Below are 72,089 nucleotides of genomic sequence, written 5' to 3' on the forward strand. Positions count from 1 at the left end.
GATTCTGTGCAGAACGTACTCGTTGCTTATCATGTCACCTAAATTTTAAACATTCGTCTGCAGTGCCATTTCTTTAATGCTTCCTTCTCTTTTTTCCGGTTTTGCCGCAGTCCTCGAGACACACTTTCTCAGAAATTTTTTCCTCAAATTGAGGCTTACGTTTGGTGCTAGTAGACTTCTCTTGACCTGGAATGGCCATTTCACCAGTGCTCGTTTGCTCTTGATGTCCTCCTTGCTCTTTCCGTCATTGGTTATTTTGCTGTAGTAGAATTCCCTAACTTCATGTACTTCGTGACCAGCAATCCTGGTCTTAAATCTCTCACTGTTCTCATTTCAGCTACTTCTCATTATCTTCGTCTTTCTTCCATTTACCGGTGCTCTCAATCCATATTCTTTCCTCATTAGATTGCTCATTCCGTTCAGCAGATCATGTCACTCTTCTTCGTTTTCACTCAGGACAAAAATGTCATCAGTGAATCTTATCACTGATATCCTTTCACCTTGAATTTTAATCACACTCCTGAAACTATTTTTTGTTTCCATCATTGATTCTTCATGTACAACTTGTGTAGTAGGGGCGAAAGACTACATCCCTGCCTTAACCCTTTTTCATTCGAGTTTTTCGTTCTGGGTCGCCCACTCCTATTATTCTCCCTTGGCCCTTGTACATATTGTATGTTACCCGTCTCTCCCTATAGCGTATCCCTATTTTTATCAGAATTTCGAACATCTTGCATGATTTTAGATTATCGAACACTTTTTCTAGGTCGACAAATCCAATGAAGTTCTTTTGATTTTTCTTTAGTCTTGCTTCCATTATCAACCGCAATGTCAGAATTGCCTCCTTAGCGCCTTTACTTTTCCTAAAGCGAAACTGGTCGTCAACTAACACAATCTAAATTTTCTTTTGCATTCTTCTGTATATTATTTTTCTTAGCAACTTGGACGCATGAGCTGATTGTGCGATAATTCTTGCACTTGTCATCTCTTGTAGACTTCGGTATTGTGTGGATGATATTTTTCCTAAAGGCAGATGATATGTCACCAGACTCATACATTCTACACACCAACGTCAATAGTTCTTTTGCTACCACTTCCCCAATGACTTTAGAAATTCTGATCGAATGTTATCTATTTCTCCTGTCTTATCTGATTTCAAATCCTACAATGCTATCTTAAATTCCGATTCTAATACTGGATCCCCTCTTTCTTCTAAATCGACTCCTGTTTCTTCTCCTACCACATCAGACAAATTTTCTTCCTCATAGAGGCCTTCAATGTCTTCTTTCCTCTTGTCCGCTCTCTCCTCTCCACTTAACAGCGGAATTTCCGTTGCACTCTTAATGTTAGAACCTTTGCTTTTAATTTCATCGAAGGTTTTCTTTTTGTTTTTTGTTTTTTACTTTCGCATATGCTGAGTCAGTCCTTCCGACAATAATTTCTTTCTCGATTCCTTCACATTTTGCTTGCCGCCATTTCATCTTATTCGTCTTAGCTTCGCCGCACTTCCTCTTTATTTCAATGCTCATCGACTTGTATTTTTGTATTCCTGAGTTTCCTTGAACATTTCCATACGTCCTTCTTTCATCGATCAGTTGAAGTATTTCTTCTGTTACTCATGGTCTCTTAGCAGTTAAGTTCTTCTTACGTATGGTTTCCTGTCGAACTTACACGGTTGCCCATTTCAGAGATATCTATTCCTCTTCAGCTGTACTGCTTATTGAGCTATTCCTTATTGCTGTATCTATATCCTTAGAGAACTTCAAGCGTATCTCGTCATTCCTTAGACTGAAATCTTCACGCATCAGCCGGCCTTTTCCATGTACATCTCCTCCTCTTGTGATTCTTGAACAGAATGTTCGTTACTACTAGCTGAAATTTATTACAGAACTCAATTAGTCTTTCTCCTCTCTCATTCCTTGTCCCAAACCCAAAGTGTCCTATAGCATTTTCTTTCATTCCTTCCCCTACAACTGCATTCCAGTCCTTCATGACTATTAGATTTTCATCTCACTTTATGTACTGTACTACCGCATCAATATCCTCATATACTTTCTCCATCTCTTCATCCTCAACTTGCGACGTCAGCATGTATGCCTAAACTATTGTTGTCGGTATCGGTTTGCTTTCAGTTCCGGCAAGAAGCACCCTGTCACTTAATGGTTTACAGTAACACAATCTCTGCCGTCCCTTCCTATTCATAATGAATCCTACACCCGTTGTATCATTTTCTGCTGTTGTCGGTATTATACAATAATTATCTGACCACAAATCCTTGTCCTCTTAGCATTTCATTTCACTGACCAGTACTACATCTAGATTGAGCCTCTGCTTTTCTCTTTCCAGATTTTGTAGCATCCCTACCACATTCAATCTTCTGACATTACACACCCCGACACCTAGAACGTTTCATTGGTTATTAAATCTTTTTCTCATGGTCACCTCCCCATTGGCAGTCCCCTCCCCGAGATCGGAATGGGGTGCTATTCCAGAAATTTTTGCAAATGGAAAGATCATTTTGATACTTTCTGAATTACTGGCGACATGTCCTGTGCATATACATTATGTGTCTTTAATGCAGTTTTTTCCCCTGCCTTTTGTATCCTCATGTCGTTGGTCACTGATTATTCTTCAGCCTTTAGGGGCAGTTGGCCACCCCACGGAAAATAGAGTACCCTGAAACTTTGTGTGCTTCAATGACGTCTTCGTGCCGTTGGCGGGATGAGGGTTACTTCTTAAGCCGCCATTCCTCAGCCACAGATGCTGTTTATTAATCAAAGTTTAACCCAGGAAGGGTTTCAAACCCAGAACGGATGACGTTTTTATTACTAATGAAAGACGCTCTCATTTCGATATCTCGAATCGTTATGAAATATGAAGAATGTTATGGATATTTCACTGGATCGGCGCGATCGTAAATGAGTGTGCTTTCGCTGACAATTTTTTTTTTCTGAAGTAATTCGTAACTGGCTGCTGCAACACTCTATCACTATGGAATGGAATAACTTTTACTTCCTAGCACAGTAACACTGACTTCCCGACCGAGACTCGACGCTAGGATCTCTGCCTCTCCCGGGCAGGTCCTGTACTGACTGAACTAACCGATCATGACTCGCGACCCTTCCTCAAAGCTTTCACTCCATCAGTACCTCAACTCCTACCTTCCAAAAATTAAAACGTTCTCGTGCTGTACTTTCGGCACTAGCATCCCTGGAAAAAGATTTGCGGCAGAGACACGGCTTACGAACAACCTCGGGGAGTCTTTCCGTGAATGAATTTATACTATATTTCAGGCATTTCAACTCAGTTGCAGACGGCCTTCACTAAACGGCCGAGAGGAGCGGCGTTTGCGTAGAGTTGGCAGTGCTAACAAGAAACACTGCCTGGAAGAAGTGTAGAAATCAATGTGGGACGTCCGTTTGGGCAATGCGGCAAAATGTGGCATTAATGGGCTATATCAGATGAACGATTTGAATGGCTTTGCTGACAGCACGTCATCGCCTGTAGCGCCTGTTCAAAAAATTTTCAAATGTCTGTGAAATCTTATGGGACTTAACTGCTAAGGTCGTCAGTCCATAAGCTTACACGCTACTTAACCTAAATTATCCTAAGGACAAACACACACACCCATTCCCGAGTGAGGACTCGAACCCCCGCCGGGATGAGCCGCAGTATCCACGACTGCAGCGCGTTAGACCGCTCGGCTAATCCAGCGCGGCTGTAGCCCCTGAACTGAGCTCATAACCATATCGGTTGGGTCTTAAAGGACAGGAAAACCGTGGCCTAGTCAGATGAGTCCCGAATTCCGCTGGTAGGAGCGGATGGTAGTGCTCGAGTATGACGAAGATTCCACAAAATCATGGACCCAAGTTGTCAACAAGTCACTGTTCGAACTGGTGGTGAGTTCATAATAGTATGGGCTGTGTTTAGATAGAACTTACTGGGTCCTTCGGATGTTAGGCTACTTGGAGCCGTTTGCAGTAATTCATGGATGTCACGTTCCCAAACAACGATGGAATTTTTATGGATGGCAATACGCCATATCATCGGGCCATAATTGTTCGCGGCTGGTTTGAAGAACATTCTGGACAATTCGAACGAATGGTTTGGACAGCCAGATCGCCAGATATGAATCACATCGAACATTCATGGGACACAATCGAGAGGTCACTTCGTGCACATAACCCTGCACCGGCAACACTTTCGCTATTATGGATAGCTAAAGAGGCATTAACGTTCAATATTTATACTGGGGATGTCGAACGAGATGTAGAGTCCATACCACGCCAAGTTGCTGTGACACACCGAGCAAAAGGAGGTCCGACACGGTATCAGGAGATATCCCATGACTTTTCTCATCTCAGTGTATAATGCGATACCAAGCTGCTGCGGTACAGTGGAACACGAATTCAACATTAGGTATATGGTCTGGTACTTATAGGTTTATAATTCTGGGCAAATTGCAGATATTTTCCAATCTCATTGAATATCCAGATATGTGAAGGCAGCTAGTGACACCTGCTTCAGTAGGGCATTATTGTTGTCGTCGAGACTCTCAGCCTTCCTGGTGGTGAGATTTAGTGGCACCAACCTGACCTCTTCAGCTGCTATTTCTCCATCTCGTCCTTTTCATCTCTCACAGGAAGATAGTTTGGAAGCCGCTCACCCAAAAATGCAATATGCGCTGCATCTACCGGATCATATATAGCTGTGAAATTTGCGGCAGAACCGTCAGCTAAAGTTCACTGATGATACAGTCATCGTCGTGGAGCCGAATCATGAGCATGCGCCCTGGAAGTTGCTGACTTGTAGCGTTTGATGCTGCGTCACTAACTTCAAGTAGCAACGTATCGGTTTCGATTCCTGAAGGTGGGGCGAGTGGCAAACGTTTCGGTACGGTAGTGGTTCCAGTTGATGCCTTCCAGTGATATTCCACGTCTGGGTCGTAGAGAAGCATAAATATCAATGCCAGAAATGACTAGAGGATGGTCTGACGATAATGCGTTGCCTGTTGAGCCGTCAACGTCCAGTAAGTGTTGTTCCCTCTGTTGTTGTGGATTATAATGGCATCGTATGGCACAGCCACTAAAGCCTCGTGTCATTCTGGGACGTGCAGCAGACGTCGTCCACAGGAATTGTAAGTCATGTTCTCAGGGGTTTCGTGGAACGAAGATAGGATGAATAAAATGCACAATGAGAGCCTCAAACACGTACAATTAAAACATAAATTGGTTAACAAAATAACGTTTATGAAACATGATTGACCTGCCCAAGAAATCAGGCAAAGATTTACACTTAAGAACATAAAATTAGTTCATTAGTGACTTTAAGAAGCGGAGCTGATATGCCAAAGAAATTATCACAGAACTTGCACAGATAACGTAATACAGCAAACTGCTGTGGTAGCTGCTTAGACGAACTGCGCTCAGAGGATAAAAACATCAATTCTTGAGCTTCATACTGCCGTTGTGACATATTCCATATGGAAATCACTCTGGTCCTCTGAAAAATAACAAATATTATAATTCATCAAACAACAATTAACATTTTTATCGTACCGTTTTGGACCAGTAGCTATAATATCCAGTTCAGCCCAGTGATGCCAGGATATCAGGTCAGTGCCACTTGAGCTTACTGTTCAAATTAAGGTAAGGAAGTCCGCAGCTCGTGGTCGTGCGGTAGCGTTCTCGCTTCCCCTGCCCGCGTTTCCGGGTTCGATTCCCGGCGGGGTCAGGGATTTTCTCTGTCTCGTGATGACTGGGTGTTGTGTGATGTCCTTAGGTTAGTTAGGTTTAAGTAGTAAGTTCTAGGGGTCTGATGACCATAGATGTTAAGTCTTATAGTGCTCAGAACCATTTGAAGGTAAGGAATTTAAATAAATTTTTCAAAATTATTATCATATACAGTAGATGTACAAACTCATACTGAGTAAGTTCGAAAACACGAGCCCGACACAAATGTACATAAGTTAAAGTTATACCTCGTGAAATCACGTCAAGAGTTGTATTATCTTCTAAAACGTCTCTGGAACTTGATAAAAATAAAATAAGGCAATACTAATTACAAAAGTATTTCTTACATTAGAATCAAAAAATTCATTTTATCACTATCCCTGGTCATCACAGTGGTCAATAATATTATGTCTGTCAGCACACTAAACAATAAAAGGTGAACTTATGTACGTTGTGACTTTTTAGACTTGGTGACATTCGTCATTAACGCGAACTACACACGGTGACAAGCTGTTGGTAAATACGAGTTCCACTGGCTAACTAGTTACATGAGTAACGACAGAGGTCAAAGCGGAGGTGTCGGCTCTGAGCTGTGAATCAATACCTTGTTCAACCCAACCATATATTTTGGAAACGAACTTCAAGAACAGTTACTGATATCAGCAACTGGGGAGGAGCAGCACTAGAGTACACTTTAGCAAAACCGTGCTCTTTAGGTCACAGAAGACTACCGCTGTATTTAGTATTCTATGTACAGCAGTGGCTCCATCAGGAAACTATTGCCTCCTGGAGGTTTATCTGCGTTCGTGTAATCCACCACGGTATCGTAATTAACTCATATTCGAACAACACTAGCCGGCAATACGAAATCTAATGCCAGTGCCGGACAGCCACCAGCTGCAGCAAGCGAGGGAGTGGCAGAACACAGCCCTGCCACACTTCCTGCATCTGCTCCTGCTAACTCAGCCAATTGGTTAGCAGTCTTTGCGAAACCACCCAGTTCTACTGCTCACACCATATTGCTTATTTCTCCCCGCTGTCGACACCCTTCACCAAACGTCTTTCAGGTAGCGCGAACTGCCCGAGCCAAAGATTATCATGGTAACTGGAATGTGCCGACAAGTGGCAGTCATGACTGCCACGCAACATATGTGGCGTTTAAATATACATCTACATTTACATACAGGTTGGTCCATTGATCGTGACCGGGCCAAATATCTCACGAAATAAGCGTCAAACTAAACAACTACAAAGAACGGAACTAGTCTAGCTTGAAGGGGGAAACCAGATAGCGCTATGGTTGGCCCGCTAGATGGCGCTGCTATAGGTCAAACGAATATCAACTGAGTTTTTTTAAAAATAGGGACCCCTATTTTTATTACATATTCGTGTAGTACGTAAAGAAATATGAATGTTCGCTTTGCGATAGATGGCGCTGCAATAGTCACAAAAGTAAGGCTCACAATTTTAGACGAAAAGTTGGTAACAGGTAAGTTTTTTAAATTAAAATACAAAACGTAGCTACGTTGGAACACTTTATTTCGGTTGTTCCAATGTGAAACATGTACCTCTGTGAACTTATCATTTCTGAGAAGGCATGCTGTTACAGAATGATTTTCTGTAAATACAACATGAATGCAATAAACGCTCAAAATGATGTCATCAACCTCAGTGCATTTGGCAATACGTTTAACAGCATTCCTCTCAACAGCGAGTAGTTCGCCTTCCGTAATGTTCGCACATGCATTGACAATGCGCTGACTCATGTCAGGCGTTGTCGGTGGATCACGATAGCAAATATCCTTCAACTTTCCCCTCAGAAAGAAATCCGTGGACGTCAGATCCGGTGAACGTGCTGGCCATTCTATGGTGCTTCGACGACCAACCCACCTGTCATAAAATATGCTATTCAATACCGCTTCGACCGCACTCGAGCAATGTGCGGGACATCAATCCATCGTCATCCTGTCATGCAGTGAAATATCTCGTAGTAACATCGGTACAACATTACGTAGGAAATCAGCATACATTGCATCATTTAGATTGCCATCGATAAAATGGGGGCCAATAATCCTTCCTCCCATAATGCCACGCCATACATTAACCCGCCCAGGGCGCTGATGTTCCACGTGTCGCAACCATCGTGGATTTTCCGTTGCCCAATAGTGCATATTATGCCGGTTCACGTTACCCCTGTTGGTGAATGACGATCGTCACTAAATAGAACGAGTGAAAAAAATCTGTCAACGTCCCGTTATTTCTCTTGTGTCCAGTGGCAGAACTGTGCACGACGTTCAAAGTCGTTGCCATGCAATTCCTGGTGCATAGAAATATGGTACGGGTGCAATCGATGTTGATGTAGCATTCTCAACACCGACGTTTTTGAGATTACAGAGTCTCGCGCAGTTTGTCTCCTACTGATGTGCTGATTACCAACTACAGCAGGTAAAACACCTACTTGGGCATCATCATTTGTTTAAGATCGTCGTTGATGTTTCGCATGTGGCTGAACACTTCCTGTTTCCTTAAATAACGTAACTATCTGGCGAATGGTCCGGACATTTGGATGATGTCTTCCAGGATACCGAGCAGCATACATAGCACACGCCCGTTGGGCATTTTGATCACAACAGCCATAGTGACACGATATCGACCTCTTCCGCAATTGGTCCATTTTCACATGGATAATGTATCACGAAGCAAACACCGTCCGCACTGGCGGACTGTTACGTCATACCACGTACTTACACGTTTGTGGCTATGACAGCGCCATCTGTCACAAAGCGAAAAAAGTGGTCCAACTAAAACATTCATATTTCTTTACGTACTACACGAATATGTAATAAAAAAGGGGGTTCCTATTTTTTTAAAAACGCAGTTGATATCCGTTTGACCTATGGCAGCGCCATCTAGCGGGCCAACCATAGCGCCATCTGGTTTCCCCCTTCAAGCTAAACGAGTTTCATTCTTTGTAGTTTTTTCGTTTGACGCTGTGTACTCCGAAAGCATAAGGCGTAAGGCGGCAGGTACCCTGCACCACTACTACTTGTTTCCTTTCCTGTTCCTCTTACCGGTAGAGGGAGGGAAAAACAATTATCTGTATGCCTCCGCATGAGCCCCAATTTCTCGCCGGCCGGGGTGGCCGAGCGGTTCTAGCGCTACAGTCTGGAACAGCGCCACACCTAGAGTCGCAGCTACGAATCCTGCCTCGGGCATGGATGTGTGTGATGCCCTTACGCTAGTTACCTTTAAGTACTTTTACGTTCTAGGGGACTGATGACCTCAGAAGTTAAGTCCCCTAGTGCTCAGAGCCATTTGAACCATTTGAATCTAATTTCTGGTCTCTTATCTTCATCGTCCTTTCGTGAAATTCATGTTGGACGCTGCAGTATCGTTCTCCAGCCAGTTTCAAATTCCACGACCTGAAATGTCTGAAAGCGAAAATTCTGCAACCAGGAGGGAGTGTTATGATCTGGGGAATGTGTTCGTGGCACTCCCTGGGTGTTCTCATCTTTCAGGGAGGCACAACCGATCAACACAACTATGCATCTATCCTTGGGAGCTTCGTCCACTCGTACATGCAGTTCTTTTTTCCTCGGCACATGGTACAAACCAGCAACACAATGCAACGTGTCACACAGCTCAGAGTGTAAGTGTGTGATTCGAAGAGCATTAGGAAGAGTTTCTCTTAGTCACTTGCCCATCAGATTCCCCGGATTTGAATCAAATTTAGAATCTGTGAGACCACACCGGTAGGGCTGTTTGCACAAACGGTCCTCAGCCGATAAACCAAGCGCAGCTGGCCACGGCATTGGAGTAGAAAAGGGGCCCGATCCTTTTAGGCGCCTTCCAGAACCTCACTGGCTCTCCTCCTGCACGTCTCGCAGGTCTCACGCTGCAAAAGGTGGTTATTAGGACTTTTGAGAGGTGTTCACATTAATGTTACTGGACAGCGTATCGGCGTATAATTGAAACTACACTACTGGCCATTAAAATTGCTACACCACGAAGATGACGTGCTACAGACACGAAATTTAACCGACAGGAAGAGGATGCTGTGATATGCAAATGATTAGCTTTTCAGAGCATTCACACAAGGTTAGCACCGGTGGCGACACCTACAACGTGCTGACATGAGGAAAGTTTCCAACCGATTTCTCATACACAAACAGCAGCTGACCGTCGTTGCCTGGTGAAACGTTGTTGTGATGCCTCGGGTAAGGATGAGAAATGCGTACCATCACGTTTCCGACTTTGATAAAGGTCGGATTGTAGCTTATCGCGATTGCGGTTTATCGAATCGCGACATTGCTGCTCGCATTGCTCGAGATCCAATGACTGTTAGCAGAATATGGAATCGGTGGGTTCAGGAGGGTAATACGGAACACCGCGCTGCATCCCAACAGTCTCGTATCACTAGCAGTCGACATGACAGGTATCTTATCCGCATAGCTGTAACGGATCGTGCAGCCACGTCTCGATCCCTGAGTCAACAGATGGGGACGTTTGCAAGACAACAACCATCTGCACGAACAGTTCGACGGCGTTTGCATCAGCATGGACTATTCGCTCGGAGACCATGGCTGCGATTACCCTTTACGCTGCATCACAGGCAGGAGAGCCTGCGATGTTGTACTCAGCGACGAACCTGGGTGCACGAATGGCAAAACGTCATTTTTTCTGATGAATCCAGGCTCCGTTTGCAGCATCATGATAGTCGCATCCCTGTTTGGCAACATCGCGGTGAACGCACACTGGAAGCTTGTATTCGTCATCGCCATACTGGCGTATCTCCCTTCGTGATGGTATGGGGTGCCATTGGTTACACGTCACGGTCACCTCTTGTTCGCAATTTCGGTACTTTGAACAGTGGACGTTACATTTCAGATGTGTTACGACCTGTGGCTCTACCCTTCATTCGATCCCTGCGAAACCCTACATTTCCGCAAGATAATGCACGACCGCATGTTGCAGGTCCTGTACGGGCCTTTCTGGATACAGAAAATGTTCGACTGCTGCCCTGGCCAGCACATTCTCCAGATCTCTCAACAATTTAAAACGCCTGGTCAATGGTGGCCGAGCAACTGGCCCGTCACAATACGTCAGTCACTACTCTTGATGAACTGTGGTATCGTGTTGAAGCTGCATGGGCAGCTGTACCCGTACACGCCATCCAAGCTCTGTTTGACTCAATGCCCAGGCGTATCAAGGCCGTTATTACAGCCAGAGGTAGGTTGTTCTGAGTACTGATTTCTCAGGATCTATGCACCCAAACTGGGTGAAAATGTAATCACATGTTAGTTCTAGTATAATATATTTGTTCAATGAATACGCGTTTATCATCTGCATTTCCTCTTGGTGTACCAATTTTAATGGCCAGTAGTGTACAATGGCTGGATGCACGTAAGACCGCAGTGGCGCCCTTCTTTCACCTACAGGGTCACGTCGCACCGCGTCACGCCATCGCCTCCGCGGCTGCTGGAGTGGCCAGCCAGCTGCTACTCTACTCCTCGCGTGTCGCGTGAGAGGCCCTGCAGGCGCTGTCGCCGCGCCGCCCCTGCTCGCTCTAAGTGATTGGCCCGCAGATGCACAAAGGCAGAGTGGGTGACCACGCCCCTTTCGTAAAACTTAGGTGCTGCGGTCGCCACATTTAGGTTAGTAGTACGTCACTCTATTGCCACGGAAACCTTCCAGGAATATTCGTCTTTGGTGTCAGTTAAAGGAGCTGGGTAACACAATCGAACGACCGGTAATGTGATAATAGACATCATAATGTTATTTGTTTTTCCTGCCACCGCTGTGTGACACTACTTCAGATACAATGAATGACGAAAAACGAATGGAGGGAGGAAACGAAATAAAAATTCTCAATCAGAGGGTATGCGCTACTAGGTCAGGCAGTAGCCGCCTGCCGAGACACAAGCAGCAACAGGGAAGTAACCGACTTTGTGACTTTTACGAGTTCCTAACCATGAGCGAATTTTGTAATATCATCTGTTGCTTTAACAGCGAATTTTATAATATCAACTGTGTGCTTTAACCGTTTAGTTTCTTGAATTTCTGTGTGTTTATTTAATATTTAACAGCCATAATTCTCGCGTTTCCGTCTGTGTCGGGAAGTAAACCGATTTTGTGACGTATTACAAGTTCCTAACCAGGGGCGAATTGTTTAGTTTCACCTGAGTGCTTCGGTAGTTAGGTTTTTGAATCTCTGCATATTAATCTAATTTATTAGACATAGTTCCGGCGCTTTCATGATGGACAACGGTAGAATTGCGAAGCACGTGCTATAGTCTGTTTATCTGTATAGTTTTGTTTTCCACGGTCTTTAGTGTGGACAGGGACTTCGATTGTTGTGTGCCGATGCGAGCCGAGTTGGTGACACTTCACTCTCAGTTTCAGGTTGTGATGGCTTCGGTTACACAGCTTGATGCTGCAGTGGATGGACATCACTGTTGTTGGCCGGCCGTGTGGATCCAACGAACGTCAGACACGTCCGAGTCCTCCGATACGTCCTCACTGGTGGCCAGCCCAGTTACTGCTCGCACTGAGATTGACGCCTGACCTGTGGTCCAGTGGTAGGTCGCCCCAGGACGTAGCAAGCGGCGAAAGACTTCCCAGGCTGCCGCACGTAAACCTCCCGGTTGTCTGACAAACAGGTTTCAGATGCTGTCTATGGCTGACACTGTCGCTGAGCCAGATGCTTTCGCCTGTCCTTTTTCAGAGGAAACCCCTCAGCCTGTAAGATCTGGACAATCACAGGGGGTGGTATTATTTGATAGTTTGGAGCTCCAACGTTAGGTGCATTATGGGGATCCTTAGGGACATGGCTGCCAAGAAGGGAAAGAAAACCTATGTGCACTACTTGTGCATACTGGGTGGAGTCAATCCAGATGTGGAACAAGCCATCCTGGATGCCATGAAGAGCACAAAGTGCAGCCAACTGCAGGTGGTTGCTCACGTCGGTACCAATGATGTGTGTCACTTTGGATCAGAAGAAAATCTCTCTGATTTCGAGTGGCTAACAGAAGTGATAAAGGCTGCCAGTGTTGCTCGCAAGATGTAAGCAGAGCTGACCATTTGCCGAATAGTCGACAGGACTAATTGCGGACCCCTGGTACAGAGCCGGGTGGAGGGTCTAAATCTGAGGCTCAGACGGTTCTGTGACAGTGTAGGGTGCAGATTCCTCTACTTGCGCCAAAGGATGGTTCTGTTCCGGGTTCCGCTGAATAGCTCAAGAGTCCACTATTCGCAGGAGGCGCCTACACTGGTAGCGTGAGCTGTGTGGCGTGAACTGGGCAGTGTTTCAAGTGCACTACTTGTTCTCCTCGATGTGTTGCCTGGCGCATTCGTTATCCCTGTCGCAACTGATGCCCAACTCCTTTTTAAAAGCGTTCCATTGTGCTCGGCCTGTGACAGTGCATCTTGCGTCTGCCCCCAAACTAATTTTTTCCTCTAGCAGCATTTTTCACCTTTTCATCAGTGATATGCACGATTTGGGTTCAGTGTGCTAATATCATTGGACTGAGTGTCATCCATTTGCTTTGCATACTGTACATTTTAATAGGCAAATCTGCTCATTTTAGCCAAAATATGTCAGGTGACGACACATCAAATCTCACATGAGAGGTGCAAAACTGACATCCATTCAATCTGCCACCTTACATGTCCTCCTACTTCTGTGTTCAGTTTTGTGCTGGATCAATTTAATGGCTGAGAATTGATTGAAGGCAGCGCAAAATTCTTTTCAACTGCTGAGTGTAGCAATTGTTATATATTTATTGACATAATGAAACAGTTGTTCTTTTAGTCTCTTTTGCGTAATTTTTCCACCATTATTCATTTACTATACACTATTGATTTGAACATTAAAGTAATGTTTTTCCAAAAATGTTGAATATTTCTCCTAGTTTTCTGATTTAATACAGTTATTTAAATAATATGAAGCTTTTTTATATTCTATGGTTGTCAATGTTTTAATTTTAAATTGAAACAAATTTAGAGATTCCCTGCAAATTTGTAGCACCCATAGTTTTTTAAATTTGAGGATGATTATTTTTTAACATCAAGACTTATGTTAAATGATGATGGAGATGTACTGAAGTTGAGGAAGCCTTCATTTGATACTTATGTTTTCAATACTTATGTTTTAGCCTCAAACTTAAGTTAGCACAGCAATTATAATTCAAGAAAGTTTCATCTCTTACACTAATTTCTTAATCTGTGTAACTCTTAATGGCACCCTTCTCATAATTTTACAAGCGCTATTACATTCATAAACATAATTATATCCCCTGGAAATTTTAAATTTACACATTATGACTTTACAGATGGATTAAATTATTCCTTCACATTTTACAAACATATTAAATTCCTAACTAATTACATTGTAAATATTAAATATGAAATTGCAAAAATCCTTTTTTTAGATAACCTATATTTTAACAAACACATTACTTACTATAATCTTAGTCTCCAAAGAAAATGTCTGTATTTGGTTTTTTAACTTAAATATGTTGAAAAAACATAAAAAACAAGAGAATATTATTGATGTGTCAAGATAAAATCTGGAAAGTATTGTTAACAAGATGTGTTTCTTTCACACAAAACTCTTCAAAAATTAAATATTTTTAACCAACAGCAAGCTTCACGTGTTTGCAAAAATTTCTTTTTTCAGTTTAATCTGATACTAGTCCATCACAGACGTCTTTTCTCATATGTGTTCAATGTGGTTCATTGAAGTTGTCATTCTTCTTTTCATGGTCCTCAACGTGTCTCCGCTAGAATCTTTATGCCGATTCATTGTGGTTCAAATCGTCTCTTGTTTTGCATACAAGTAACCTCCCATCAATTGGTGTGACATCAAAAAGTGTTGCAATTTGCGATAACGAATATCAAACATTTTTACTGCTAGGACGGTTAAAAATTATATTCATTGTTGGTAGGTAGATGCAATAATGGTCTTGTATGGAATGGATTTAGAAAGGTATCTTGATTTCTTCTGCTCCAGGCTCTTCTTTCTATCAAATCTTCTGCATTGATCCTTCTTTTCTTGTTGCATCTTGCTGTCTTCTCACTTGTGCCTTTGTTCTTCTCGGGACTGGGAATTGGGATTAAAGGCCTTCATAATCTCGTTGTTGTATAATCCGTTCTTATGGTACTTTTTTTCAAATCATTGTGTATCCTTTATGGTATTAGGTTGTTCATCAGGATAGATTGGTCAGTTTTCCATTGTTCTCTTGCTTACTGCCACAAGTGTTCAGGGAACGTTTCGCAGTTGCTGAATTACGTATGGTATGATAACAGTTTCAGCCATTCTGAACCTCGATTTATAGAAATACGCCTCTTCTTCTTCTGGTGAATTTAAACACTCATTCGTCCTTGATGTAACATGTCCGCCTCCATTTCGTTTTGGTAGACATCCGATGTAACATGTCCGCCTCAATTTTGTTTTGGTAGACATCCGTCATACCTCCTTACGCTACTCTAAACAGTTTGCGCCAGAGGTGCTAAGTACCTAGCACTTTCACAAAACTGTCGGTATGAAGATCGCATGTGACTCTCACATCAATAAAGATCACATCATGGTACAAGTTGACCTTATCCAAGATTCGTTGTAGATCCCCAAATTTTTCCACAGAGGTGTTATCTTCTTGGACTATTGCTTCCACCAAGGCACCATTCTTCGTCATCTCGGAAGCTGACGTAACAGGCACCCACACTCAGTGTTCCTTCCTCCCATGCCTAACAGATTTACTTAGTTCTGATGTCGATCTGGCAGCACTGATGCTGCATCGTGTTTGATGGAATCATGTATAATACAATATTGTGCACACTTTGGTCTATTTTACATTTCTTACATCCTCAAATTCACTAATTTAGTTGATATCATTACCTATCTTTTCACAACCCTTACTCGATTAAGACACATTACAAACTTTTCAACACTAATCTATTAAGAGACTTTACAAAATTCCTTGTTTAAACTATACATAAGAAATTCCTTATTACATTCCACCTAGCTTTACAGATATTTTATTAGATCAACGTCTTTTCCCATTCCATATGTATATTTTTCTTTACTATTAGTATAGAGGTCATATTTTCCTGATCTTCATTACTATGGCTAGTAAGAGGAAAATTGATGGTGACGAAGGTTAGTGTATTAGTAAGTCTGTTTTTGTTCTAACTACAGATACATCATATTATCATGAAAACTTCGTACTCTGACTCCGACTCCAGCGTCTTCTTCTCTGCAATCTCTTCTTTTCGGCATTAGCTGTAACAGAACTTCAGAGTACAATATAACTGCCCTCCTCCTCCTTTTTCAAAAAGTTTCTCTACTGTTGTATTGCATTCCTCTAGAGCATATTTTTATCAGTTCTACTTCGCCCTATCTCCTTCTTCTAAACAGTGAATTTTGAAGTTACCTTCTCCGACATCAAACTCTTCCTTTTTGAAGTTATCCCATGTTCAACTTACATCCTTCCTCGACATAACATGTTTCTTGCTTCCCTTAATCATTCAGTTCTCTCTCTTAATTCCTACCTCCCCGTCTTTTATATCTATATTTCTTACATCCCATTTTACTGTCAACTTTGGTACCTTCCACTAATCATAAATGCTTCTTATTTTCCCCAAATTATATTCTCCATTAAATGTTCACCGCCCACGACGGAAAAAACTACAAATGAATATCTTCTTCTTACCTAATTCTTTACTCTCTTCTAAATTCTTGGCTTACTTTCTTCCACAAAAATCAACTTTTTTCTTTACTTTACACTAGATTTTAATAGAGAATCTACTATTATTTCGTCAAACTATCCACATGATAATTTCTATCTTTCCCCTTTCCTTTTAATCATTTCCCCATTACAGATTTCGTTTGCAGAAGAGTTAATTTGGTTCTTAGTTTATTGTTCTTCCTTCACAACTATCCTTTTGATCTACTGAAAAAGATGACTTATTTATTTTAATGGGATAAGTACAAAATATTTTTTTTCTTATGCATTTTCTTATATTACCTAATCTTTGGCTTCTCGATTTTGCTCTTATTGGACTCTGGATATTTGATACAACTAATTTTTCTAGTGGAGTAAATATTTGTTGTTTTACTCTTTATAGACTTTCAAGTCACTCACATGGTGCAAGCCAAATGATTTTCCTATATTTGGATTAATCAATTCGAGTGCATTATCAGAGACCACTTTAATTACTTCCATAGGGCCTGGACCAGAAGAAATCAAGGCACCTTTCTAAATCCTTTCCATACAAAACCATTATTGCATCTACCTACCAACAATGAATCCAATTTGTAACTGTCCTAGCAGTAAAAATGTCCGATATTCGCTATCGCAAATTGCAACACTTTTGGATGTCACACCAAGAGAATTTGTGGCTTTCACGTTTTTTATTGCTAGAGAGATGGTGGGTTTTTACAAGCACCTTTTGTCCTAGTGGAAATACTCGTGAAGTTGCCATTTTGTCTGCTTGGTTCTTTCTATTTAACGCCGCAGCCTTCAAATTGCTCAGTGCCAATTTTACTAGATGTTGATGTTGTAGTCTGGGTACTCGCGGAAATTTAATTATTCTTCCGATAAATCCCTGTCCTAAATATATCATATGACTTGGGTATCAATACTGGTGATGCCAATAGTGCATTATCCTCTTGTCATGCCATTTCTCTCTCGGTTTCGTATAATTGAACTACATCCTTCACAATTTGGTCATCACCAGTTTTGTATAGCTGTCTATATTAACTGTTAACAGCTCTTCTTCCTCATCATCGGTCGATTACCAGTCGTCTCCCATCATATTGATGTTCGTATCTCATCACCGTTAAACTTGACCACCGCGGCCGGCGGCAAAATGGACATTAATCACAAACCTAATGGTACTCTGAAAGGATAGGTTAAACAAGGTTGGCAGAGGTGTGTTTTTTGCTGTTAGAAGTAGTTTATCTTCTTTCAAGATTGAAGTAGATAGTTCCTGTGAGTTAGTATGGGCAGAGGACATTGTTGGCAACCGGAATAAAATAATAATTGGATCCTTTTACTCCCAATTCAGATGATGCAGTTGCCGAAATGTTCAAAGGGAACTTGAGTTCCATTTCAAAAAAGTACCCGACTCTTACTATTATAGTTGGTGCCGACTTTAATTTACCCTCGATGTGTTGACGAAAATACAGGTTTAATTCCGGAGGTACACATAAAACATCATCCGAATTTGTGCTAAACGCATTTTCTGAAAATTATTTCGAGCAGTTAGTTCATGGTTGTGAAAACACACTTGACCTCTAAGCAACATATAATCCTGAGTTAATAACGAGCATCAAAACAGATACAGGGATTAGTGTACACAGGGTCGTCGTAGTGACACTGAATATTGTAACCCTCAAATAATTCAAAAATAAGAGAAAAATACAACACTTCAAGAAATCAGATAAAAATTCCCTTGACGCCTTCCTGAGAGACAAACTCCACTCCTTCCAAATTAATAATATAAGAGTAGACCAGATGTAGCTTGAAATCAAAGAAATAGTGTCGGCAGCGATTGTGAGATTTATATCAAATAAATTAACAAACGACGGAGCTCATACTCCTTGGTACACAAAACGGGTCAGAACACTGTTGCGGAAACCTCAAAACAAAAATGCCAAATTTAAACACACGCAAAATCCCCAGGATTGGTGATCTTTTACAGAAGCTCGAAATTTAGCGCCGACTTCAATACGAGATGCTTATAACAGTTTCAACAACGAAACTTTGTCCGAAACCTGGCAGAAAATCGAAAGTCATTCTGGTCATATGTTAAGTATATTCGCGGCAACAAAAATTCAGTTCCTTCTCTGCGCGATAGCTGATCCATAGTATAGGTCGCATGTTATAATACTAAAACAAGAAAAGACCACTTACGTCAAACTGGCGTCAGCGCATTTAACTAGATGACCAGATCATTTACATCTCATAATATTTTTATTTCCTTTTGGATTAAGTTGATTTCCAATATATATCTTCGCCATTAGACACTTCACAAGTTTTGGAAACGACTGTTTCCGTTGGAATTAACTACATCTTTATTCCAATATGAATTGAGTCTATTTTTAGTCTGCAATGGAATTACGCCAAACATCCATCTGAAGAATTCATGGAATATAACGTTGTATTAGAAACACTGTGGAAACAGTCCAGTTTTATATTTCAGTTTTGACGGTAAGTTCACTGGACATACTAATTGAAAGTTTTTTTACTCAAGTCCCCATAAACTCAGAGACGAGATATTTCAAAAATATGTGCCATAGATTAATGATTAATTGCACAATGATTGTTTCGTGATTAAAGTAAGTAAACATATGCCTTGATCCAAGTTTCAATTACAGTACTAAAAGTGACAATAACAGTTACTTACATTTACCAGTGATTGATTCTGTGGATAAAGACCATAGCTGTTGATCCTAGATTTTTTGAACTGGCTAGACAATATGAAGGATATTGTGAGCTGGCCGTAACAGTTAGGTGTGTTACATGAGTTACTATCTCATGTACTCGATGTCACCGGGATGCAAAGGATGGGCATTTGATCACTGTCGGGTCGTGGGTGCCTGACGTGTAGAACAACTTTGGTTACAGACCAGATGTTCGCTGACGCTTCCAGGTGACGCTAGACGTCCTTCAGCATTCGGAAGCCCTCGGACGACGATAGTTCATCGAACTAGCAGCGTCTACTGACCACGTGTGCAGCACACTACCTACCCCAATAAACTGACAGAGTTATTTTCAACGAGATAAGCTTAATAATGGTTGAAACAGAGAAAGATAATTTAGTGGTCAATCAGAAACTTTCATTATGCTGCAACTAACCCCTTTCATATGGAACAGATGCATGGATTACAGGCCACACGTAAGGCGTACGGAGGCTTCAGAGTGTCTACCCCAATACAAAAGAATATTAAGATCACCAGAACGGGTCAGCATATGAGGGGTGTTCAACAAATAATGCAACACGTTTTGTATCTTAAAGCAGGACGGTATTATTTAAAGTACCAGTACACCGTATTATTCCCCATTATTTTGGCTGCAAAACACTATTTTTTAACATAATTTCAGTTCAATGCGGCGGCCTTTCGACACTGGGAGTGTCTATACGCACGCATGGTTGAAATCAGAGCCAACCTCTTGCTGGATCAACAGCGTCCCCAATATAAATGTACAGCTTCAGGGCGAGATCAGCGCTGTAGGGCGAATGAGTAAGAACAGTTGGATGAAGTTTTGTTAGCTCCTTTCTGGTGCGCTGACTTAGGTAACACCTTGCGTTATCATGCGGAAGAAGACGTTCTTTCGCATTTTGTGGTGACAAACACATTGCAAGTAGTTACACCTGTGTGCGGCCACACAGGAGATTGGACAGATGTGAGCGCCCGCGTTTCCTTGACGCCTCGTCCAACGACTCGCCGCGCTTTTATTCACTGCCAGATCTCCGTAAACATTCTACAAGAACCTATGAGTATCTGCTATGCTCTGGTTTCCCGCCAAAAGGAACTCAACGACAGCTCTCTGCTTGGAACACGTGTTCGTTACAGGCACCGTTTTGCAGGCTATATATAGCGCCGACACGTATCGGCACTTCATGCAACTATAGGGGCTAAAGCGGGAGTATTCTGTGATACCCCAAAACAACATTTTTCCAATCTAAATTGGCCGTGAAACAGTTCTGTTGCATTACCTACTGAACGCCTCTGGTACTTTGTATACCTAACAAAAGTTGTTTCCCATCACCTGATTTCTCACCCTTGGACGTTTAATGCAAAGACTCTGAAACACGTTGTACATATAAAAAACACGAACTCAGAGAAAAAATATTTATATGTTATGTTTGGTCATTCTCGGGTAGATGCAAAGAATGCTTATTTACGATAATTTTCCAAGGAATATAAAATATAAAACAGCAAAAATTAATCTTCATGACCCAGTATCATGTTTGTAAGAATGTATCACGAAAATGTTCAAGCTGTTCCCTCTTTTTGAAGTTGTGTTCATTATTTAGAATGGAGTTTGGATTTTTAGCAGAATGTAGAAGCATTTATCTCTTCCATGGGATCCATATATCTACTTCTTTCTACTTTATGTAAAATGCTAACAGTAATTTCAATTTTAACTACATCTGTTCGATTAAATAATATATAGGTTAAATCACCTAAAAGTTTCAGTGCAAAATGGCAGGAATGGTAAGTGCTATTTATATTCGGTTTTCACAGAATAGATTGATAGTCAGGGACTCGTATCGTTAGTCAACTGACATTAAAAAATTAAAGTCAGAGAAAATTAGAAGGCCAGTGGCGTTTTTTGCGGGACTGCAGTGCGAGTCGTTTACTAGATACCTTATTTTCAAAAGTTCCCACACCTGCTCTTTTGTAGTACCTGTGGTAGAACAACACAACGATACACAACAGTTACGTGGTTTCTGACCAGTAATGAGTAAACGAACAATCAAACGTTGTCTTCAAAATGACTTATTCTTGCTCACTTTACTACACGGTAAATGACAGCATCACCTGCAAACAGGGGTGCTCAGATTGTCTCCCAAATCGTTTATGTAGGTTACGAACAGCAGAGGTCCTATAGTACTTCACTTAGTCAGGGAACGCACGACGCACAGTGGACTATTTGTATCCAAATCCGGGCCAAAATTCTTTCAGTACTTTTTTGAAAGTTTAAATCACTGCTGTTGACTTTTTTCATATTTTGAACAGTATATCGGCCAGTCTTACTTTAACCCTTTGGTGCCTGACGGTACTTAAAAGTACCAGTATGTTTTGACTCTCATTATTTTCTCGTGGTGAAGTTTCGTGATCTGAGAGCCTGTCGGTGCGTAACAGTAACTCTGCTCTACTGTTTCATAGATGTTATTGTGCAAGACATAGACTTCTCTGGCGGTGAGAGTTTGAAATTGTTTTTCGCGCGCTGCTGTGAAAACAAAAGATTGTATGTGCTTGTTTCCATCGTGTTGCCTGCATTTGTGCGCAATTTATTGAAATTTCCGTTGAGTTTTCCATTGTAAGTACTTACCTTCTTTGTTTTTTTTTTATAAGAGTTTGAAGCATTATGTTGCAAGTGAGTGAGATAAAGTGGAAAATATAAAGCGGACTTATTAGTACCGACAGGTTGTGCGAACACTTCAGTGTAGCAGCAATGCGTTACCTCTCACTAGTTGTTCTGCCCACTTTTTCTCACACAGATGGACGTAAATCGTAAAACTGGTGGCTACTTTCGACCTTTGAGTGATGCAGAGAATGAAGCAATTCTGTATGAGGACATTCCCTTTGATACTGCAGAGGACACTGACATCGAAGATGATGACGAAAATGTTAATAATTTTGACATGGCTCTTTCGTGCAATTTGCAAGAGGCAGATTGTGAAACAAACTCCACTTGTTCGGATAATGATGGCTCAGAGAGTTCTTTGCCGTTTACATCTTCACCTCAATGTGAATATGGGACAAACAGAATGTGTAAGGACCAACACATTGAAACAAGGGATTGTGAATACAGATATAGTGAACGTATCTTATTACACTTAGATTATCATAAATTTTTTTTTCAGCATTAGTCAATTTCTTCTTTTTAATTTCACGAATTACTCTAGAATCCTGTTCAGTCTGTGACAATTGCAGTATTATTTCCATTCATGTATTCGTTTTGCAGGGCCTGTGGAAGAATTATTTCAGGATTGCCACACAGCTACTGATATTTTTATTTTCATTTTGAAGCCAACTGTAGAAGACATAATTTTACAGAGCAATCTTTACGCAACACAGAAGGGAAAAAGTTTCAATCTGAAGGAACTTCAGCTGTTTGCTTTTTTAGGAATTAATTTGTTTATGGGTTACCACAAGCTGCCGTCGTGGAAACACTACTGGTCTCCATGTGATGACCTTGGTATTTCTATTGTAAGGCGATGCATGAATAGGGACAGGTTTAATTTCATTTTGAGCAATTTCCGTCTTAATGATAACACAAAAATTCCAGAAAGACTGATAAATTGTATAAAATACGCCCGCTTCTGACTGCTTTGAATAAGCAGATACAGGGTCACTAGAGAACTCAGTATTGATGAATCAGTGATTGTCATCAAGGGAAGAAGTAGCATAAAGCAATATAATCCATTAAAACCAATCAAAAGAGGCTATAAACTATCGGCAATTTGTGATCAAAAAGGGTACACACTCAATTTTGAAGTGTATCAAGGTAGAAATGAGACACTTGAGAAGGACTTGGAAGGGTGCGGTTTAGGTTGAGAGAGTAGTACTGAAATTGTCTAAACCGTATTGGGGTCAGTACAGAAAATTGTAGTTTGAGAATTTTTTTACTTCTATTCCACTTTTGGAGAAATTAAAATCTTTAATACCTTTGCCTGTGGAACAATTAGAACAAACAGAAAAGGGTTTGCCAGCGAATTTACCCAAAGAAAAATGTCTAAAGCGTGGGGAATCAAATCAGAGAGTGTCATCTTTAGACCTAACAGTATTTCAATGGAGGGACAATAAAGTAGTGTGTTTTACGTCAAACTTCCATGGCACTAAACAGAGAGTAGTGTCAAGAAAAACAGAAAGATGGAACTAGTATGACTATACCATGTCCAGCTATTGTATGTGGATCATGCAGACAGATTACGTTCAACTTATGGTCTTGACAGTAAATCAAAGAAATGGTGGCACCGTCTCTTCTGGGGAACAATAGAAATTCCTTTTGTCAATGCTCATGTCCAGCTATTGTATGTGGATCATGCAGACAGATTACGTTCAACTTATGGTCTTGACAGTAAATCAAAGAAATGGTGGCACCGTCTCTTCTGGGGAACAATAGAAATTCCTTTTGTCAATGCTTATGTCATATTCAGTGAACTACATGGGCACTGCCGCTGCTGGAATTCAGACGTGCTGTTGCACTAGGGCTAATGAATGCACAGCAAGTGCCAAATATCAAAAAGAGAAACTCTGGTAAGATGAAATAGCTCCCCCAAAGAAAAGGAATGATAACTTTTCTGTTCCTGAGGATGTACCTCTTGGCAACTTAGGAAACCATTTTGTAGTGTTCAGTTGTAACGTGTGCGAAAAATAAAATTCAGTCGAGACCACATTCACAATGTAGTGCATGTAAAGTGTATTTGTGCTGCAATGAGAAAAAGAACTGTTTCCTTCAATTTCTTGAGGTATCACTAAATATGTGATTGGTATATTCTGTGAAAAATGTATGTAAGTTACTATGTATTGTGAAGTTGCTCTAGAAGGTAAATCCATGCGAATTAAAAAAAAAATATCTTTATTATCTTTCCAATGAAAAAATATTTAATATTTATGTAGAACAAAGCACAAGTTATAAAAAATTGGAGCATTTTTCTGCGCATGTTGTGATTCTGTCCATGGAGTATGACGGTTCTTCTGAGTACCGGGAGTGAAAAAAGTTGTAAAAAATAAAATGAAATTTTACAAAAAGTCGTAGCGTCATTTGAGGCCACAATAGCATAAATTCTGCAAATAAAATGTTAAAAAGTAATTTTTTTCTTATGTCAGGAAACAAAGGGATAATTATATGTATTTACTTATTTACATAAATTTATTTTTCTTTTAAATTAAATGTAAACTATAAATTTGCATCACTCTTCTTTTAATGACGAAACAATGATGGATTTATACATACAGTACTGGCCATTAAAATCGCTACACCACGAAGATGACGTGCTACAGACGCGAAATTTAAGCGACAGAAAGATGATGCTGTGATATGCAAATAATTAACTTTTCAGAGCATTCACGTAAGGTTGGCGCCAGTGGTGACACCTACAACGTGCTGACATTAGGAACGTTTCCAACCGATGTCTCATACACAAACAGCAGTTGACCGGAGTTGCCTGGTGAAACGTGGCTGTGATGCCTCATGTAACGAGGTTGAATGCATACCACTACGTTTCCCAATTTGAAAAAGGTCAGATTGTTGCCTATTGCGATTGCGGTTTATCGTATAGTGACATTTCTGCTCGCGTTGTTCGAGACCCAATGACTGTTAGCAGAATATGGAATCGGTGGGTTCAGGAGATTAATACGGAACGTCATCTGCACGAACAGTTCGGCAACGTTTGCAGCAGCATGGACTATCAGCTCGCAGACCATGGCTGTGGTTACCCTTGACGCTGCATCCCAGACAGGAATGCATGCGATGGTGTACTCAACGACGAACCTGGGTGCACTAATGGCAAAACGTCATTTTTTCGGATGACTCGAGGTTTTGTTTACAGAATCATGATGGTCGCATCCGTTTTTGGCGACATCGTGATGAACGCACATTGGAAGCGTGTATTCGTCATCGCTATACTGGCGTATCTCCCAGCGTGATGGTATAGGGTACCATTGGTTACACGACTCGGTCACCTCTTGTTCGCACTGACGGCACTTTGAACAGTGGACGTTACAATTCAGATGTGATACGACCCGTGGCTCTACCCTTCATTCGATCCCAGCGAAACCCTACATTTCAGCAAGATAATGCACGACCGCATGTTGCAGGTCCTGCACGGGCCTTTCTGGATACAGAAAATGTTCGACTGCTGTCCTGGCCAGCACATTCTCCAGATCTCTTACCAACTGAAAACGTCTGGTCAATGGTGGCCGAGCTACTGGCTCGTCACAATACTCCAGTCACTACTCTAGATGAACTGTGGTATCGTGTTAAAGCTGCATGGGCAGCGCTACCTGTACAAGCCATCCAAGCTCCGTTTGACTCAATGCCCAGGCGTTTCAGGGCCGTTATTACGGCCTGAGGTGGTTGTTCTGGGTAATGATTTCTCAGGATCTATGAACCCAAATTGTGTGAGAATGTAATCACATGTCAGTTATAGTATAATATATTTGTCCAATGAATACCCGCTTGTCATCTGCATTTCCTCTTGGTGTAGCAATTTTAATGTCCAGTAGTGTATTTGCTGGCCGTAAGTGACTTGCCAGTTCCTCACAACGTCACAGAATTAACGTCAGGGAAAATGAACTACTATATTCGGTTCTTACCGAAAGCTGTAGAAATCGCAGCTCCATTGCATAGCTTGCGTCTCATGACCGTTCCCTTTGTTTCAACAGATGAGTGTCAATGGTTCAAATGGCTCTGAGCACTATGCGACTTTACTTCTGAGGTCATCAGTCGTCTAGAACTTAGAACTAATTAAAACTAACTAACCTAAGGACACACACACATCCATGCCCGAGGCAGGATTCGAACCTGCGACCGTAGCAGTCGCTCGGTTCGAGACTGTAGCGCCTAGAACCGCCGGCGATGAGTGTCAAGTCGCTTTTCAAGAACTTTTAGTTGCATTACTTAGTTATGGTTCACTTTGATCCTGGCAAACCAGTTGCGTTGTAAGTTTACGCTTCCTCTTACGGAATCGGTGCAGTGTATTTGCAGAGATTTGATAATAAAGACAGGCCTATCGGTTTAGCATCAAAAGCGTTGTCCAAAGTTCAGTGCAACTATTCACAAACAGAGAAAGAGGCATTGGCTATTGTGTATGTGTCGCCAAATTCCAATACTATTTGTATGGCAGAAAATTCTACTCAGTAACGGGTCACAAGCCATTGCAGTCTTTGTTTCATCCGACGTAGGCGGTTCCTGTACGAATTGTCCAAAAACGGCAAAGATGGGCTTTGTTTTTGTCGCAATACCAATACGAGATTGTGTATCGTGCGACATCTCAACATGGAAATGCGGAAAAACTTTCACTTCTTCCGATTGGCCCTGATGCTGACTTTGACCCTTCTGCTACATTTTGTTGTCACATCCATGCTCAGGTTCCTGAATTACGTCAATATTTTCCTATAAACTATAGGGAAATTGCTTAGGCTACGAAAGACGATTCAGATTTGAACAGTTTCCTAAAGTTTTTTCGAACACCTTGGTCATCCTCATTGCAAAGCATAAAGAACTGTGTGGTACACCTGTGCTTTGCACATCGGCATAGTCTCGCTATATAGGAAGGAGTTATTCTTGTTCAAACTGGTTGTGACGTCATCTTGTCTATTTGGGTGTCCATACCCTGCCAAGTATAGTGTTGACGCGGTAATCGTTTCGTACGAACAATCCCCCAGTGCTCTTGGTGAAGTAACTGCAACACTTCTTTTTTGCAAAGCTTTGGGGATCAACACATGTGACTTTTCACAATCTTTTTGAATAAGTATGTGCGGAAAATCAGTCAGTTCCACAAAAAAATTCTCTGCTTGGCCTAAGTCGCAGTAAGCAAGGCAACGTGTGCACATAGACTTTGTGGAACGTTTTTGGATTACTCGATGGTTGATTGGGGTAGACTCTTACCGAAAGCTTCCTTTTCCTGTGCCAAAGAACTTGACAACGTCACATAGCACAGTTCAGAATTTTGTCGTCTATTTTTTTACCCTGACGGTTTGCCTGAAATCATAGTGCCGGAAAATGGCACTCAGTTAAGGTCAAATGAATTTGAAACATTTTGTGAACGCAATGGCATACAGCATCTAACTAGTGCACTGTCCCATCCACAGTCAGACGGCGAAACGGCACATTGTGAAAGATCCTTCAGGCAGCAGATGGCCAAACCACGCACCACACACACCAGGAACCAAGCATTGCAACTGTTTCTTGCTTCCTATCGTTCAGCAAGCCGCGATGGCGTAGCGGTTCTAGGCGCTTCAGTCCGGAACTGCGCCACTGCTGCGGTCGCAGGTTCGAATCCTGCCTCGGGCATGGATGTGTGTGATGTCCTTAGGTTAGTTAGGTTTAAGTAGTTCTAATTTCTTGGGGACTGATGACCTCAGAAGTTAAGTCCCATAGTGCTCAGAGCCATTTGAACCATTTTCTTCCTAACGTTCACTTCCACGTGCTGGACCGTCACCGGCGGATTTACTTCACGTCCGTCGCCATCGGAAACTGCTCCAGCTGCTCCACCCTCCTCAGCATCCGGTGCCGAAGAACGGTATTGCTTCGCACCGCAAGATATTTTGTTTTTCAGGATTATTAGCGGCAGCAGACGATGGGAGCGAGGCGAGATTCTTTGTCAACTTGGCGTATGCATTTATATGATTTCAGGCCCAGATGGTTTTCAGCGCCGACATCGCAATCAAAATCGTCACTGTCATGTGCATGTTGATCCTCCTGTATTTCTTTACTCAGATTCACGGATCCCGAAGAAAGCGCTACCACGGCTCCCGCCTGATTGTGTCATCGCCACTACGCGGGACGACCCATGGAGACGGAGACGGAGCCTCCCCCGCCTCCTCTCATCCTATAGATGGGTGTGGACCCGTCTGAGCCGCAGCGGCCGACTCCTTCGACATGTGGGTATGGGCCTCAGGAGGTGGACGCATTTTCTGGGGGACGTTTCTACCAGAGCGAAGGCCTGAAGGCGGGGTTTGACTGAAAATAGGACGCCCTTTGCAACCACAGCTTTCAGTCCATCAGAACGTCCACGCTCCTGCCTCCCCCGCCGTTTCCGTGCTCCATATACGACGAATACCCATCGCTTTAGTGGAGAGAAACGTTATGGTGTAAAGTCAAGCGCCGGCCCTTCAGTCGGGAACGACAGAGAAGTCAGTACACCGCTGTGAGAAGTCAGACAATCGCATGCTCACCGACCTCATCCAGGACGACAACGCGACAGTAGCGGCCACTATTTGAAAAGGACATAAAGCGCCGCACCCGACAGGTCGCGGCCCAGTACAATAGTGACTTTAACACTAGCGACTTGGATAGAAGCGTCAACACTAGTTACCTCACTTGTACTTGCTATGTAGCACTGACTTACACTTGTTTGTAGTGAAGACGATACCTTATTTTGTATGTCGCCCTTTGCTTGCGACACATCTGTCTAATTGAGAAAGTTAAGTATTGGATCTTTGCCTGTTCGTCAGAAACCATTAATATGTTTTGTTTGGATGTTGTCTAGCGATCCGTGAAAATAGGCTTTCTAGACACCACACATTTGACGACGAGCACGAAGACATAATATATGACGACTAGGCTGGATTTAACAGGCATCACACACACTGAAAGTTAATTACATAGTTAATGTTCGTATTCAAAAGTAGGCTATTGTAGATACGAGCACGTGGGCGATACTATAATCGGAATTTAAAAGTTTTAAGCTGATTAGTTTCATGTTTGTCCACCTGATGGTGTTTTATATGGATGGATCTACCACAATGGACCCCCCAGCACTTGACATCCCATTGTAAGTGGGATGATTCTGTGTTGGCAGCACTGTGTAGCGCTTTGCATCCCATCAGTGACTGCATATTCTGTGTAAGAGACTCTGCGCCTGGTTGGACTCGCTGTTGGAAGCTAATCGCTAGTACTGATGAGCTGTTGGAAGTAAGTAGCCAGCACTGATGGAAGTACTGTTGGGCAGTTGGAGGTGAACAGCCAGCAGTGATGGATGTTAAATGTGAGAAGTTAGCATTGATGGAGGGTAGAGGTCTGAAGTGTTAACGTAGGCTAACGATCTGAAAGTATCCGACTTGCAGATTGAAATTTGTTCATGATTAAATATCTTTGTACTGAATGTCAATGACGATTTATATTCGTGTTTGAACTGGATGTCACATTATTAAGGTAAAAAATTCATTTTTGGTTTGTAACAAAATCTTTCCTTCTCTGACCACATGCCTATTAGTAGTTAGTGGCTTTAGTAGTCAGAATCTTTAATGTAGCTGGTAGCATTGGCGCTCGCTGTATTGCAGTAGTTCGCGTAACGAACATTTTTGTGAGGTAAGTGATTAATGAAATGTATAGGTTTTTGTTACGATTGCTTCTTATTCAGAGCCATTCTTTTGTATTAATTATTTGAAGTCAGGTTCTGATTTCTCTCACTTTTTGTTCAGAATATTAAAGAGAAAGAAGGCTCAGTACGTTCAGTTATACTCAGCAGTTTCAGAATCAAATAACGTTGAAGTTTCATCTTCTCAGTCATTCTGAAATTTAAGTACAGACACACACATTTAAATAAAGAAGTTTCGCCATGTACCAGAACCCAACGAGATTATAGAGAATCTCCTTTCAGTTGGCTGCTGTGATGATGCTCAGCAACACGTGGGGCGCACGAACTGCGACAGATCATTGTTCGACTTTGTTTAGTGAATACAAGAAATAAATACCCAAATACTTCTACCTGGATTTTTATCGTCAGCGGAACAATCGTAAATATGAAATACTATACTGGCCATTAAAATTGCTACACCAAACCGAAATGCAGATGATAAACGGGTATCCATTGGACAAATATACTGGAAATGACATGTTCTTAAATTCTCACGCAATTTGGGTGCTTAGATCCTGAGAAATCAGTACTCATAACAACCACATATGGCCGTAGTAACGTCCTTGATACGCCTGGGCATTGAGTCAAACAGCTTGGATGGCGTGTACGGGTACAGCAGCCCATGCAGCTTCAACACGATACCACAGTTCATCAAGAGTAGTGACTGGCTTATTGTGACGGGCCATATGCTCGGCCATCACTGACCAGACGGTTTAAATTGGTGAGAGATCTGGAGAATGTGCTGGCCAGGACAGCAGTCGAACATTTTCTGTATCCAGAAAGGCCCGTACAGGACCTGCAACATGCGGTCGTGCATTATGTTGCTGAAATGTAGGGTTTCGCTGGGATCGACTAAAGGGTAGAGCCACAGGTCGTAACACATCTGAAATGTAACGGTCACTTTTCAAAGTGCCGTCAATCCGAACAACAGAGGACCGAGACGTGTAATCAATGGCACCCCATACCATCACGCCAGGTGATAACGCCGGTATGGTGATGACGAATACACGCTTCCAATGTGCGTCAACCGCCATGTCCCTAAACACGGATGCGACCATAATGATGCTGTAAACAGAACCTAGATTCATCAGAAAAATGACATTTCGCCATTCGTGAACCCAGGTTCGTCGTTGAGTACACCATCGCAGGCGCTCCTGTCTGTGATGCAGCGTCAAGGGTAACCGCAGCCATGGTCTCCGAACTGATAGTACATGCTGCTGCAAACGTCGTCAAACTGCTCGTGCACACGGTTTTTGTGTTGCAAACGTCCCCATCTGTTGACTCAGGGATTTAAACGTGGCTGCACGATCCTTAACAGCCATGCGGATAAGATGACTGTCATGACAATTGCTAGTGACACGAGGCCGTTGGGATCCAGCTCGGCGTTCCGTATTACCCTCCTGAACCCACCGATTCCATATTCTGCTAACACTCATTGGATCTCGACCAACGGGAGCAGCAACGTCACGATACGATAAACCGCAATCGCGATAGGCTATAATCCGACCTTTATCAAAGTCATAAACGTGATAGTATGCCTTTCTCCTCCTTATACGAGGCATAACGACAACGTTTCACCAGGCAACGCCCGTCAACTGCTGTTTGTGTATGAGAAGTCGTTTGAAATCTTTCCTGACGTCACCACGTTGTAGGTGTCGCCACCGGCGCCAACCTTGTGTGAAAGCTCTGAAAAGCTAATCATTTGCATATCACAGCATCGTCTTCCTGTCGGTTAAATTTCGCGTCTCTAGTACTTCATCTTCGTGTTGTAGCAATTTTAATGGACAGTAGTGTATTCTCAGTTTCACTCATAACTTCTGGCTATTCAGATGAAGCAGACTACATGAACTCCGACAACTCAGCAGTGCACACTGCTGGAACTTGCCATTAATCGTTGACCAATGTTAATCTCCTCATGATGGTACATACCCCCACCTTGTTGACGATTCAGCACTTTGTGCATCAAGCGCGAACTTTGCAACTGTGAGTGAGAGAAATGACGGTCGTAATGAATATGCACAGTCATCTTTCATTGTCCGCCCCCGGTAGTTGAGTGGTCAGCGCGACATAATGTCGAACCTAAGGACCTGGGTTCGATTCACGGCGGGGTCGGATATTTTCTCAGCTTAGGGACTGGGTGTTGTGTTGCTCTCATCATCATCATTTCATCCCCATCGCTCGCAATTCGCCGAAGTGGCGTCAAATCGAAAGACTTGCACCCGCCGAACGGTCTACCCGGTTGTAGGCCCTACTCACACGACTTTTACATTATTGATTACTGTCAGAATTATACACATTTAGTGCACTACTCTCAGCACAGAAATGTGTTAGGCGAAAAATAACATTTTGCGGTGGCTAAGCTATAAAACTGATTTAATTGCTAGCACCTTTCACAAACATTATCACTAAGCTTAAATCAGGTTATTCAAAATGGATTTTATCAGTTTAAGTTTATTTCTTTACATTCCCTCGACACGATTTCGTTCGCTCATAAATCGGTCTGCACTTTGCTGGATACTGTGTTTTATCGTCCTTTTCATTTTTTGTAGGAATTCATTAACACTCCACTTGCAATAGCATAAGTTCATATTGTGAGGGACAATCGGCAGTACACAGTATCTTGCTAATGCTGTCATTCCTTCTGAACAGTGCTATTCTAATCTGTGCCACTTTCAAGGCTTTTGCACTGACTCACAGGTATGCCAATACCACTACTGCGGAAATTCTAAGTTAATCAATGAAAACATTTCCTTTCTCAATATCGCTGATCCAACAGTACGAGATAAATTCTGTCTTTTATAGTCATGAAAAATGTACAAACCTGTTTCCACAGAGTACCTTAGCCGAGGAGCCGAGCAGTAACTACATATTTATAAAATTTCTTTGCTATTAGCACAGTCGTATTTAACAGTAGAATATTTGGGGACTCCGCCGCCAACATAAACACATTCCCCGAGGACGCTACATAAATCAAGATGTTCAGATGATAACAAATTTTGTTGAAAACGTGTTAGCCACTAATCTTTTAACAAGATTTAACAGGAGTTGCTCGGAAGAGAAAAAGTGATTTACGACCCTTAGCCTCTCCCAGCCAGAGCCGTAAATCATACCGCTTGTGTATCTTATCGTGTCGTATGCCTCAAGCAGAGGAATTCTAGCTCAAATAGAACCTACAAATCCTTTATTTCACCGTAGTGAAGGCAAGACACATATTAAAAACAAGGCGGACGTTCTTCGCCATTCATTGCGCACCCCGAAGTTGTGTTGCGTATGCAATGGCTTCAGAGCCAACGGGAAGGGTGTGGTTGGCGAGGGAGGGAAACGTACACTCTTATCTTCACCTGTTTTTAATGACACACATCAGTAAATTATGTCTTCATAACTGATAGCAGAGGAAATATCCGTGACAGAAGTGATTTAACTGTCGAATAATATACTTAAGCAAATGACTTCCCCATGTATTGTTTCATTTATAAATTGCAGACGGAAAGATGTTAAAAGCAATACCAATACAGATTATTAAAAGAAGTTATTAAAACTTATCAGATCAAGTGTATGCGCATCATATCCGTCAGAACCTCTTAGTGGCAAATGGTTTAATTTGTTCTAATATACAGATATATAAGATAATTTGATTTGTAAATCCCTGTTACTACTGAAGACATTCTTTAGATAATTAATGTATTTTTTTTTCTTGAGTCCCTTAACTTCTGAAGATACACTTCTGCATGACAGACTTTGTACTGTACAATAAAACTTTAAAACATGTGCTTCTGGTCGTATAAAATACGGAGCTTTACTAGGAAGCGAGAAAGTATTGCCATCATATCAATCTAAGGATATGATTAGTAACCAGCTCTAAATGGATACAAATGTAAGCTTTTCTGTTGCTCGAAATTGGTATAGGCAGTTATTTTCTTTATATTTTAAACAGCCACAACTAAGAGAATATTAATATGCGTCACAGTGATTTACAGTGCGCCGTAAATTGATAGAATCATAATATATTAATTTCTGGCCAAAATAACCTAAAACCTTTCATTATTGGTTTGTCTATCAAATACGGAGGCTGTAAAACGCTAGGGCCGCTATTTCTCTTTTGCTGACTCTAATTTTGGCCTACGCATTGTGCTGGCCAAAATGTGGAGGTGGATTCTATAGTCGTTGAGGTAGCATCGTCATATGTTTTTTCGACATCCATCGATAATTATACAAAAAATGAAAACTCTAAGATAATCGACGAGCGAAAAGAGATGCATTACATTACGGAAAACCTACTTGGAAAAAATATATGTCTTTGTAGAAATACACTCCTGGAAATTGAAATAAGAACACCGTGAATTCATTGTCCCACGAAGGGGAAACTTTATTGACACATTCCTGGGGTCAGATACATCACATGATCACACTGACAGAACCACAGGCACATAGACACAGGCAACAGAGCATGCACAATGTCGGCACTAGTACAGTGTATATCCACCTTTCGCAGCAATGCAGGCTGCTATTCTCCCATGGAGACGATCGTAGAGATGCTGGATGTAGTCCTGTGGAACGGCTTGCCATGCCATTTCCACCTGGCGCCTCAGTTGGACCAGCGTTCGTGCTGGACGTGCAGACCGCGTGAGACGACGCTTCATCCAGTCCCAAACATGCTCAATGGTGGACAGATCCGGAGATCTTGCTGGCCAGGGTAGTTGACTTACACCTTCTAGAGCACGTTGGGTGGCACGGGATACATGCGGACGTGCATTGTCCTGTTGGAACAGTAAGTTCCCTTGCCGGTCTAGAAATGGTAGAACGATGGGTTCGATGACGGTTTGGATGTACCGTGCACTGTTCAGTGTCCCCTCGACGATCACCAGAGGTGTACGGCCAGTGTAGGAGATCGCTCCCCACACCATGATGCCGGGTGTTGGCCCTGTTTGCCTCGGTCGTATGCAGTCCTGATTGTGGCGCTCACCTGCACGGCGTCAAACACGCATACGACCATCATTGGCACCAAGGCAGAAGCGACTCTCATCGCTGAAGACGACATGTCTAAATTCGTCCCTCCATTTACGCCTGTCGCGACACCACTGGAGGCGGGCTGCACGATGTTGGGGCGTGAGCGGAAGACGGCCTAACGGTGTGCGGGACTGTAGCCCAGCTTCATGGAGACGGTTGCGAATGGTCCTAACCGATACCCCGGGAGCAACAGTGTCCCTAATTTGCTGGGAAGTGGCGGTGTGGTCCCCTACGGCACTGCGCAGGATCCTACGGTCTTGGCGTGCATCCGTGCGTCGCTGCGGTCCGGTCCCAGGTCGACGGGCACGTGCACCTTCCGCCGGCCACTGGCGACAACATCGATGTACTGTGGAGACCTCACGCCCCACGTGTTGAGCAATTTGGCGGTACGTCCACCCGGCCTCCCACATGCCCACTATACGCCCTCGCTCAAAGTCCGTCAACTGCACATACGGTTCACGTCCACGCTGTCGCGGCATGCTACCAGTGTTAAAGACTGCGATGGAGCTCCGTATGCCACGGCAAACTGCCTGACACTGACGGCGGCGGTGCACAAATGCTGCGCAACTAGCGCCATTCGACGGCCAACACCGCGGTTTCTGGTGTGTCCGCTGTGCCGTGCGTGTGATCATTGCTTGTACAGCCTTCTCGCAGTGTCCGGAGCAAGTATGGTGGGTCTGACACACCGGTGTCAATGTGTTCTTTTTTCCATTTCCAGGAGTGTAGGAGTTCAGGCGTAACATCAAGCCCCTGCTTATCGGACTGGAAAAATAAATCAGAGAGGACTCTGAGACGACGTGGGCCAACAGAACGCTGAGTAGGACGACACCGTGACAGGAGCGGCACCTATACGAAGAGGATATAGTCGCCGCTCCACCTAGCCTCGGTCGCATTAGCACACACACTAGAAGAATCGCAGTAGAAGATGAGCTGTGATATAAACACTATAGCCGTGACATGAGTTCTACACACATCAAAAAACATTTTGCATCACCCCGGTTCCCAGAACTCCTGAAGATAGACGTTGACTGTGGATATTATATCACAGACACAGTCCCTTTGATTGTTTAGAAATGTCACTAAACCAGCCCAAAGATGTAAACAAAAATTCATGAGCAGCGCGAATTAGACGGAGGGGGTCCCACAGCCGATCAGTTCCAGTCATTACACCAGGAAGAGGTATACGGCTAGTGTTGTCTTTAGCTCAGCCATGCCTAGATGGTCAATACCGCTGTTCGATCGCGTTCACATTGATACTTTGTAACAGGAAGGGCTCTCAACAAGGCAAGTATCCAGGAGTCTCAGAGTGAACGAAAGTGATGTTGTTCGGAGGATATACACAGAGACAGGAACTGTCGATGATATGCTTCGCTCATGCCGCCCAAGGGCTAATACGGCAGTGGATGACAGCTACCTACGGATTATGGCTCGGAAGAGCCCTAACAGCAACGTCACCATGTTGAATAATGTTTTTCGTGCGGTCACAGGACGTCTTGTTACGTCTCAAACAATGCACAATAGGCTGCATGATGAGCAGCTTCACACCCGTCGTCCATGGCGAAGTCCATCTTTGCAACGATGACACCATGCAGCGCGGTACACATGGGCGCAACAACTTGCCAAATGGATCGCTCAGGAGTGTCAGGACTGAAATAACTTTCTCTTCACCGATTAGTGTCGCATATGCCTTCAACTACATAATCGTTGGAGACGTGTTCGGAGGCAACCCGGTCATGCTGAACCCCTTAGACACACCGTCCAGTGAGTTCAGTATGGTGGACGTTCCCTGCTGTTTTGGGGTGGCATTATCTGTGGCCGATATATGCCGGTGGTCGTCATGGAAGGCGCCGTAACGGCTGTACGATACGTGAATGCCTTTCTCCGACCGATAGTGCAAACATATCAGCAGCATATTGGCGAGGCATTCGTCTTCATGGACGACAATTCGCGCCCCAATCCTGCACATCTTGTGCATGACTTCCTGCGCCGGCCGTGTGTCCGTGCGGTTCTAGGCGCTTCAGTCTGGAACCGCACGACCGCTATGGTCTCAGGTTCGAATCCTGCCTGGGGTATGGATGTGTGTGATGTCCTTAGGTTAGTTAAGTTTAAGTAACTCTAAGTCTAGGGGACTGATAGCCTCAGATGTTAAGTACCATACTGCTCAGAGCCATTTGAACCATTTTTTGAATGACTTCCTTCAGGATAACGACATTGCTCTACTAGAGTGGCCAGCATGTTCCCCAGACATGAACACTATCGAACATGCCTGGGATAGATCGACGTGACCCTCCAACTACTCAGAAGGATCTATGCCGCATCGCCGTTTAGGAGTGGGACAATCTGGACCAACAGTGCCTTGATGAACTTGTGGATAGTATTCCACCATGAAGACAAGCAAGGATCGGTGCAAGAGGACGTGCTACTGGGTATCAGAGGTACCGATGTGTACAGCACTCTGGACCACCTCCTCTGAAGGTCTCGCTGTATTGTGGTACAACATGCAATGTGTGGTTTACATGAGCAATAAAGAGGGTGGAAATTATGTTTATATTGATCCCTATTCCAATATTCTGTACAGGTTCCGGAACTCTAGGAACCGGGGTGATGCAAAACTTTTTTTGATGTGTGTATATTAATTGCTTGTATAGAATTTATATATATGGAAGGACATTGATTATTTGCATGTTGTCAATTGCTTGAGAAAACTCATTGTAAATCATCCTAGTATCGTTAATTCAGTTTACTGTCATAAACTCTATCCGAGAAAACATTTTCCTGGGCACCCTATATATGACGAGTGGGCATGATCACACATTAGCGACGTGGATGGGATGCAGCGCCATCACAATCAAGTTCGCCACTGTCATATGTACGGTGATCCTTATATGTCTCTTCCCCTATTTTCACGGATCCCGAGGACAGCAGGGCCACAGCAGCCTCCATCAGGACACAGAGGGACGACCGTTGGAGATGGAACCTTCGCCTACTCCGCCACCTCTCGTCCTAGCGTTGGAGCTGCACCCGCCCACACCGCAGCAGGCGACCCCTTCTCTTTGGTTATTGGCCTCCGGAGGTGGACGCGTACCATTATGGTCGTTTTCTGGGGGTCTTTCCGCCGGAGCGAAGGCCGTATGGTGAGTTATGACCGGATACTTGACGTCCCCTGCAGCGACAGCTTTCCGTCCAGCGCAGCGTCCACCCTCCCACGCGGTAGTCGCGCTCTCTACACGACGACGGTCCGTCGATTTGGGTGGGGGGCGGGGGCGGGGGCGGGCGGGGGATGTTCCGGCCTAACATCAAGCGCCACATGTCCTCCTGGGCCTGCAGCGATACATCAGGCAGGGCGGTGAGCGATGTCAGCCAATAGAACACTGACTAGGACGACACCGCGATAGGAGCGGCACCTGTACGGAGCGCCTCTCCAGCTGTGATATAAACTCTATAGCCCCCCAAGAACCATGCACCTTGTCGTTGGTGGGGAGGCTTGCGTTCCTCAGCGGTACAGATAGCCGCACCGTAGGTGCAACCACAACGGAGGCGTATCTGTTCAGTAGAAAAGTAGAGGAATCTTTTCAAAAAGATAGTATCGACAGCAATTGAGAGATATATACCACATAAATTAATAGATGATGGTACTGATCCCCCATGATACGCAAAACGGGTCAGATCGTTGTTGCAGAAGCAACGAAAAAAGAAAAAAGAACGCAAAATCCCCAAGATTGGCAAAGTTTTATAGAAGTTCGAAATACGGTGCTTAACGTCAATGCGAGGTGCTTTTAATAACTTCCACAACGAAATTCTGTCTCGAAATCTGGCAGGAAACCCAAAGAGATTCTGGTCACACATAAAGCACACCAGTAGCAAGACACAATCAATACCTTCACTGCGCGATAACAACGGTGAAGTCACTGATGACACTAAAACAGGGTTATTAAAGACGGTTTTCCGAAACTCCTTCACCAAAGGAGACGAAGTAAATATTCCTGAATTCCAATCAAGAACAACTGCCAAGATGAGAAACATAGAAGTATCCTCGGTGTAACAAAGCAGCTTACATCACTTAATACAGGCAAGGCCTCCTATTCAGATTGTATACCAGTCAGGTCCCTCTCAGAGTATGATAATAAAACATCTCCATATTTAGCAATTACATACAACCACTCGCTCACAAAAAGATCCGTACCTAAAGACCGGAAAATTGTTCAAGTCCCACCAACACCCAAAAAGAGAGGTGTGAGTAATCCGCTGAATTAAAGGCCTATACCATCAACGTCGATTGGCAGTAGGGTTTTAGAACATATACTGTATTCGAACATTATGAAGTATCTAGAAGAAAACGATTTATTGACATATAGTCAGCACGGATTCAGAAAATATCGTTCTTGTGAAACACAACTAGCACTTTATACGCATGAATTAATAAGTGCTATCGACAGGCGATGTCAAATGGATTCAATATTTTTAGATTTCAAGAAGGAGTGGCAATCATGAAAACAAATGCGTTTTTCTCTGTGACTGGATCTTCTCATGAAATTTCAATCAGAAGATTTCTCCTCCTACTACGAAAACATTCTGTTGGCACCCACCTACATAGGGAGAAATGATCATCACGATAAAATATGAGAAATCAGGGATCGCAAGGAAAAATTTTAGTGCTGGTTTTTCCCGCGTGTCATTCGAGAGTGCAACGGTAGAGAGACAGCACGAAGATGGTTCAGTGAACCCTCTGCCAGGCACATTATTGTGAATAGCAGAGTAACCAGATGTAGAAGTAGAGGCCAAGCAAACGTGTGGGTTCTGAAGAGGGGCAGCAACCTTTTCAGTAGTTGCAAGGGCAACAGTCTGGATGATTGACTGACCTGGCCTTGTAAAAATAACCAAAACGGCCTTGCTGTGCTGCTACTGCGAACGGCTGAAAGCAAGGGGAAACTACAACCGTATTTTTTTCCCGAGGACATGCATCTTTATCTATGATTAAATGATAATGGCGTCCTCTTGGGTAAAATATTTCGGAGGTAAAATAGTCCCCCAGCCGGATCTCCGGGCGGGGACTACTCAAAAGAACGTCGTTATCAGGAGAAAGAAAACTGGTGTTCTACGGATCGGAGCGTGGAATGTCAGACCCCTTGATCGGGCAGGTAGGTTAGAGAATTTAAAAAGGGAAATGGATAGGTTAAAGTTAGATATAGTGGGAATTAGTGTAGTTCGGTGGCACGAGGGACAAGACTTCTGGTCAGCTGAACACAGGGTTATAAATACAAAATGAAATAGGGTCAACGCCGGGGTAGGTTTAATAATGAATAAAAAAATAGAAGTGCGGGTAAGCTACTACAAACAGCACAGTGAACGCATTATTGTGGCCAAGATAGACATAAAGTCCACTCGTACTACAGTAATAAAAGTTTTTATCCCATCTAGCTCTGCAGATGACGAGAAAATTGATGAAATGTATGATGAGATAAAAGAAATTATTCAGATATTGAAGGGAGACGAAAATTTAATAGTCATGGGTGACTGGAATTCGGTAGTAGGAAAAGGGAGATAAGGAAACGTAGTAAGTGAGTATGGATTGGGGGTAAAAAATGAAAGAGGAACGGTCTGGCACAACTTAATCATGGCTAACACTTGGTTCAGGAACCATGAAGTAAGGTTGTATACATGGAAGAAGCCTGGAGAGACTAGAAGGAATCAGATACATTTCATAATGGTAAGACAGAGATTTAGGAACCAAGTTTTAAATTATAAAACATTTCCAGGGGCAGACGTGGACTCTGACCAAAATCTATTGGTTATGGACTGTAGATTAAAACTGCAGAAACTGCAAACAGGTGGCCATTTAAGGAGATGTGACCTGGATAAACTGACTGAACCAGAGGTTGTGCAGAGTTTCATGGAGAGCATAAGGGAACAACTTACAGGGATGGGAGAAAAAATATAGTAGTAGAAGAATGGGTAGCTTTGAGGGATGAAGTAGTGAAGTCAGCAGAGGATCAAGTAGGTAAAAAGACGAGGGCTAGTAGAAATCCTTGGTTAACAGAAGAAATATTGAATTTAATTGATGAAAGAAGAAAATATAAAAATGCAGTGCATGAAGCAAGCAAAAAGGAATACAAACGTCTCAAAAATGAAATCGACAGGAAGTGCAAAATGGCTAAGCAGGGATGGCTAGAGGACAAATGTAAGGATGTAGAGGCTTATCTGACAAGGGGTAAGACAGATACTGCCTACAGGAAGATTAAAGAGACCTTTGGAGAAAAGAGAACCACCTGTATGCATATCAAGGGCTCAGATGGAAACCCAGTTCTAAGCAAAAATGGAAAGTAGAAAGGTCGAAGGTGTATATAGAGGGCCCTTAGAAGGGCGTTGTACTTGAGGACAATATTATGGAAATGGAAGAGGATGTAGATGAAGATGAAATGGGAGATATGATACTGCGTGAAAAGTTTGACAGAGTGATCTGAATCGAAACAAGATCCCGGGAGTAGACAACATTCAATTAGAACTACTGATAGCCTTGGGAGAGCCAGTCCTGACAAAACTCAACCATCTGGTGAGCAAGATGTATGACACAGGCGAAATACCCTCAGATTTCAAGAACAATATAAAATTCCAATCCCAAAGAAAGCAGGTGTTCACAGATGTGAAAATTCTCTATCTATCGGTTTAGTATGCCACGGCTGCAAAATACTTACGCGAAATCTTTACAGACGAATGGAAAAACTAGTAGAAGCCGACCTCGAAGAAGATCAGCTTGGTTTCCGTAGAAATATTGGAACGCGTGAGGCAATACTGACTTATCTTAGAAGATAGATTAAGGAAAAGCAAACCTACGTTTCTAGCATTTGTATACTTGGAGAAAGCTTTCGACCATGTTAACTGGAATACTCTCTTTCAAATTCTGAAGGTGGCAGGGGTAAAATACAGGGAGCGGAAGGCTATTCACAATTTGTACAGAAACCAGATGGCAGTTATAAGAGTCGAAGTACATGCAAGGGAAGTAGTAGTTGGGAAAGGAGTGTGACAGGGTTGTAGCCTCTCCCCGATGTTATTCAATCTGTATATTGAGCAAGATGTGGTGGAAACAAAATAAAAATACGGAGTAGGTATTAAAATCCACGGAGAAGAAATAAAAACTTTGAGGTTCGCCGATGACACTGTAATCCTGCCAGAGACAGCAAAGGACTTGGAAGAGCAGTTGAACGGAATGGACAGTGTCTTGAAAGGGGGATATAAGATGAACATCAACAAAAGCAAAACGAGGATAATGGAATGTACGCGAATTAAGTCGGGCGATGCTGAGGGAATTAGATTACGAAATGAAACACTTAATGTAGTAAAGGAGTTTTGCTATTTGGGGAGCAAAGTAACTGATGATGGTCGAAGTAGGGGGATATAAAATGTAGACTGTCAATGGGTAGGAAAGCTATTCTGAAGAAGAGAAATTTGTTTACTTCGAGTATAGATTTAAGTGTCAGGAAGTCGTTTCTGAAAGTATTTGTATGGAGTATAGCCATGTACGGATGTGAAGCATGGACGATTAACAGTTTGGAGAAGAGGAGAATAGAAGAATGCTGAAGATTAGATGGGTAGACCACATAACTAATGAGGAGGTATTGAATAGGATTGTGGAGAAGAGGAGTTTGTGGCACAACTTGACTAGAAGGTACGATCGGTTGGTAGGACATGTTCTGAGGCATCAAGGGATCACCAGTTTAGTATTGTAGGGCAGCGTGAAGGGTATAAGTCGTAGAGGAAGACTAAGACGTGAATACACTAAGCAGATTTAGAAGGATGTAGGTTGCAGTATGTACTGGGAGATGAAGAAGCTTGCCTAGAGTAGAGTAGCATGGAGAGCTGTATGAAACCAGTTTCATGACTGAAGACCACAACAACAACAACAGTCATATCTTGTGATCTGTATTAATTGCTTGCATGGAAATTGTATATTTCGAAGGACATTGATTATTTGCACGTTGATAATTGCTTGCGACACCTCGTTGTAAATCCTCCAAGTTAAGTATTGTAAAATTAATTTACTCTAGTAAACTCCATTAATAAGATTTACTTGAATGTTGAATACCTATCAGAGAAAGCAACACCTAGGGTCCTTATACTGGGAGAGTGGACATGATCCCATAAGGGGTCCAGTAGTATCCTAGCAAGCCGTATGCAGGTAAACAAGTAGGGGAGGTAGCGTCCTACAGAACTTGATCACTCAATGGCCGGTGGTGTGGTACAACAGCAAGAGGGCCGTGACCTCTCGTACTCGTGAAGACAAATATCAGAACTGCTTCCACATCTCCAGCTCAGAAAAACACAATCAACTAACACAGGGAAATACATTGAACAAGTATCACGCGGTTCCACAAAGTGCGTACACGAGTTTCCGTTTCATGTCACTTACATCGCTCCGAACATCCTATACATAGCTTTTCCTTGATGTTCCAACAGTGCTTGATGCAAATGAGAGAAAAGTTCCTTTGAAAACGGTATCCGGCCAATGCCTACGACGTATAAACCTCAAAAGGAGGTCTGGGAACGAAAACGTTAGGGCAGGAACATTCGACTGTCTTTTGTCTGCCATTATAGTAGGACTCTTAATTATTAAACGTCTAGCAAAAGGTATACGCCAGCTATTCTTCCCAGCAACAAGACGCGAATGCAGCGAGAATACTTTTCTTTTTTATATCCTCGTACATCTACATCTACATCTACATGACTACTCTGCAATTCACATTTAAGTGCTTGGCAGAGGCTTCATCGAACCACAACCATACTATCTCTCTACTATTCCACTCCCGAACAGCGCGCGGGAAAAACGAACACCTAAACATTTCTGTTCGAGCTCTGATTTCTCTTATTTTATTTTGATGATCATTCCTACCTATGTAGGTTGGGCTCAACAAAATATTTTCGCATTCGGGAGAGAAAGTTGGTGACTGAAATTTCGTAAAAAGGTCTCGCCGCGACGAAAAACGTCTTTGCTGTAATGACTTCCATCCCAACTCGTGTATCATATCTGCCACACTCTCTCCCCTATTACGTGATAATACAAAACGAGCTGCCCTTTTTTGCACCCTTTCGATGTCCTCCGTCAATCCCACCTGGTAAGGATCCCACACCGCGCAGCAATATTCTAACAGAGAACGAACGAGTGTAGTGTAAGGTGTCTCTTTAGTGGACTTGTTGAACCTTCTAAGTGTCCTGCCAATGAAACGCAACCTTTGGCTCGTCTTTCCCACGATATTACGTATGTGGTCCTTCCAACTGAAGTTGTTCGTAATTTTAACACCCAGGTACTTAGTTGAATTGACAGCCTTGAGAATTGTACTATTTATCGAGTAATCGAATTCCAACGGATGAAACCTGCCATATGTCACACATATCTCCGCAATTTCCCGGTAAGGTAAAGATGTCATCAATCCTAAGATTATTTTAAACAACATGGTTCTTTAATATGCATGGCCCTGTTGAGGATGATACGCCGTTTCCTTCAATATTATCATCAAGTTGATTCAGTATTATGTAACCTCGTATTTCCCTAAGTAGGCGACGAGTTTGTACTATATTGATCGCCGTCCGGAAAGATCGACTTCCTGAAAGTTCAACGGACACAGCTGATTTTCCAAAAACAAACCATTTGCAGATTCTATTTGGTTTCTAGGAAAGTGTGTTTTGCTTTTAGTGCTTTCCATTTCCTTTTCCACTGCGTTTCTGTTCCGAGATGTACGTAAGCATTAATATCACCAACAAATTTCCTTACGTTTAATAGATTATACGCTGTTGTGATCGTATGTAAAAGGTTACAACGTCCTACATCAGGATTTCAGTCCTGACCCCTGCCTTCTTCGGGCGGTGGACTAACAGTTACGCCTTGATTGCACTCTTACTGACAAACGCAAAGGTTCAACTCTCCACGGGGCGCAATTACTTTCCTTTCAGACTAAGAATTTCAACGAACTTTGTATAATCGCATGACACATTATTAATATTGCTCTTTCCGCAATGCAGAGAGAAAACAGATTTGATGAAAATGATTTCCACAACCGAGTTTAAAGATAGATACAGATTATTAATCAGCTCAGTTGCAAAAGCTGTATGACTGAAACGGATAATTATCTGATTCTTGCAAGTAGAAACGTTTCTCTCCACATTTAAAGGGCTGAACTACTACAGTTATCAAATACAGTTCATAATCAATCAGCAGGCCTGCGTATAAACTTCTCTAGCTTCATAAACAAGTAGATGCTCACCGAACGCTTTCTCCTATCCTGGAAGCCGTTTATCGTATGTAATGAGTGCGTGCAACTTTAAAGCGGTCGTACATTTTTCCACCCGAAAATGTAACTCAACAAAATCGTTTGAAGATTCTTGGTTAATCTCAGTAGCAACTTGTTTAAGCTCTGGCCTGGATGCCGAAAATGGCAATGAGGTCTCATCAACTGGGTCATCTGTCTAAAGCAACCGAAGAAGGAAGCCTAAAAGCTAAGGATAATACCTAGGCTGATGAAGATTACAAGTTTAGTGACACAGTTATGGACATCAACTGATTTTCTGTATATGTGGAGAAGAAATAACATGAATTGATATTAAGTTCAATAACCACATAAAATTAGGCTCAAAACATACGAATGGACACCTAGATTTTACGAAGAGTGCAATTGATCTTTTGAGAAAAAATTAGGCACAAAGCAGAGGAATAGACACTTAGACTTTTTCAGGGGTGCAATTGATCCTTTGAGAAAATCATATGAAATATTCTACAGGACATAATCTGGATCATAATTGCGTCGGCTCCCGCGGCGAGAGTCAGTTGACACATAAGTTTTCTGATACCGTACCGCGTTATAAAATAAAAAACTATAGTGGAAAACCGACGTTTCGTCCACGGTTACAGTAGCCTTCTCCTGGGTCCACTGAAGAGTAGACGTTGGTATCACCAGCAAAGTTTTTTACATGATGATGTGGTATGACACTCAAAAACTTTTATGCGAACTAATCTAGATTACGTAAATATTATTAGAGAAGGCATGCCTGACACAATTTCAAGACGTACTATCATATCATAAAATTGATATAGCCTACATTTAAGTGAATCTGAGGTACTTAGGGAACTGTAATGAGAATAATTTTATGATGTATGTCGAATTGGTGAAACACTTGCGGTAACTGGAAGTCGAAAGTAACCAGGTGGAAAAAATATCAGGAAGCCAGTGAGATCAAATTTACACATTGAGATCGGCAAGGATCTAGGGAAAAAACAAACAAAAACTTACAAGTTACGCCACTACAGATTCCATAGTACTACGATCACGTTTTCTCGAGGCTTATATCTTTGGTATCGGAACGTCGTATCTGTAGTAAACTGTTCCGCCAAGACTTACCTGCGTCTTTGTCAGTGCGATTACAACACGGCGTGTTTACCTCTCTATTCGCTTCGCTAGCCGCCGCTCAAGCTTCGTGTGTTGCGGTTTGTTTTTCATGGAGATTCCTAGCCAGTGGTGAATGTGTAACTATTATATACGATTTAAAATGTCTGTGAAAGACTGTCTGTTTTCGTTGTGGTTAATAATCTTCCACTTCATACTTCTCTTCTGGCTATACCAGGAAATCAAACGGACACTGCAATTTCGTTCTCCAGAAAGACGGCTCTCTCGATTTGGCTAGTAATGTGATAGTGTAAGGCAATATTTTGAAATGTGTCCTAGCATCTGTAGTACCATGCCTAGTTGTCAGATGTTCCATCCCGTCAAATGAAACGTGAATAATGGTCTTGTATCTGGAATAACTAAAGTGAATTCAATGCTCAACGCCTGATAAGACACAAGGGAATCGTTCGCAACAGAAAACTATAGAGAGACATTCTTTAACTAATTTAGACTGTATAAGGAAGTTTATCTGGTAGTTCATAGTCTGCCTCTACCTAAGAGTGTGAACTGTGAAGTGCGTATAGCCTCCAGTCTCGTACAACGATGAAACTTTCAGACAAAGTTTGCAAAATTTTATTCAGATAACTATAATAAATGTTGGTCCCGCTGAAATGAGAATTTTATCTGTAACTTAAAATGTATACTTTTTCAATTAAACAACTGTCTTGCCTAGTTGTCTTTGTTGCTGTAGTTTTATGTTCGTGAGAAAATCTTCGTACCCTAATAAAAAGAGCGCACGTTAGATGTTACAAAATCGAAAACGTTGTGGTAAAGACTAATCTCTAGTCCGCATGTGGTCTTCACTTACGCATCAATAGACTTTCCTAAGTTCAGTAATTGCATTCTTAAGGTGTCCGCCTGTGAACTGTACTGCATTATTTTAAAAATGCACAATCGTTTAAACAGATGGTATGGTAAATTCGTAATTTTATTCAGTATTTGACATTTTTGTGTACTGTGTTCATCGCCGCCAATTGTACTTTCAATCGTAAGGCACAGTTTGTTAAAACTTCGTGATCCTTGTCTGGAGTGTAGAATTAACGGTTTAAGGAATCAGGTAAGCTCTCTTATTCACTCCAAATAGTGTATGACAGTAGTAGCGACAGCAAGACAGGAAAGTTTCATTTAATAGTATATATGTATTTTTGTACTGAATAAGTAACGCGATGCAATTTGCCGCTTTCCGGAGCAGGTTTCTAGAGGGGATGAACCGTACCTTAACACGTTTGGGCTAATCTCGATTTTCCTAGGTAGATGTAGGTCATCCCCCTTAAATTCAAAAGGCAAAGACTAAATGTGTTCCTTATTTTTACAGCGTTAGTAAGACATCTGAAATTAAACTAAGGTTGCTGGAAGAAAAAAAACTGTATGCCGGACCAGTTCTCTAATTAGAGACCTTTGCCTTTCACGGGAAAGTGCTCCATTGATAGAAGACTTTGCTCACGAAAGGCTGAGGTCCCGTCAGTGTCGGTCCATCACGGTTTTAATCTATCAGTATATTTCATATCAGCGCATGTTCCGCTACAACATTAAAATTTCATTCATCTTGAAAATGCTCACAACTTAACATTCGTGTTGCGTGTAAATTCCTATAGACGCTTTCTAAGGTTTTCATGCGTAAATGACTACTCTGAACTTTTGCGCTATAGCAGACCTTCCATAGTATCGCAAACAATTAAGGACATGGCTATGTCGTTGGATTAGTTAGCCATGCGCACACGATTTACGTAGCCCGGGAGCAGTTGCGTTGACAGAAGGGCAGTTTGCCTGATCTGTGACTAAAACGTATGTACTATTAGCCTCAATGTGTGATCTAGAGCCCTGCGAATTATCATATTAAACAGATGTATCTGCAAACTGTAGAAGAAAAGCGTGCAAAAGGTAGGATGGTTAGGGAATGACCATGTCGAAAAAATCTACTATCTAAAGATGCGTAATGAATGAATATGGCAAGATTTCGTATCACAAATTAACGAGAGGCAAAAGCAATTCGTCAGTCTTGTTATTCTATGCGGAGCGTAACAGCCTCCCCTCCTCTGCCACCCTATTTATCCCTAAGAAAAACCGGCCTCATTTATTCGTTCTGTATATTGCAATTACTTCCCCGTAGAGTTCTTGCCATCTACGTTGACCCGGTTAATGCATGTGGAAGATCAACAGTTGCTGTCTTTCATGCTCTAATGTGAAAGCATTGGAAATTATACACCATGGGAACAGACTTGGTGTCCGAATGCTAAATGCTAAAAATACATTCGAAGTAATTCCATTTTATTAAAGAAAATTTTTTGTATTGTAAATCAGCACAGGATTTTTGTATGCGTTCTGTATCGTTGTGGTCTATTCATCAAAACTAAGCTACCTGACAATATTGTCAACAGATTTTCACAACATATCCAGAGGTCTTAAGAGTTTTTAATACTCTACCACAATATGCTGATGGCTGCTTTCTAGCGTATTATAACAAAAGTACAAACTCTTCAATTATAGTTAGTGATAATCGACGTAAATGTATTCTACGTTCATGTAACCAATTATCACTTCAGGTCCAGCGTGCCTTTCCAGTTCATTTCTCCACAATTTTCAACTCCTTTGTTTGTGGTATGAACTCACGAACCTCGTACAGTCCTGTTCAAGGAACGGGGGTACTAGCTACTGCTTCGCTGTATATTTATTCTCCGGTGTACTTTGTTATGAAGTACATCTAAGTTAAGAACCTACAGCTCAGTCCATGTAATCAGTACTAGTTCACGAAGACATTTTCAACTTACTTTATCCCGAAACGTGTCCATTTTTAAGGAATACACATTCTCATAACGTGCCGTTATAGTGGGTTAATAAGTGCTTTAAATTCGGGTTATGAGAAGTCTGAGTTGGCTGTCTACTCCTTTAACTCCAGGGACGAATTTCTTAGTAAAACAGATTAAAGTGTGTATATTAACAGTAACAGTTAACTGAAAACGACTTTCAAATCTTCGGGGGAATAATGTCAGATAGCGTAGTAATCTAATAATCTTGTGTGATGCGCGGCTGCAGTTCACCGAGAATTATCAGGTGTCCCTTAGTGTACCGTACAGTTAAATGTATGTTTACTCAATTCTTTAAAATATGAAATGCATGTTTTTGATGTGTGAAGTCTTCTAAATCCCTGAAGATCTACTTTCTATGAAACAAGACATATAAGCTAATTCGCAGGTTTATTTAACCAGTGCAAATACTCTAATCTTCTGATTCTTTACCGCCGAATGTCGCAGTGTTAGTTTCCAGTTTCATCGCTGATCTCAACGTAAGCTCTACTAACTGGCGTGATACAGGATTGGATTGCGTTGCATAATTTTTTTTTTGTCTACAGTTCAAAATCGCGTAAGTTTATAACTTCCTACATTCCACCTTTTAACAAGAATTATAATAATTTATAATGGATTTCGTGACAATCTGAGCAGCCGTCTTAAGTGGTTTACAGATGATGCTGTCTTCTGTTGTCTCGTAAGGTCATCGGATAAGCATCCACATCTTAAAGACATTGTAGTGTAATACACATTGTATACATTCACACATTGTGTAAAATAGTTTTGAATCACTTGGTCATTTTTAGGGTGTTTCCCTTCTTTCTTTAATTTTATAGCGCATAGTCGATTCGTAAAGTGATTCTTCGTTACCGTGTGAATGGAAGTAATAAGAATAAGGGGCTGGTAGTCTGTGTCTTAAGTAATGCATCGCGCAGATAATGTTTCGAAAATCGGGATGCCTAATAATTCAGTACTTAAATGGAGAAAATATTTTTTGTATATTACTTTCACTACAGTTTGCTGGCAATTTGAATGCGGTCGTCCTGGTATTTATCTTCTTCGAGAAACTCATCTCAGGATTGCATTTGCATACTACGTCAAGTTATTTCTTGGACACATTCCGGTCTCTTTTTTTCGGTTTTTATGTTGTACAGCTACCTCAAGCGCAATGGAAGTTATTTCTATACATTCTTTCATCCTGTCTCTTTTAATTGCCAGGGTGTTTTACGTATTGCTTTCCGCGTCGATTCCTTGGCGAACCACCTCATTCCTAACCTTATCAATCCACCTAACTTTCCAACTTTATTCTGTGGCACCACATCTCAATCTGTTTCTTCCTTTTCCGGTTTTCCTATAGTCTGATTCACTTCAACACAATGCAGTGTTCCAAACGTCCATTCTCAAAAAACTCTTTCGTTACAGCCGAGAATGTCGTGTCTATACCAGTTCACTCTTCATGGCCCCCGCCGGCCGCGGTGGTCTCACGGTTCTAGGCCCGCAGTCCGGAACCGTGCGACTGCTACGGTCGCAGGTTCGAATCCTGCCTCGGGCATGGATGTGTGTGATGTCCTTAGGTTAGTTAGGTTTAAGTAGTTATAAGTTCTAGGGGACTAATGACCACAGCAGTTGAGTCTCATAGTGCTCAGAGGCATTTTTTCTTCATGCCCCCCCCCTCCCCCCCTATTGTTTAGCCCACACCCATCTGTGGCTTTCCGTCCGAATTACTTCTTCTACTCCGTTGTCAGCAGTTTCTGATACTTATTACGTATCTTTGGCATGCTCTCAATCCGAAGTGTTGAGCCCACTGGACTATTCATTTATGCAAGTTCTATAATTCCTCACACACTGAGAATATCAACTTCATAATCTGATACTTTCACCCGGAATTGAGACCCCATTCCCAAAAACTTCTTACTTAAGTGAGCTTTTCTTTGGCCTGCAGATTCAACAATACAGGAGATGTAGCTCTGTGAATGTGGCTCTGTGACATCCTTTTCAATCGGAACTTTACTCTTCAATTCTTAGTCTTTCGTCTTATTTCTTGGAAGTATCGTGCATTATCGGTATTTACCTATAGTTTTTTCTCCACAGAATTCCGTATATCTAGCATTGCTTTATTCTTGACCAGTTTGTCTTGGTCAACAAATCACGTGTTGCCGTTGCTTCCATTATCAAGCAAAAGATCAGAACAGCTTCTCTGGTTTCGTTACCTTTCTGTAGCCATACCGTTTAAACAGATCCGTTTTCTTTGCCGTTTTTCTACATATTTTTGTCAGTAATTTGCCTGCATGTGCCGTTCAGCTTATTGTGAGGTAGTTCTCGCTAATATGTCTTCGCTATCTTAGGTATATTGTGGATTATATATTGGTGATAGTCTGATGGCATGTGTCTACATTCATAGATAGTACATACGAACTTCAGTAGTAGCTTGGTTGCCACTTCTCCCAACGATTTCAGAAATTCCAAACGAATGTTACCGCCCACTTTGTTTGACAGCTAACCTTCCAAAGATTTATTGCATCTGCCTCTAATACTGTCCCCCATGTTCCCCGCACTGACTCCCACTTCTTCCTCAATCTCGTCGTAGTGAAGTTCTTCCCTTCGTAGTAGCCTTGAGTGTACTCCTTTCACCTATCAATAAGATTGACATTTTTGCTTTGTTTCGCCAAAAGTTCTGTTAATCAGTTCTTCCTATACCATTTATTTCTAATTTTTTCGCACGTTTTCTGCGACCATTTGGCTACGGCTCCGTGACACTTCCTGCATATTTCGTCCCTAAATAACTTGAGTTTCTGTATTCCTGATGTCCCACAAAATTATGAATACTAGTACTTTCCGTAAGTAAAAATTACTTGCTAAAAACGAAGTACACAGGGGCCTTGCCGTTAATAAATGTTAAGCATCGACCTAGACTCTAAACCAGTCTTGCCTTTACGGGTCCCTCTAACACAATGTAAGATAGTGCCTGGTGACTTAACCCACATCTGCCACTCTCTCTACTTCTAGATAGTGTTTTGTATTTTTATAATTTTTCTGCTGGGAACCCCATTTCATATCAGTTCACTTACTTCAGTACACTATCTGCATAGTTTTCAATTTGATCGTGTATTTTGGCGATGCATAATATTTAAGATAATACAAAATTTGGTACAGTTGTAACCTGGATGTTTCTTCTCTACACTATGTAGGAAGACGCGCGTTTGTTCCGCGTAGCCCGTGGGCGGATAATTTCAGGTAATCTTCGACAACTGAGTATAGGAACGATGTATTTTAAGCACTAAAACTGACATTAGATATTATCCACAGATTTATCGCTATAAGCTCAAGTCGTGTACGGAGACTTTAAATTATCCCCACCAAAGCTTCCGGATTCTAAAATGATTTTGAAAATGATATTTGGCATAACCTGATGTCTAGGTTAGGTAGAAGGGTTTTGAAGCTAATAACGTGAGGAAGACTCATTTCAGTACTGGATACGGTTATCGACGATCACTGATTTCGACTCCTACGTCGAATGTCGTGGTAACTTACGGGATCACGTTTGCAGTTTTTACGACTACTTTGCGCATTTCGTGTTAAAAGCGCGTCATAATTTGACACAATGTTGCAACTCATCCTTACAGAGCACAGTCCGTCTCTCACGGGGTACTTAAAACCAGCTTTCGAAGGAACCCCTTGCATTTCCGTAACACCTCAGGGCGATCTTTGCCGACATTCTTCCGCAAAACGTGTAAGAAACAGCACTGTCGACCTTCTACACTCTTATCAATAGCTTGACTACAATATTATTTACAGCTGAAGTGAATCACATTCTAGAGCGGTGCCGCAGCATACGTGAAATTTAGCGCGAATCTGTTGAGTGTATTGAACAGATATATAGTGAAGTATGACATTAGTGTCTTTTCAAAGTGCTTGAAGTAAATGCGGAAACGGGGACTACGGCAACGTTGTAACCAAATGCTTCCAAATAATACTACCGTGGTGTTAATCTTTTCTTCGCTGACGAAAGATACACACCGGTAGACATCCATCGTAGGATGAATGCATATGGGGTGGCATGTCTGCCGAAAACCAGTCTTGGAATGGTGGGCCAAGTTCTTTGCTGGACGCTGCTGCTTCATAAAAACACACGTCGTTATACTGTAAATGTTGTCATGCTGTAGGTACGCCAACTCAAGTGGGACACACTCGGGCATTCACCCTATAGTCCTGCTGTCTCCTCATACAATTATCACTCCTTCGGTACCTTAGAATAGGCCTAGAAGGGTCGACAATTAATGTCGATGTGCAGCAGGCAGTTACAGACTTCACGCAGTAAGACACCGTGTTTTACAAAACGGTTATGCTTAACCTAGTGCGTCAGATGATTGCCTCGTGTTGATGGACATTTTGCCTGACTGACATACCAATTCTTTACTTAACGGCCCCCGAACAGAAACTTTTGATTACCCCTTTATAATTTTGAATCTTTTGTTGGAACTTCGAATTCATGAGACAAGCAGTGAGGCATGTCATTAGTGAGTACGATGGTGACAAGTAAATGTTGCGTAGTGCTTGTAATAAGTATTGATACACTTCAGGAACGAGCAGCGTAAGCAAGGTGCCAGAATAAAATTTATCATTGAAAAGAGTTCCCTGACGTTTGGCCCGTCCACTCGACTACAAACCATTTCCGAAGTCCCACCACAACGTACCGGTCGAAGATTTAAATCAAACTTTAAACATGTGCTTTAGCTAGACAGCAAACTAGTGGCATCTGTCGTTGGAAGAGGAAAAATTCCACCACCATTAATGTCAGGGCCGAGCAGGCATCTACTTCCGCTGCAGGAAAAGTAAGACAAGTTTCTATCGCGCATAGAGCGCCCTGCCCGAACCATCACGGTTTCCATATTTGCTTAACGATGAAACGGTGTGTTTCGCAGACAGTTGTTGAAATATCAGACTTCGTGTTACCGTGTTACTGACCTAATAAGACTGTAGGGTAGTATTTGAATGGTAAAACTGTTTTGTCAATTTGCCCTCATTGAAGACCATTTTCAACAATTACGTTCAGTGAAGATCGCAAATTTATTCAATAAACTTAAAAAGTTTCAGAATGAATAATCATTTATTTCAGGTATAGGTCGTCTGTACCAACTATACCCAAACAGTCAACGTCTGGTACAAACTGCTGCTAGCTTTGAGAACTTTATATAAACTCCGTTAAGTGATTCTTCTTTGCTCTTACGATAAGGAGTGTTTGAAACACAAACTTCTCTGCCTTTTTCTTTCCAAGGGTGAAAGTGATAGTAGCATTATCGAAACTGAAATTGCTTACGTTCACTTGCTTGCCATCTGTCCTGAATGTGTTAATAATTCTGCGTAATTCTAGCCTACATCAATACTCTGCAAGCAACCTTACGTTGTGGCGTAGGGTACCATTCACGTCAGATCCAGTAGTTTCTCCCTTTTCTTGTTCCAGTAGCGGGGAGTTACCGGGAACAATGATCATTGTGGGCTTAAATCTGTTTTTCATTGTTCTTCGCGAGGCACACTTAGTAAGAAACAATAGATTTGTTACCTCTCTTAGGAATGCACGCATCCAGAACTTCATCGCAGTGTGGTTCACCGTGAAGCAGAGCGCATCATGCAGCGCCTGCCACTGCAGACTGTAACTAAATTTTAGCTCTGTATGCAATTTCCTGCAGGCACATATTACTTGCCAAGCAAGCCATGGGTAGAAAGTGTTTTGCACTCGTGGTGAATACTGTTACAAATACATATGAGCAGGTCTATTGAAACCTGACACATGGATGGCACTATTTCCAAACGTCTGACACTTCTGCAGCTTCGTAACAAAAGTTCTTGGTTTGATGTTGAAATAAACAGAACGTGCCTGACGCAGTGTTTAATTTTACTGAATAATTCTCATCGTCCTCTTCCCTTGGCTTTGATCGTTGATATAGGTGGAATCTTTCACACCTATGCAACACTGAACATTCCAGCAAATTTTTTTTTACCTAAATTAAATGCAAATAGGTGAAACTTTTAAGTAATTGTACTCATTCACCAGCAATTTTATATGGTTGCTCTTTTTATTATGTAGTAATTTTCTTTCAGACATATGACTCTCAACTTCATATATAACAATGACAGAAGCTGAAGACACGAATTAAAATTTTCTTGCATGATCCGAGCTTTAACTTCAGTCTACTGCGTCCTAGGTAGATGGGTTGATTATATAGCATCTATAGATTACTCACACCTGACGTACAAGAAGGATATTACCTATTACATACAAAAGCTGGCCTACTATTACAATACCAGAGAGTCTTAACAATGACTATTTCAGAAAGGGAAAAGCTGGGTGAAGGCGGGACTTGAAGTTAATGTTACGAAAGGCATGGGACTAGAGTAGTATGTGCAACTGTTAACCATACTGTTCGGGTGGTGTAATGGCGAACATGTCTGCATAGTAAGCAGAAGATCCAGGTTAAGGTGGTGGACATGCTACAAATTGTAACTGATATCTTCAGTTTCTATCACTATATTCATTATTACTTTTACTACTACTGCTACTACGGAATGCAGGCCTTACTCAATGGGGTGCCGCTGAAATGGGCATGACTTCTCCTCAGGTAGACTTGTTGACATAAACCTTGGCTGGAGTCGACCGCCGAAAAGTCAGCACCAATCGCGGACACGTCAGTAATGTTAATTTCTGTCCAACTTCATTTTCGAGAAAGTTTTGTTGGCAGACTGCCTTTGAACACTTAAAATTTCACTTCGTTTCTTACCGTTTTCTTTTTCCGTTTGCGGTCGTTTGCGATTCAGCAGAGGTCAGCGCTTCCTGACTGTCACACCCGCGAACTCGGAACACGATTAATTCCACCAGCAAATCAGTACCTTATGAAATCATTACACCACTCATACGGAAAAATGCAGAAAAAGCTCTTATCTACGCGCAGAATCAGGAGAATATCAGTTTTTTTTGTTATTGGTGAATAATAAAGTTCGCATAAACCGGGAAAGAAGCTATAATCTTCCCCTGGTTAAATAATAATGTTCCAGGCAAGGGGTAGCTGTACAACCCTGGAATGCCATCACAGTGAACACACACGTCAGTGATACAAATAAACCACCTGATACTTGTTTTTAATTTGTCGGGAGGCGGCGGCAGCTTCTCATCAGAATAGTTACAGGGCAGCTCGAATGAAAATAACCATTAAAATGAACGTGAATTTATTGACTCTAATTAGTCAGACAATAATTGATGGAAAATGAAAGATCTTTCCTTAACTAATTAAAATCACTAGGATGAAGTACAACGATGAGCCCCAATTATTCGTGGAAATTCATTGAAAACTGATCTCGTAATTTACATTTGAAAGCAGAAGACACCTGGGGAAGCTGTTGACATATTGATCACACAATTTATCAAAGCCTCGGTAGCTCACATACGCAATATTGGCGAAACTCGGAACACAGTGTTCGTAAAACAAACTCTGAACCAAACAGCAAAAACACAAGTTGCGGAATGCGAAGTTGAGAGCTGCGTGGATTAATAGTAGTGCAAACCCTTTTAGTGACATTGGTAACAGCAACAAGGAGTTACGGACACCACACGTATCCTCGACAGGGTGTCAGATAGGACAGCCCAGCAACCTTCCTGCTCAGACTCCGTTGCAACTCCCTTTACTTTACTTTACTCTCACATACTTAGAGAGGCAATCGCCTCCTTTGTTGCCACAAGTGTGAATTTCTTTTTCCATGACGCTTTACAGGAAAGGTCTCACTAAATTTTCCAGTTTTCGTCTATTATATTGCCCTAGACTGACCACAAGTTAGCAGTAGGTGGTGCTCTTTCCCTACACGCTGTATGTTTTAAGTGCGAAAAGTCGCTCGTTTCTCATGCTGTGTGCAAATAAAAGGCTGTGGCTTCCCCTCTGCTATACCTCAAAGAATCACACGAGAGCGTATCCAAGGTTTTCGGAAAGCACCCGAAGAATAGCCCAACACGCAGCGGCCAGACCGCTGTGCTGTCTCATGCAGCTTAGCCCGTACTTACGAAAATGTCTGGCGACTTCTTGAGACGCCACTATTCAACAGAAAGCTTCATGCATGTGGGTGTCCACGCATCTCTCGTCGTACCAGCGGAGAACTTCAGTGAACACAGAATTCCGTCTGTGTCCTTCCCTCCTCCCAGAAAGCCCCTCTCAATAAAACACACAACGCAACATGCGACTAATCTGTATCGTTACTTCACTCCCAGGTCTCTCTGATAGGAATCATGAGTTTTTCTTGTCATTTGAAAATACTAACAGCACTCGCAGTGCGCGCACGTTATTTTTAAAGAATTTTAATTCCAATCTTTCAATAAGGAAAACATTAGTTTAAAAGTTGATATTTATATTTTTTGTTACTAGGAAGTAGATGAGAGTGAATTTGAGTGTGAATGTGGAGACATATGTCAAATTTAAATTTTATAATGTATTACACCATCTGTAACTGGCAAGTGTTAAGTAATCAGGATGTCCTGAAAACGCTGAATAGCCTTAACTGGTGGATGATGTATGTCTAGGAGCGTTCGCTTTTGTAGTAAGGCAGCCAGAAAGATAAAGTATACTTAGTTCTAAAGTATATTACAAGCATAATTTTTCGGTTTTGGTTTATTTTGGTTTATTCGAACATCTTGTAGAATTTCGCAATATGAAATGACGTAGATTCATCTGCGAATACTGACTGGAGTGAAGCGGTTTGCGCGCGAAATTGATCATGAAAGGTTAATCTGATTCGATGATCATTTCGATCAAACAATGAGAGAAAAAACGTGTTTCCCGCATAATTGAGTTACATGCCCTGTGAGCGACTGCATTCAGTCAGTCGTGGACTCGCTGTCGGACGAGAAGGTTATGTTAAATATGTCCGAAAAAATTATCTGCAAGATGAAGAAATGACGGTTAAATGAGAATCAGATTATGTCGCCGTGCTAGAAGATGCAATTACGGACATTTCGACTAAGTTTTGAGAGGTTTTGGAATGTTTGTTGCAGACTAAACCGCGTGAAACTGTCGGCGCGTGAAACTGTCGGCCTTTGTTAATATTCTGCGTGGCGTTTTCAGTATGCATGTACCGAACATTTTGGAGAGGATCTTCTCTCGAAGAATCCACTGAAAAGGACCGAATGTGAACTCGTTTTGTAACTGTGTTGCCTGTGCGATTTCGGGCTCGAATTGACGTTTCTGGCTGTCTAACGTGTGATATAAGCTGCACGAACTATTAGATGTACTACCAACGTAACTGTGGTCTAAGTAACGCCATAAATGAAAAGGGCCGTAACAAAACATCAGTATCTACCAACACTTTCAATGAAATGAGGAAGCACCCACTTTGCCCTTTATTAATAGATCTACAGATTTATCTTGATGGTTGAGTTACGCGGACTGTAATAAGGATGGACGGTGGTTTTCTTAAACGCTGCTTTTCTCATCGTCTACATAGTAGGTACGAATGCAGAGCAATTGGTGATAAATGGACGCTATACTAACGTAGGACTTCAATAATTAAATTGCAGGGCAGAACACGAACCCCGCAACGCCGCAGCTGAAATTAGAAATAAAGCTCCCTAATCATCATGGGTTAGTGTAAGATGAGCAAGGAGGAATTCACATGAAAATTAAGTTCCCATCTGAATATAAGATTCGAAGTGAAACCCTGTACCAGTCTTCAGCCAAGCGAAAATAAATAGCAGTACACGGTCACTGTATGATAAAAGTTAAAATAGAGTACCATTGTTAAAGATTAGATCTCTCAGAATGTTTCTGTGAGCAAAAGAATTTACCGTAGGAAACACAGTCACTGAATCAGATCAATATTACAGAGAAGTCATTTACATTTACATCTGTTCGCTGCCACGAGCAACATTTTGCAAGACAATGAATCACAAAGGGAACTTCATTTCGATTATAGTACCGTTAAAAGACTGTGCCCTTTCAGCATCGATTTTGCTTTTTATAGCTGGATTTTGCATAACTGGATTGTATTAAACAATAATATTTGAATAACGAAATGTGTATATATCAGTTAATCTGGTATTTTGTGCCTTTATGTATGAACGTGAGCTACTAATGAGTTTAAATACGTTCTCTAAGTGATATTTAAAAGTTTTGTTTACCTGAGCATTGCATTAAAAATACAACCCATTAAAATTCCCTCGCGTTAAACAGAGTGCATCTTTGTGCTCAATTAAAATTACTAACTTACTGGCTAAACAGAATTCAAGCGACATATGCTCTTTACAATAAAACCGAAAACATTGTATACTAAAAGGAATTAGGAAACATGTGTTGTTCATATTAGGCTGTAGTGTGGAATTAAGTGTATAGATGAATGAAAGCGCTGTAGTAGTTCTTATCTACAAGATCATCTGAGCGGGTTCATGACCGCTGAAAGTGGTCACGTGGCTGATCAGATACTCAGGTTGAAGAGGCGCTGAGCAGAGGGGAGATACTGGCTTAAAAACAGCGCTACGCCAACAGGTTTATGGTGCCCGCAAGTTTGAGGCGACATTTGTTTTCCGTGGTTCCCACCAGGGATTAACACTCAAACACGCCACGCAGGCGTCACCACTACCAGTTCATCTTTAGGTGTCGCTAAAGCCCTTCATCCAGCTGCTGCTGAATGTCGTGGCCACCAGAACCTCATAGAAAACGCGTTTAAGGATCACAAATCGTCTCTTGATTTCCTATACGCCCAACGTTAAATCTGTGAAATGGGTTAAATTGAAAACGCAACCATGGCAAGAGATAACTACGTACTTAAGTTTTTAAATTATTACTGATCGCATGAATTAAACCAAACGGTATGGAATCTGGAAAGGAAAGAAAGAGTTCGATCTTGTTTCCTTAGAAGTAACACAAATTTTAGCTGACCTCCTTTCTTTAAATTTAATCAGGCGTTGTGCTTGGAAAAAAAGTTGAAAGGAGAATTTTCGCGAACTTAAACCTGGAGGGAGTAGTTTTCTGTGCAGTTAATTGTTGAAGTTACAGCGAAATTCTAAGTGTAAGATCACCCAAACATACTCCCACACAATAACAAGATAAGACGCCTCCTCACAATTGGCATAAAATGTGGCTGAGAAGACGTGTCTCCCACAAAAGAAAGAAACCATTGCGGTTTCACTGTCTACAAATCGTTCACTGCACAGCATCTGACGCATACATATACGCGAAAAGGAGGCACCGTTATCAGAGTACCTCCCAGGGCCTCAACTCCTTTGTGGATACGTGCGTAGCGTGCACGGGACTCAGAGCTAATGTGGCCCTCCTTCCCTACCGGGCTGCATACCTTCCTTTTCCATATCCTTTCCCATCCCACATCACCCCCCCCCCCCCCCCCGCTAACCACCACCTCTTTCCTTTCTTTCCCTTTTCTTTCTCCCCCTCTGGGAGTATGTTTTGTGCCTACATCCGGAGATGGACAGTCGAAAATGGAACACGTTCTTCGCTCTCTCTGCTTGTCAGTCTTCAGCCTTCCTTTGTCTACTCTTTTCCTTACCTCTGCTCTTTACCTTTTTCTCCGCTGCTGCGTTTGAGACCCTCTTCTTCCCTTTAACTTTCCCTTTCTTTGCTTTTCCCTTTCCCTTTTTTCCTCCCTGTGCATGTCTGAAGGCTGACCCATGCATTTTCATGCGTAGCTGGTGATGGGGTAATGCGTAATTGCCCACCCTGCGTAGACAGGTAGGACATGTATGTACCCCCCTGGTAACGGCCAGGCCTAGGGAAGGGTGATGACCCGAGCTGATACCCTCCGAAAGTGCCGATTGGTCCCAACATCCGTTTCTCGGTAGGTGTGACCTTAGGTGTAAACCATCACTTAAGGCAGGAGTGTCCTGAGAGAGGGCCCCCACAATTGAGGAGCGCGCCCTAGGAGACGCCAGTAATCATTGGGATACTTCCGCAATGGTTTTCCTTATCTTCCACTGTGTCTGCTCACAAATGTAAGTTCAACGAGTTTCTGCCACAGTTCTTCCATCGTTGCCACAGTTCCTTGTTTTTACAGTCTGACGAATGTCGAGATTTCTCCACAGTTAACCCTTCCATTATTCAGAAAGGTATCGACGCAATTGCAGGTCCTGTAAAGTCTTGTTCCAGATCATGAAATGGCATCTTGTTGTTAGAAACAGTCAGTGCCCTCCAGGCCCAAAAATCGCTGCGTACTTAAGTGCTTACACACCTTCCCTGTATGGGTGGAAGTACACTGCACTTTAAATTCCTCACGTAGGGTCGTTTACACACACACACTCCCTTGACGGATTGTCCGACAAGGAAATTAAACACTACCTGTCTGACCAGGACATAACGGCTGTTCATAGTCATGAAAAGGGTTGACACGAACATCGTTCCAATCTGTACTGTCTTCTTGACATTTCCCATCAAACATCAAAGTGAGATAGGAGAATTTTCGTTCACCCTTACATCACAAACCCTGCGCGTTGATATCGATATTAGCGGTTCAATCGTGCCAGTCTTCTTCCAATCTGGTCAAATGTCATGTGTGGCAAGGATGCCCATGAGGGTGCTTGTCCACCGCTACCCCTCATTGCACTGTCTGTATGGGTGACCAAGCTGCTTCCTCTCGAGATAGCCCCATTTTTAAAGACGAAAAGCTCATTCAGAAAATTAGAGTGAAGGAAAAGGTGACGACCTTTGCTGCTCGAAAATTATTCGCCAGTCGAAAGCCCACTGTGCCTCAGACAGGTAAATATAGCACTGTCCTTGCCTCTCCTCAGCCAACAGAGGAGGCGGCCATACAGACACGTGATCTCACCTATAGTGCCACAGTCGTCAGATCAGCCAGCGCAAAGATCGTCCGTTCGACCTCCCCACTTTCACCTGCTCACTCTAAGGCTCACCCTTCATTGGGTTCTGCTAAATCTCGAGCCCAAAAGTCAGACACCCAGACTTCCAAAAAAAGGCCTACACGTGAAGATATTTTATGTACCCCAAATTCACGACCATCGGTTCCTCCATCATCTAAACATCTTGTTTCCAAGAAGGCTAATAAGAAACACAGTTCCTCTCCTTCTCCGCCATGGTGTCTCACCTACAGCACCACCTGGCAGTAGCCGCCCTCGGCCGTCACCCCCTGCGGGTTTGGGGGTTAGAATAGACCTGCGGTATTCCTGCCTGTCGTAAGAGGCGACTAAAAGGAGTCTCAAACTTTTCGGTCTTATGTGATGGTCCACTGTTGGGTTTGGCCTCCATCTCTAAAACTTTTCCGAAGAGTGAGCCGATTGGGGAAGGGCGCCTAGCTTGGTGCATTGTGTCCATCTTGCGATCAGACCTTTCGCCAGCTTATACACCGTTGAATTGCAGTCCTGTCCGCTCTCCATCTCTTGGGCATGACTGTTTCTGCGTGCAGATTACACCTTGCACTGTGCAGTGCCTCTTTCTGCACCGACGGCGACCATGGACCACATGTTACCTAACATCCAGCATGGTAGCCAGTCTGTTTTGGTGGGGCCGCCATGTACCCTGTTGGTTGTAGCCCCCTGACAACACAGGGATCGCTCTACTGATGCCTGCGCCGTTAACTCCCCACATATGCCAAGGAGTAGATGCCTATCCTCCTGGAGTATCGGGACTCCTGGCAACGGCCATCCTGCCAGGTGGCTCTTGGTCGGAGTAGGTGGCATCAGGGCGGATGACCGGCAATGATGCGTGGTACATCGTCTCTCGCTGGTGGTCAACCGCCAGCAGTCTCTAAGCGTTCTCGGGCTCAGTTTAACGCTCAGAAGTACGATCCGAAAACGTTTCCCTTCCTGGCCACACAGTGGGAGGAACAGAAGTCTCAGGATGGCAGTAGCAGTTATTCGCCGCGCTTCTTAGTTTGTACGAGGGCTGATGGGGAGTCTTTTCTCTCCACAAGACTCAGTTCTTCGTCGAGCATTTAGAGGAAATATTTGGGGAGGTGGAGGGCTTGTCAAAAATGAGCTCTGGGTCAGTTCTGGTACAAATGGCATCCTCTGCCCAGTCACGACGGTTAATCGCTTGCGACAAGTTGGGGATGTTGCCGTTACGATCACACCCCATAAGGTTTTAAGTATGGTGCAGGGAGTTATTTACCATAGGGATTTTCTTTTGCAGTCTGATGAAGAGCGCCGGGGTGTACATTTCGTCCGGCGCGTTCATCGGGGTCCGAAGGAAAATCAGATTGCTACCGGTGCCTTCATCTTGGCCTTCGAAGGGGATACATTACCGGAAAAAGACAAGGTGATGGTCTACCGATGTGACGTTAAGCCCTATATCCCTCCCCCGATGCTGTGCTTTAAGTGCTGGTAGTTCGGCCATATGTCTTATCGCTGGACTTCCAGCCTCACATGTCGAGATTGTTGACGCCCATCAGATCCCAATACTCCTTGCACCCTGCGTCCCATCTGTGTCAACTGTGGGGAGAACCATTCTCCTTGCTCGCCAGATTGCCGAATTTTCCAGAAAGAGCGTAAAGTCATGGAATACAAGACCCTGGACCAACTAACCTATACTGAGGCCAAAAGGAAATACGACCGACTTCGTCCTGTGAGAATGACATCTTCCTCCGCTGCTGCAACACCTGCGCTAGCCCCGTCTGTTTCTCAAATTGTGGCCGGATCGATGAGTAGTACAACTCCTCCTGCCCCCCTGCCAGTGGGGGGGGGGGGCTCTACCCACCGGGTTGCTCCTGCGCCACCTACCTCAGGAGCAACACCATCCCACCCATCGGGGACGTCCGTCCCCACTTCTAAGCCGGAGAAGTGTCCAACTTCTTCGACTTCTCACGCTCGCAAGGGGTCCCTTGGGTCTGTCCCTTCACAGGTGTCCGCCAGCGAGAAGGCTGACGACCGACTGTGGCGTAAGTGCCCGCAGTCAGCTGGTCCTAGGGCTTCACGATCCTCCTCCGTCCCGGAGACTGAATCGGTGAAGCCCTCCCAGTCAGTGCGACCCAAGGAACGGCGTGAGAAACCCAAGAAGAGCTCTCAGCCCAAGGAACTCGCTGTGGCAGCCATCCCACCGCAACCTTCCAGCTCTGCGTCTGAGGATGCGGTGGAGATTCTGGCTTCCGCTGAGGACCTCCATCTCGTCGGTCCATCGGACGACATGGAAAGCACTATCACAGGTGCTAAATAGGAGGCAGCAGGTGACCCAGCGGCGTAATCTTCCTTCCCAGTCCCTTCAAGCCTTTCTCACCCATGGACAATATCATCCTCCAGTGGAACTGCAGCGGTTTCTTCCACCATCTAGCTGAGCTCCGCCAACTTACAGCCTTAACCCTTTCCTCCGCATTGCTCTGCTGGAAACTTGGTTTCTGGCAATGTGAACCCCCGCCCTCAATGGCTACTGGGGTTATTATAAGAACCGGTCAGCTTATGAAAGGGTGTCTGGTGGCGTCTGCATATGTCCTGAACTCTCTTCACAGCGAGTCTGTATCTCTCCAAACACCTTTAGAGGCTGTCGCTGTTCCGGTGTGGACGCCACAGGGTGTTACCGTCTGCAGTCTTTACCTTCCACCGGATGGTGATCTTGCCCAGCATGCCCTGGCTGCTCTGATAGCCCAATTGCCGCCACCTTTTTTGTTACTGGGCGACTTTAACACCCCATAAACATCTGGGGGTGGGTCGGTGGCAACAGGTCGAGGCGCCATCGTTCAGCATTTATTGGCGCAGCTCGATCTCTCTATCTTAAATGATGGTGCCTCCACACACTTCAGTGTGGCGCATGGCACATACTCCGCCATTGACCTTTCCATCTGTAGCCCTAGCCTCTTCCCGTCTCTCCAATGGAGAGTGCATGACGATCTTTGTGGTAGTGAACACTTTCCGATCTTTCTGTCACTACCACAGCGTCAGTCTTCAGGGCACCCTAGCAGATGGGCTCTGAATAAGGCTGACTGGGACTTGTTCTCCTCCACTGCCGCTATTGAGCCACACTCTAACGTTGACATTGATGCAGTGGTTCAATCTGTCACCACCGGCATCGTTACAGCCGACGAATCTGCCATTCCCCGTTCCTCTGGGTCCCCTCAGCGGCGGACTGTGCCTTGGTGGTCGCCTGAGATCGCTGAAGCGATTAAAGCTCGCCGGTGGGTGCTCCAGCGTTACAAGCTACATCTCTCAATGGAACACCCTATCGCCTTTAAACGGCTGCGTGCGCGAGCCCGCCGCATTATCCGCCAACACAAGTAGAGTTCTGGGAGCGGTGTATGTCCAGCATTGGCCTCCATGTCACTCCATCGCAGGTCTGGGCCAAGATTGGCCGCCTCTATGGCTATCGGACCCCTGTCAGCGTCCCTGCGCTCTCACTGAATGGAACAGTTTGTACTGACTCCGACGTCATTGCAAACCGCTTGGCAGAGCACTTTGCTCTGATTTCCGCTTCTGCCAACTACCCCTTGGGCTTCCGCTCCATTAAAGAGCGGATAGAACGTCGGAGTCCTTTTTGCACCCACCATCCTGCATTGTACAATGTTCCATTCAGTGAGTGGGAATTCCGCAGTGCCCTCACCGCTTGTCTTGATACCGCTCCTGGCCCAGATAGCATCTACTGAGATGCTGGAACACCTTTCAGTGGACTGTCAGCGACGCCTCCTCGACCTTAACAACCGCATTTGGGTCGAGGGTGAGTTTCCGTCGCAATGGCGAGAAAGTCTTGTTGTCCCCATTCTGAAACCGGGGAAGAACCCTTTGGAGGTGGACAGCTACCGTCGCATTAGCCTCACCAACGTTCTTTGCAAGTTGCTTGAACGGATGGTGAGCCGGCGCTTGAATTGGGTACTGGAGTCTCGGGGCCTTCTGACTCCACCTTAGAGTGAGTTCCGTAAAGGCCGCTCCGCCGCCGACAATCTGGTGAGCCTGGAGTCGGCCATCCGTACTGCCTTTGCCCGCCGTCAGCATCTGGTTGCTGTCTTTTTCGACATGCGGAAGGAGTATGATATGACATGGCATCATCACATCCTTTCTATGCTTCGTTGATGGAGCCTTCGGGGCCCTTTGCCGATCTATATCCGCAATTTTCTGTCGTATTGTACCTTCCGCGTGCACGTCGCGGCTTCATATAGTTCCTCCCAAGTCCAGGAGAACGGTGTTCCATAGGGTTCTGTTCTCAGTGTGTGTCTGTTTTTAATAGCCATTAACGGGCTCGCTGCGGCCGTGGGACATTGTCTCCGCTTCGCTGTATGCTGAAGACTTCTGCCTTTACTACGGCTCTATTGGCATTGCAGCTGCTGAACTTCAGGTACAGGGCGCAATCTGCAAGGCGCAATCTTGGGCTGTAGCGCATGGTTTTCAGTTTTCGGCAGACAAGACCTGCGTTAGGCATTTCTGCCGGCGACGCACTGTTCACCCGGAACCGCGGCTTGATCTTGACGGCGAGCTTCCTTCAGTGGTGGAGTCGCAGGTTTTCGGGGTGGTTTTTGATGCCCGGTTGACTAGGTTGCCTCATATTGGGCAGCTTAAACAGGCGTGTTGGCTGCATGTAAATGCTCTGCGATGCCTGAGCCACACCAGGTGTGGCGCCGACCGATCTACTCTCCTACGGCCTTACCAGGCGTTGATCCAATCCCGTCTGGACTATGGAGTCTGGCTTATGGCTCAGCATCCCCATCTGCGTTGTGGCTGCTGGACCCAATCCTCCACAGCGGGATACGCCTTGCCACTGGTGCCTTCCGGACCAGCCCTGTGGACAGCATACTTGGGGAGGCAGGTGTCCCTCCACTGCGGCTACAACGCCAACAATTACTGGCTGCTTATTCTACCCATGTTTTTAGTTCGCCCAGGCATTAAAATTATCGTGTCCTGTTCCCGCAGTCAGTCGTCCGTCTGCCAGAACGTCAGTCCCGGTCGGGTTGTCCGATCGCCGTATGCGTCAGACAGCTTCTGTACGGGCTTGGGTGTTTCCTGTACCACCTCCTTTCTGGGCCCCTCTGCGTACACCCCCATGGTATGTGCCTCGCCCTTGACTTCGGCTCGACTTGGCACAGGGCCTGAAGGACTCAGTCCCTCCGGTGGCCTTCCGACTCCGCTTTTACTCCATCCTGGCCACGTATCAGGGCTCTGGCGTTGTCTATACCGACGGTTCGATGGTTGCTGGTCATGTCGGTTATGCACTAACTCCAGGGGACCATTCTGAGCAACGTTCGTTACCGGTTGGCTGCAGTGTTTACACAGCAGAGCTGGTCGCCATCTCTCGTGCTCTAGAGTATATCTGCTCCTGCTCAGGTGAGTCCTTTGTTATCTGTAGCGATTTCCTGAGCGGTTTACCAGCTCTCTACCAGTGTTTCCAATGTTCTCGTCTGGTGATAGCTATCCAGGAGTCCTGCATACTCTTGCCCGTTGCGGCAGATCTGTGGTCTTTGTTTGGACCCCGGACCATGTTGGGATACCCGGAAATGACTGTTGACCGCCTGGCGAAAGAGGCCACTAGTGCAACATCTCTGGAGAATGGCCTCCCAGCGACTGATTTGCGGGCACTATTACGCCGCAAAATTTTCCATTTATGGGAAACTGATTGGCGCAACCTGGCCGTGCCAAAGAAACTCCGCCGTATCAAGGAGACGACTACTGTGTGGCGGTCATCTATGCGAGCCAACTGCAGGGAATCAGTCGTCCTTTGTCGGCCCTGCATTTGACACACCCGACTCACGCACAGTTATTTACTGTGTCGTGAGGATCCCCCTCTTTGTCGTTGTGTGGCGTCCTTGACGGTGGTCCATATTCTGTTGGAGTGCGCCCTTTTAACTGTGCTCACGCAGACTTTTGCGCTGCCTGATACGCTCTCTGCGCTTTTATCTGACGACTCTTACATAGCGGACATAGTGCTGCGTGTTACTCGGGCAGGGGGATTTTATCGCTTAATGTGAGTTTTTGTGTTGATTCTGGCCTATGGCCTACGATTTGTGTTTTTTTCATGTGCTTCTCGGTGGTTGGCTGTTCCCTTTTTGTTTGTATGGTCGGCCAACTACCGTCACACTGTGTGATTTTAGTTCGTCTTGTCTGGTCTTTGTCTACGTTTCTCTTGTTCTGTGTCGTCTGTCTTATCGTCTGTGGACCGTTTTTATTCTCTGTGGGTGTTTTTAGTATTTGGAAAAAGGGACCGATGACCGTAGCAGTCTGGTCCCTCTAACCCCCACAAACCAACCAACCAAACCTCGGCCGTCTTCTGTGTCGCTGAGGCGCACTGCTGACGGTCGATCAACCGGCCTATTGCTGGTGGCAGGAGCTGCTCCTGAACAACCTATGGATCAGGATCTTCTGCCTTCGGCTGACTGCCATTCCACGCTGTCAGTCGTAAGCTCTGAGCTGTCGTTGAGGGCAACCTTGGTCACATTCTTCCATTTTCTGTCCACCCTATGTCCATTAACCATTGGAATATAAACGGCATTCGGGCCAATTGGGATGAATTGTCGATCCTCTTACAATCTTACTCGCCTGTCATCTTCTTTCTTCAGGAAACAAAGCTGCGTCCCATTACCACTTTGTTCTCCCCCATTTTCATTCAGTCCGATTTGATGTCCCGTCTGTTGAAGGCACTCCAGCACATGGAGGACTCATGATTCTTCTCCATGATACTCTCCATTATCCCCCCTCCCCTTGGACACTTATTTCCAAGCTGTCGCTGTCAGTCTTTCCCTTTCTGGATACACCTTTTCTTTTTGTACTGTCTATATTCCATCGTACGCACCAATGGCACGAGCTGATCTCCATCTTCTTGGTCAGCTTCCACCGCCCCTATTTATGGTTGGGGACATCAATGCTCACCACCCGCTTTGGGGATCTCCACATCCTTGTCTGCGTGGCTCACTATTGCTAGACATCTTCCACCAAGCGGATCTTGTTTGCCTGAACGCTGGGGACCCTACATTTTTCTCTGCCTCCACGACAAATTTCTCTCATTTGGAACTTCCGGTCGGTACTATTTTGCTAGCTCGGCGCTTCGAATGGTCCGCCGTTGCTGATACACACTCGAGTGACCACTTTCCATGTGTCCTTAGATTGCAGCCACACCTGGCATATATTTGCCCGTGACACTTGAAGTTTGATCAAGCCGATTGGAGACTTTTTCGTCTCTAGCGTCATTCGATGACCGTCACATTCCAAGCGTCGACGATGAAGTCACTCACATTACAGACGTTATTCTTTCAGCTGCGGAACGTTCAATACCTCGCTGCTCCGAATTGCCCCTTCGCCGATGTACAGTGTCTTATGTCGTTGTTCTTTTATGGCATGCACATTGGTCGACACTTCCTAATAATAAATTGCGGGGCGTGAAAGCTCTTCCCTGTGCTTGGACCTCTTCCTCCCGAACGCGTCGTCGGGAGGAGGTAATTTTAACTAGACTCCGGATAGGGCAGTGTGCTTTTAGTTAGACATATTTTAAGTGGCGATCTTCCCCCGCTCTCTCCCCACTGCTCTCAGCTGTGGACGGTGAGACACCTTTTGAGTGCCCCTATTTTACTCCGTTACGCGCCCGTCTACAGCTGTCGCTTGATATATCTTCCATTTTAGCAGATGACACGCAATCAGACGATCGCGTTCTCGAATTTATTAGTGCCAGTGAGATGACTTCAGTCATTTGAAGCTCTTTTTGGGGACAACCAAACCCCTGTATAGTGGTTTTTTAAGCTTTCATTCTGGTTTTAGTTTCTCAAATTGAGTTTCGTTCCCATTACTGCTGATTTACAGTTTGGGTTTTTACCTTACCTTGAGTGGCAGACCGGGCGCTAATGACCGTAGCAGTTTTGCGCCCTAAAACCATAACAAAAATGTTATCAGAGTAGATCGAAGTTTTTCATTCGTCTGGTAGTTCGCATGGCTTGCCACCTTAGCCGGCATTTTTAACAGTCTAAAAATGATTGTCATCTTGTAGAGAGCGAAGCACCCGTGTGTGTGGTGTAAAAAATTACGTCGTGTGTCCAAAAGGACACAGATGCCTCCCAGAAGCTACACCCAAAACACTGCAGGACTCAAACAAAAACAAAAATAACTTCACCAATAGAGGACTACACAAAGCTACAACAATTCAAACACGGAACACTTAGAACACACACAACAAAAAGGGCAGAAAACTGTACATACCATTTTGTGCAGCCTATGGCTAACCAAACCTGCATATTACATTTTAGATAGGAGGCAAATCAATTTTGCTGTACACTGATCAGTCAGAACATAATGACTATAGACCTGCTATCAACACAAACCCGCCCACGCGAGGAATGACTGCTAGTCATACATAAGCTCGGTGTACGTATTGTGAGCCTGCCGTGTGTAGAATGGGGAAACTGCATGTCCTATTTGAGTTCGACCGAAGGCAGATGGTGATGACCCGGCGGCTTGCACGAGCATTGCGGAATCAGTAAAACCTGTCGAGGGTTCGGTAAGTGCTGTGGTGAGTGAATTCATAATGTGGAGAAACAAAGGTGAAACGACGTCCATACATCGGGGAGGCTGGGCGGCCACACCTCGCTGCAGATGTCGGATGATGTAGGTTGGGCAGAGTATGTGGCGAACTTTGGGGAACTAAAAACATTCTTTAATGCTAGACAGAGTAAAAGTGTGTAGAACACACAGTGCACCGAAATTTCTAACGATGGGCCTCTGCGGTGGACGATTTATGCGTGTGCAAAAAATTACGTCGCCACTGTGAGTGAAATGGGTACGTGACCATAGGAAATGGAGGTTTGCACAGTGGCAGAGCATTTCATGGCCCGTGTCTCCATCATACCGATGGGAGGGGAGGGCAAGAATTATACTTCATGGGGAACATCTCGTTGACACCTGTACTGTGGGATGGCTACAACATGGTACCGGCTCTATTATGATCTGCGTAACGTTCACGTGAGCATGCAGGTGTCCAGTGGATCTCGTGCAATGCACAATTACTCCTACGGAGTATCATACATTGTTTTCAGACGATGTACACTACTTTAATGATGATCATGTTTCTTATCTACTGTGGCATTTTTCAACTAGATAATTCGAAGATTCACAAAGGCAGAAGTATGATATAGTTGTTCATCGAACACACATCAAATTTAAATTGACGTGCTACCACCCCCCCCCCCCCCTCCTTCCAGTCCGTCAAATTCGTCAGATTTAAAACCGACCAAACATATATATGGGATGTGATTGAATGTGGCATTAGAGCTCATCGCTGTCCTCAATGTAATTTACGGAAATTTTGTGACTTCTGTGTGCAGATTTGATGCCAAATGCTTCTTGGCCCCTTGTGGGCCCAAGTGTTAGAATAGGCCCAAGGTATTCCTGCCTGTCGTAATAGGCGACTAAAACGAGTCTCACAGCTTTCGGCCTTTATATGATGGTCACCTGTAGGGTTTGACCTCCATTTCTCAATTTTCCCGAAGAGCAAGCCAATTGCGAAGGGGCGCCTTACGTGGTGAGTAATGCCCACAGTGCACTATGATCTACATCTACATGACTACTCTGCAATTTACAATTAAGTGCTTGGCAGAGGGTTCATCGAACCACATACTATCTCTCTACCATTTCACTCCCGAACAGCGCGCGGGAAAACGAACACCTAAACCTTTCTGATCGAGCTCTGATTTATCTTATTTTTTTGATGATCATTCCTACCTATGTAGGTTGGGCTCAAAAAAATGTTTTTGCATTCGAAGGAGAAAGTTGGTGACTGAAATTTCGTAAATAGATCTCACCGCGACGAAACACGTCTTTGCTTTAAGTACTTCCATGCCAACTCGCGTGTCATATCTGCCACACACTCTCCCCTATTACGTGATAATACAAAACAAGCTGCCCCTTTTTTTGCATCCTTTCGATGTCCTCCGTCAATCCCACCTGATAAGGATCCCACACTGCGCAGCAATATTCTAACAGAGGACGAACGAGTGTAGTGTAAGCTGTCTCTTTAGTAGACTTGTTGCATCTTCTAAGTGTCCTGCCAATGAAACGCAACCTTTGGCTCGCCTTCCCCACAATGTTATCTATGTGGTCTTTCCAACTGAAGGTGTTCGTAATTTTAACATCCAGGTACTTAGTTGAATTGACAGCGTTGAGAATTGTACTATTTTTCGAGTAATCGAATTCCAACCGATTTTTTTTGGAACTCATGTGGATCACTTCACACTTTTCGTTATTTAGCGTCATTGCCACCTGCCACACCATACAGCAATCTTTCCTAAATCGCTTTGCAACTGATACTGATCTTCAGATGACCTTACTGGACTGTAAATTACAGCATCATCTGCGAACAACTTAAGAGAACTGCTCAGATTGTCACCCAGGTTATTTATATAGATCAGGAACAGCAGAGCACCCAGGA

The sequence above is a fragment of the Schistocerca gregaria genome, chromosome 6 (assembly GCF_023897955.1).
Source record: "Schistocerca gregaria isolate iqSchGreg1 chromosome 6, iqSchGreg1.2, whole genome shotgun sequence".
Classification (NCBI taxonomy): domain Eukaryota; kingdom Metazoa; phylum Arthropoda; class Insecta; order Orthoptera; family Acrididae; genus Schistocerca; species Schistocerca gregaria.